At 44.4% G+C, this 59,423-nt stretch overlaps 3 protein-coding genes and 1 long non-coding RNA gene across 14 annotated transcripts; 2 read left to right on the forward strand and 2 right to left on the reverse strand.

Annotated features, from left to right (window-relative positions):
- The first annotated feature begins 825 nt into the window (after window positions 1-825).
- ATMIN (ATM interactor) lies at window positions 826-12,166 on the forward strand. 4 transcript variants are annotated; one of them, XM_015443078.3, is made up of 4 exons: window positions 826-1,182; window positions 6,326-6,451; window positions 7,250-7,449; window positions 8,130-12,166. In XM_015443078.3, exons 1-4 carry the CDS (start codon window positions 850-852, stop codon window positions 9,937-9,939), a joined length of 2,469 nt encoding a protein of 822 aa, XP_015298564.3. In that variant the 5' UTR covers window positions 826-849; the 3' UTR covers window positions 9,940-12,166. The 4 variants fall into 4 exon arrangements, with proteins under 4 accessions (XP_015298564.3, XP_045237864.2, XP_073883759.1 ...); XM_045381929.2 differs by lacking the exon at window positions 6,326-6,451; XM_074027658.1 differs by lacking the exons at window positions 6,326-6,451; window positions 7,250-7,449 and having other exon boundaries at window positions 1,006-1,182.
- Window positions 12,167-17,524: 5,358 nt separating this feature from the next.
- C20H16orf46 (chromosome 20 C16orf46 homolog) lies at window positions 17,525-40,669 on the reverse strand. 6 transcript variants are annotated; one of them, XR_012429172.1, is made up of 5 exons: window positions 40,562-40,669; window positions 31,021-31,110; window positions 28,105-28,352; window positions 24,458-26,196; window positions 17,525-18,436 (listed from the first exon to the last, which is right to left on the reverse strand). XR_012429172.1 is itself a non-coding variant. In XM_015442701.3 (4 exons), exons 3-4 carry the CDS (start codon window positions 28,312-28,314, stop codon window positions 25,234-25,236), a joined length of 1,173 nt encoding a protein of 390 aa, XP_015298187.2. In that variant the 5' UTR covers window positions 28,315-28,352; window positions 31,021-31,110; window positions 40,562-40,669; the 3' UTR covers window positions 17,839-25,233. The 6 variants fall into 6 exon arrangements, 4 of the variants coding, with proteins under 4 accessions (XP_015298187.2, XP_015298188.2, XP_045237866.1 ...); XR_010583684.2 differs by having other exon boundaries at window positions 40,212-40,654; XM_015442701.3 differs by having other exon boundaries at window positions 17,839-26,196.
- On the forward strand, window positions 34,718-39,942 carry LOC135968730 (uncharacterized). The gene is made up of 3 exons (XR_010583687.2): window positions 34,718-34,981; window positions 38,653-38,933; window positions 39,784-39,942. It is a non-coding gene; the product is annotated as an uncharacterized lncRNA (long non-coding RNA).
- Window positions 40,670-45,916: 5,247 nt separating the features above from the next.
- Window positions 45,917-58,932, reverse strand: GCSH (glycine cleavage system protein H). 3 transcript variants are annotated; one of them, XM_065536717.1, is made up of 6 exons: window positions 58,726-58,932; window positions 57,475-57,511; window positions 54,393-54,472; window positions 50,580-50,643; window positions 47,985-48,116; window positions 46,524-47,475 (listed from the first exon to the last, which is right to left on the reverse strand). In XM_065536717.1, the coding sequence occupies exons 2-6, from the start codon at window positions 57,500-57,502 to the stop codon at window positions 47,291-47,293; spliced, it is 489 nt and encodes a 162-aa protein (XP_065392789.1). In that variant the 5' UTR covers window positions 57,503-57,511; window positions 58,726-58,932; the 3' UTR covers window positions 46,524-47,290. The 3 variants fall into 3 exon arrangements, with proteins under 3 accessions (XP_005592688.1, XP_065392789.1, XP_045237869.1); XM_005592631.4 differs by lacking the exons at window positions 46,524-47,475; window positions 57,475-57,511 and adding an exon at window positions 45,917-46,505; XM_045381934.2 differs by lacking the exon at window positions 57,475-57,511.
- Between the last annotated feature and the right edge of the window lie 491 nt (window positions 58,933-59,423).

A 59,423-nucleotide genomic window follows, 5' to 3' on the forward strand; every position in this document is an offset into this window, starting at 1 on the left:
AAGCTGGAAGTTTTCACATAAAACTCTAGCCATGCCAAAGATGAGTAGCAGCTGCCCCCTTTTAATAAAGGATGTGTTTCCAATTTCACTGCAGTCCTCACCCCTCCCTTTTGTCTACCCCAGCCTCCTATGTCCATTTACATGACCTACCCAGTCTAAGTATTTAAGTTTTGGAATCATATACTGAACTACAGTGTCTCCCAAACAGTAATCCTAATTTCAGCAACTAAAATAGAAGCAAGCAAATCCTGCTTCCCTAAAATGATTAACCCCATCAATTATAACAATCCTTTCATCTGTATAGTGTGGTCTAGGTCAAGTTAATTTATATAAGCCTAAATGTCATTCTCTGCACACGGTGGGGCAAGTTACAGTACATACCCGCTACAGTCGTTTTGAAGACAAAATGAGACACAGCATGAGAAGTGTATCCACTAGACCTCCCTGGTACCCGGCAAGGCCTAGGTAAAAACGGCGGAAATTACTGTACTTCTGCCTCACCTGCCACTAGACATTTGGGTTGTTTCTAATCTTTGGGAAGTAAACGCATTGCTCAACGTATTGATTTTTCTTTTATCTGACTACTGCCTGAAGCCACGTTCCTAGGAAGAATGGATCGATTAGAGGGGCGGGGCAATACCTTTTACCTGCTGGCAGGTGAAATTTCGCCCCCTGGCGGCCTCACCTAAAATCCTCTCCATCCAAGGCGCGCCCTCCGCAGCCGGCAGGAGGCGCCGCGGCCTCCTGGGCCCGCCGGATGCTAATGAGCCTGGCGGCCCCGCCCCCTGCCGGAAGTGGCTGCGGCGGGGGCGGGGCCTGCAAGCTGGGCCCCGCGTCCGTGCGGGAACCATGGCGGCCTCGGAGGCGGCGGCGGCGGGGTCAGCGGCTCTGGCGGCGGGTGCCCGGGCCGTCCCGGTGGCCACGAGAGGAGCCGCCGCCGCCGCCTCGGGCCCGTGGGTGCCCCCGGGACCCCGACTGAGGGGCAGCCGGCCGCGGCCCGCGGGGGCGACGCAGCAACCCGCGGCCCCCGCGCCGCCGGCTGGGGAGCTGATCCAGCCGTCGGTGAGTGAGCTGTCCCGGGCCGTGCGGACCAACATCCTGTGCACCGTGCGCGGCTGCGGCAAGATCCTGCCCAACAGCCCCGCGCTCAACATGCACCTGGTCAAGAGCCACCGCCTGCAGGTGAGCCCGACGCGGCCGGCGGCCCGGGCAGCTGGGCCTGGCTCCAACAAAGCGCCCGGCGCCGGCGCGCGAACTCGGCCTCGGGGGGACGAGCGCCCTGCGCGCCGCCGCTGCCCCGCCGGCCTCTACCCGCCCCGGCCGGAGGCGGCTGTCGAACCCTCGCGACTGGCCCCGCAGGTGCGGCCTCTGGCGGGGAGGAGGAGCCGGGAGCCCCGGGTCTGCCACACGCGCCGGTTCCCTGGCCCCGAGGGTTGTGCCGGGCGCCGGCCCAGGCATTTTACACGTTTTTGCCCGTGACTTCTCACGGCAGTTTGGCGACGGACGCGTCGTCTCCATTATATTAATGAGAAACAGATTATGCAACAACCTAGGTGATGCGGGGCTTTAAACCGGGGCCTCTGGTTCTGAAGCCCTGTGCTTGCCACCACACCCACAATTCCGCCCTTAGGGGCTGCCCAGTGGACTGTATGTGCCAAAATAACTAGAAGAGAGGGTTTTAAATGTTCTTACCACCAAGAGACAATATGTTTGAGGTCAAGGACACGTTAAATACTCAGACTTGATCACTGTGCAATGTGTATGTGCATCCATGCTGCACACTGCGCCCCATCAGTAGGAATGATTACTGTGTGTCGATTAAGAATAAAAAAATGTTTTAAAGGGGCGGTAGGTTTGCCTCTAAACACCATCGGTCAGTTTCACGGTGTTGGTAAGATCAGCTCAGGATTGAGACCTAAGAGAAATTGCCCCTGTGGCTCTTCTCTAAGAGGGGGACACAGTAAATACACCATGACAATAGTCTGAACAACCCTCCATGTTATGCAAAACGGGGCTGTAATTTTCAACCCCGGGACACATCTGTGACAAGCTTATTAAAAATCCAGATGTCCAACCCCACCCCAGACCTATTAAGTCATAATCTCTCAGTCATTACAATGGCAAGTTTCCTTCCACCACTCCAGGCCAGCAGTGACGTAATTCAAAAGCGCAAGTCATTGAAAGCAGTTCTGCGAATATGTAGCTTTTGATGATCAGGAGTAAATTTAGAGTACCCAGAGTATTGCATGTTCTGTCTGCGCGTAGTCAGGCTTCTGATAAGAATTTCACAGCAGAAAACTCTGAGGTTGTAGTCTCTAGTAGGACAGATGTGTCGCCAATGAAGGGTGATCTGCACTTACCACCATCTAAACTGAGGTACAACAACGTTCTCAAATGAAGATCAGGGAGCCAGTCAGGAAATGTACTTGAGGTATGCTGAGGAAGACCCTGCAGGTAGAGCTGAATTGTTGGACTGAAAAGCTCTAGGTTTCTTTCAGCACACAAGTGTAACTCTGGGAATGGCTTTCAACCTATTGTTTTGTTTTCATACTAAATTTTAACTGAATCCTTTTTTTCCCTGTTGTTTTTGTGGTTTTTTTGTTTGTTTTTGAGACAGAGTCTCACTCCATCACCCAGGCTGGAGTGCAATGGCGCCATCTCAGCTCACTGTAACCTCCACCTCCCGGGTACAAGCAGTTCTCCTGCCTCAACTTCCCTAGTAGCTGGGATTACAGGCACCTGCCACTGCACCCTGCTAATTTTGTTTTGTATTTTTAGTAGAGACAGGTTTCACCACGATGGCCAGCCTGGTATCGAACTCCTGACCCTCGGGTGATCTACCCATTTCGGCCTCTCAAAGTGCTGGGATTCCAGGTGTGAGCCACCGTGCCCAACCTAAATCCTTTATTTAATCATAACTTAGAATGAACTATTTCTTAATAGTTTCTGTTGTTCCTTTCTGTGGACTTGCTGTTAGGAGCTCTAGCTGTTTAAAAACCCTGGTAAACATCTGTTGAACATAAAGATACCATTTACTTTTCAGGACTGGTTAGTATACAGTAGGTTTGTTTCAGTTATGTTGGGTTTTTTGTTTTGTTTTGTTTGAGACAGTCTCACTCTGTCGCCCAGGCTGGAGTGCAGTGGTGCGATCTTGGATGACTGCAACCTCCGCCTCCCAGGTTCAAGCGAGTCTCCTGCCTCAGCCTGCCTAGTAGCTGAGATTACAGGTGCATACCACGACGCCCAGCTAATTTTTGTATTTTCAGTAGAGATGGGATTTCACCATGTTGGCCAGGCTGGTCTTGAACTCCTGACCGCAAATGATCCACCCGCGTCAGCCTCCCAAAGGGCTGGGATTACAGGTGTGAGCCGCTGCACCCAGCCAGGGAAAACTTTCTTTTTTAGCAGGAATTACATCTCACCAGATCCATCACTTTTTTTCTTGACAAACAGACGTGACTTTCCTGTCTTGTCCTGGCTTTCTAACCACAGTGCCCAGTGGCCCCTGAGCAGCTGCTGTCTTGGTGTCTTCCTTTAATGAAGGTGGTCTGTGTGACACAATAGCCATCTATATGATGGTGCCCAGTATGGTGATCCGTACCCTCAGTCTGGTTACTACATAGAAGGCTCTTGAGGGTCTTGCTCTGTTACCCAGGTTGCTGTCAGACTCTTGAGCTCAAGTGATCCTCCTGCTTTAGCCTCCCCAGTAGCTGAGACTATAGGCTCTGCCACCATACTCTGCCTCAAACATTGTTTTTTGTTGTTGTTGTTTGAGACAGTCTCACTCTGTCACCCAGACTGGAGTGCAGTGGCATGATCTTGGCGCACTGCAACTTCTGCCTCTCAGGTTCAAGCAATTCTCTTGCCTCAGCCTCCTGAGTAGTTGGGACTACAGGCATGCTCCACCACGCCCGACTAATTTTTGTTTTATTAGTAGAGACAGGGTTTCACCATGTTGCTCAGGCTGGTCTTGAACTTCTGACCTCAAGTGACCCGCCTGCTTCAGCCTCCCAAAGTACTGGGATTACAGGAGTGAGCCGCTGCACCAGGCCTCAAACATTATTGTTGATACCTGTTTTCAAAGTACTGGAAGGAGGGAGAGGTAAGGACAAGGAACCGGGAGGATGCCTGGCTGGGAAGCTATCTTAGGTTTTAAGAGCTGTGTTGACCAGAGACTCCACCTACATTCTTCCCTGAGTATCTCATTGGCAGGTTTTCTTATAGGCAGTGGAAATTTTCAGTCTTGGTTACAGCTGCTTGCATAATTTCTTTCATTGTTTATATATTTTCTAGATTATATTTTCTTCCTCTCCCCACTAGTTGCTGTATGGTTCTTATTTTATTCTAATCTTTCTTCCCAAAACACCCCACCCGCAACCAAATCTTCCCTTCTTAACATAAATGATGAGCAAGCCCTACAGAACGAGGATGGGTGAGAATGAGGAATTGGATTGCAAGCTGTAGAGTATGTGCCGCCTTCTGGTTTGATGTGGGTGCCTAAGGTATATGGCCATATTCCATGTCTGTAAGGAAATCCAGAAATCTAGCCCAGCCTTGTGTACGGTGGGATTCATGGAGAAATGAAAGCTATGAAGATTCAGGGGCAGGAAGAATAGAAGTAAATGCACATTTTTTTACTACTAGAAATTCTTTTGTTCCTTGCGTATGAAAGCAGTGAGTGGACAGGCGGGCACTTAACCTCTTATCAAGCAACATTTCTATTTGTAAAACATGGCTTAGAGGATTTTGTGTTATTTTTAGTTCAGAGGTTTGCTTTTAATGATTTGCCAGAAATTTTTTAAGGAAAGGAAAGGTTCCAAGTTGCTCTATAGACTATATTGTGCAAAGATTTCCAATTTTAAATTTAGAATAAGATGACAAAGCAAACCGTTTCCTTCTTGGATGCTTTCTCGGAAGGCAGTCAGGTGGTGCTAAAGTAGCTAGAAAGACAGTTTTTCCTAGTTTTTGCTATAGTTCTTACAATCCTTTCTTTTCACCCTCTACTCTTCAACTGTGTGTTCCTTTTCCTCTTGTGTGTTTTCTTTCTGTCTTGTTACTGGATTGTTTCCTCTCATAGGTTCTTTATTGAGTTATGCGCACAAAAGATACAGTACAAAAAGTCTAGTGCATTTTAGTCTTGAAAGTATATAGAACTTCAGAATAAAAACACCACTTTCTCACTGAACTTCCATTTTATCATGCCATTGCCATTTCTCATCTCAGCCATCCTACCCTTGAGCTTATTCTCTGAGGACAGAAATGGGAAGAAGGCTCCAAAAGCAGCAGGTGGGGCTGGGAGGAGGCTGCTGTGCTGGCGAGTGGTGGGGTGTTGGCTCTCAGAAAGCAGGAGCATGGGCAGTGTCAGCTTGTTGCCATGACAGTGAGGTTATTAACATCCACTTTGACTGTCTTTAGTGGTCTCTTCCCCAGGCATGATAGTTTTGGCTTAGACGGCCACCTGAAGAGATTCAGTATAATGCTACCAGTTTTTATTGAACATTTATTCTGTTCAAAACATTCCCAAAGGCAACAGAAGATACAGATAAATCCCTGCCCATGAAAAGGTGTGGGGCATTAGAACGCATTCTCTTAGGTGTCATGAAGTAATGAGAGAAGACAAAGTAGTTTGAAGCTCCGGAGTAAGGGACTTCGAGTATCCCAGGCTCAAGAAGTTGGGACTTGAACAGTACGGGGGTGCTGCTGAAAACATTTGAGGGAGGTAATGACATGATCGAAGCTATACTTGAGAAAGGTGAATCTGATAAAGTATGAGTGAAAAAGAGACTGAAGGTCTAGAAATTAGATTAAGAGGCTAATGACAAAATCCACATAAATAGGAGGACTTGAATGAAGGGGCACTGACAAAGAACAGGACAGGAGATAGTAAAAGGCATTCAACGATGAGAGCACACACTACGGGGGAGCATGAGGGAGGTTGGAAGGGATAATGAAAGGATTACCGAGCATCACTGACAGTGTCTTCAAAATGAGCAGGAATCTTGTAGTGATCCTAATCTGTGGTTTTATGGAGCATTTCACAGCCTAGGAACATACAAGGGGGATATCTCCCTGGAATGTAAATTGACTAAGAGGAGTTCAATAACGGTCAAATGAATGCAGGATTTTAGAGTCTTGCTTAGTATTCTCACCACATTTCATTTAATCTACTCATAGTCTTTTTCTCTTACCGCTAACACTAGATGGAAAAACTATGTTAATTAAAAGTATTTCACAAAATGTGCTTGTTTTCAGTCATTCTGTTTCCACTCCAGCCTGTTGTATTGGTTTTTTGAAATAATTATTTAAAGTAATTTTCATTTTGCAGGATGGCATAGTCAATCCAACAATAAGAAAAGATTTGAAAACTGTACCGAAATTCTACTGTTGTCCAATCGAAGGCTGCCCCAGAGGCCCTGACAGACCATTTTCTCAGTTTTCTCTCGTAAAACAGGTACTATATACTTCTCTGAGGATGAGATACAGATGCTATAAACCTATTGTGCATTCTGATTACTTAGCAGACATAACTACAGAATCGAGTAGACAGCTGCTTGTGAGAGGAGATGCCTGCGTGTCTCCCAGTTGGTATAAACCTGAGTATGCTGTCACACAAGTGGAAGGAAAAGCGGCTTGGTCTGGAGGGAATATGTCTAGAAGTGAGTTAAAATAGAGAGAGAGAATAAACCAGTTCAGCAAAGAATGAGAACATGTTTGCCCGCAGATTTCCTCTGTGAGTCTGCATACCTCCGAGGGCCGAGAGCAAAGGCACAAAGGAACTCTTCTTCCCAGGGGAATAAGAACCTGCAGAATCCAGGAAAAGAATCGTTTTGGAAGCCGCAATCTTAAGAGGAGGGAGGGCCCCAGTGACTGGGACAAGAGGTGATTCAGAACTGGAAGAGATTGGCATCTGAAATGTTCCCCCGCGGGTCTGCTGGTGGGTGTCCGAGAAGAGCATTGGAAAGACATGTTTTTCCTGCCCACAGCACTGACAGATCAGAGTGTAAATGCTGGGGACCATAGTTGTTTCCAGAACAATCCCGTCACTTTTCACAAAGCAAAGCAACAGAAAGAGGCATATATATAATTTTAACTGCAATGTGCCTGCTTTTACATTCTTTTGACTTGGACTGCTGTATTTTCTATGTTTTTATATTAACAGTGTAAAATCATTATTTGGGTGGATGATGGTTTCTGAACTGTTTTGACCAGTTGCTGTTTTTCATCTTAATCCCTTCTGTGTTCTTCCTAGCACTTTATGAAAATACATGCTGAGAAGAAGCACAAATGTAGTAAGTGCAGCAATTCATATGGTACAGAATGGGACCTGAAAAGACACACAGAGGACTGTGGCAAGACCTTTCGGTGCACATGCGGCTGTCCCTACGCCAGTAGAACAGCATTGCAGTCCCACATCTACCGAACGGGCCACGAGATCCCTGCAGAACACAGGTGAAGGGAAAGAAATGATGGCACAAAAGTTAGTAGCTACGCGAAGCATTTCAGATGAAACATCCTGGAGAGCCAGTGGTGTGGGAAGAAAAAAGGAATCCTAGAAAATGTGTGACGTCAAAGAAGGAAGCTTTTGAAAATGGAAGCAGGTCTTGCAAATGACCCATGTCTGGGCCTGAAATTTTGACTCAGTTTTTTCCCGTTTTTTCTGCTAACCCTCTTTGAGGGTCCGTTGTTATTTCCATTTGAAAATCTCGGCTTCTAGAATTTTCTATTAGAGGGAACCAAACTGCCAACAAATAAATTTTATCATGAAACTACTTCATTTAAAGGTCAAATTTTCATTTAGTGTGATAGCTTCCTGCCTTAGAAATGATAAAACTTGCATTATGTAAGTCTTTTAGCTTCTTTTGGCTTAAAGATCTGAGTTGAGTTCTAGTACTTAGATCTTAACAAAAAAAAGGTATGCTTCCCTCTTTTTCTGTTTGCATGTTTCTGAACGTTCACCTGCCATAATAGGACCAACTCCCAGAGTTGCGAAAGAAGGGATTTATCTTGTCTGGGTTGAATATGACCTCTGCTATAGAGGGAGGAAATGACATTTGTCAGTGAGGATAGAGTGTCATGGTCAAAGAAAGTTGTATTTTAAGGTTTTCTTTTTGCTCTGTCATTGTTTTCAGGGACCCACCTAGTAAGAAAAGGAAAATGGAAAACTGTATGCAAAACCAGAAGTTATCCAACAAGACCATTGAATCATTGAACAACCAACCAATCCCTAGACCAGACACTCAAGAACTAGAAGCTTCAGAAATAAAACTAGAACCATCTTTTGAAGACTCTTGTGGCTCTAACACTGACAAGCAGAGTCTTACAACACCACCGAGATATCCTCAGAAGTTGCTTTTACCAAAGCCCAAAGTGGCTTTGGTTAAACTACCCGTGATGCAGTTTTCTCTCATGCCTGTCTTTGTGCCTACAGCCGACTCCTCAGCCCAGCCTGCGGTGTTAGGTGTTGATCAGGGCTCTGCCACAGGAGCTGTGCACTTACTACCCTTGTCAGTAGGAACCCTGATCCTCGGCCTAGATTCAGAGGCTTGCTCTCTTAAGGAGAGCCTACCTCTTTTCAAAATTGCTAATCCTGTTGCTGTTGAGCCAATAAGTACTGGTGTTCAAGTGAACTTGGGTAAAAGTCCACCTAATCCTTTACAAGAACTGGGGAACACATGTCAAAAGAACAGCATTTCTTCAATCAACGTGCAGACAGATCTCTCTTACACCTCACAAAACTTTATACCTTCTGCACAGTGGGCCACCGCTGATTCCTCTGTGTCATCTTGTTCTCAAACTGATTTGTCGTTTGATTCTCAAGTGTCTCTTCCCATTAGTGTTCACACTCAGACATTTTTGCCCAGCTCTAAGGTAACTTCATCTATAGCTGCTCAGACTGATGCATTTATGGACACCTGTTTCCAGTCAGGTGGGGTCTCCAGAGAAACCCAAACCAGTGGGATTCAAAGTCCAACAGATGACCATGTACAGATGGACCAAGCTAGAATGTGCGGAGACATTTTTGAGAGTGTTCATTCATCATATAATGTTGCTCCAGGTAACATTATAAGTAACAATTTAGTAGCAGAGACAGTAACTCATAGTTTGTTACCTCAGAATGAGCCTAAGACTTTAAATCAAGATATTGAGAAATCTGCACCAATTATAAACTTCAGTGCACAGAATAGTATGCTTCCTTCACAGAACATGACAGATAATCAGACCCAAACCATAGATTTATTAAGTGATTTGGAAAACATCTTGTCAAGTAATCTACCTGCTCAGACATTGGATCATCGTAGTCTTTTGTCTGACACAAATCCTGGACCTGACACTCAGCTCCCATCTGGCCCAGCCCAGAACCCTGGAATCGATTTTGATATTGAAGAGTTCTTTTCGGCCTCAAATATCCAGACTCAAACTGAAGAAAGTGAACTTAGCACCATGAACACGGAGCCAGTTTTGGAGTCACTGGACATAGAGACTCAAACGGACTTCTTACTCGCAGATACCTCTGCTCAGTCCTACGGGTGTAGGGGAAATTCTAACTTCTTAGGCCTTGAGATGTTTGACACACAGACACAGACAGACTTAAACTTTTTCTTAGACAGTAGCCCTCATCTGCCTCTAGGAAGTATTCTGAAACACTCCAGCTTTTCCATGAGTACCGATTCATCTGACACAGAGACCCAAACTGAAGGAATTTCTACTGCTAAAAATATACCTGCTCTAGAAAGCAAAGTTCAGTTGAATAGTACAGAAACACAGACCATGAGTTCTGGGTTTGAAACCCTGGGGAGCTTGTTCTTCACCAGCAATGAAACTCAAACAGCAATGGACGACTTTCTTCTGGCCGATCTGGCCTGGAACACGATGGAGTCTCAGTTCAGCTCTGTAGAAACCCAGACTTCTGCGGAACCACACACAGTCTCCGACTTCTAAAACTAACAGTGGAGTCCGTGTGTGAAACAGCATCTACCATTTCCTCTGGAGTAAAACTATGGACTAGGGACAACAGTATTAATTCGATTGAATGTAGTTGATGATGCAGTTGCTTAGCTTCTTTGCGATTCTTTGCCTTTTGAACTTGTAAACAGAAATTTGTGTATAAATGTGAGTATATTATAAAGTTTGAGATGTTGATCTAAATTGTTTTTGTGTTGCCTACATTTGCCTTTTCACAGCTAGTCTTTTCATGTTAAAAAAAAATGTATTTCATACCTTTAAAACCTATAGCCATTTAGCTGAAGCCCAGCTTACCAGGTTGAAGGGTACAAACTTCTCAAATCTTCAAAACATTTTAGTCAAAGTGCAATATACTTAAATTTCACCTAAAATATCTTTGGCGTGCTTGTTAGAAATTCCTGATTCCTGTTACTAATCACTAAAGAAATGGGATGCTGCCACCGTAGGATTTAAGCAGTGGTGCTTCTGTACTCTTAGACTTCTGCTGCCTGCACCTTCGTCAGCTTTGACGCCTCTTTTCTGATTTAAAGACACCAAGGAAAACTACAACTCTCTTTAGCTTTGAAGCAGTTTTCATGTAATCAATGCCACCTCTTCCCTACATGAACTATTGATACCAGCATACAAGTGTATAGCACTTTACACACAAGAGGTTTATTGATGTAAAATTGTCAGCTAGGGAAACAGCAGCGGACCAGGCATGGTGGCTTACCCCTGTAATCCCAGCACTTTGGGAGGCCAAAGCAGAAGGATCACTTGAGCCCAGGAGTTCAACACCAGCTTGGGCAACATAGGGAGACTGTGTCTCTGGAAATTTTTTTTTTTTTAATTCGCCAGGCATAGTGGCATGTGCCTGTGATCCCAGCTACTTGGGAGGCTGAGGTGAGAGGATCACTTGAGGAGGCTGGGGCTGCCATGAGCCATGATCATGGCACTGTACTCCAACCTGGGTAACAGGGCAAGACCCTGTCTCAAAATTTAACAAACAAAACCCAGCAGCAAGCACCTAGTGTAGTGTTCCTGCTAAATAAGAGTAGGTTATCCAAACCATGAGAACAGGGAGTTACGGAAACAGGCCTATGACCTTATCTTGCCTGTGAAGATCCTTTCTGCTCTCCACAGTAGGCCAGAGTTGGGGGCTCTGGAGCTGTTTCCCAAAGTGCACCCACAGGCTGGATCTGAGTTTTGTCACTCAAAAGCAAGAAGAAAAGTGGGAAAGGGGCATCCCCCATTAGATTTCAATACTTTGCACTTCTACTAAGCTTGATAGGACAGGAGTGCAATCTACAATTATTTTAAAGTGAATTTCCTTCCATCCACCATTCTTTATCTTTTTCTTGAATAAGAAAAGATATCTAGCAAGGATATTACTTGTGCCTTGAGGCTAGCAATTACAGGATAGATTCATATAAAATACGGTATTCTGTATTTTTTTAAGAGAATAATACCAAACAGTCTTCAAAGAAAACAAAGAAGGTGAAGACCTGTTGCTTCAATGATCAAGAATGCTTTCTGTGTTTTGAGGTGGGAGCATGATCAAGTATACTTTGGGGATTTTCTGTATTTAGGAGATCTTGGATTCTTAATTGTTGGCTAAGTTCCAGTCAAATAGGAATCAGTGCAGTCTGTAAGTTCGCCACATTCACACACACACACACACAAATGCTCCTTTCTGTGGTACATGCTTGTGTTACTGAAAGCTAAATCCTCAAAACCTCGTAAGGGGACTAATGATTCATTAAAGTAAATTGATGGTTTTGCTACTAATTCCTATCCCATACATTTGATACAAAAGAAGTGTTGGTAATGGATAAATAACATACCCTGGGCAGATGAACTCAACCTAGTAGGTGAGAGTTTGCTTTGGTCACAGTTGCCTATGAGTGTGGGTTTCAAACAAACATAAAGCCTTAACTTAGAATTTCATTATGTTTTAGAATCATCACTGCCTTAATATTCAAGCTTCTATTTAAGTCCTCCTAATAAAGGAGAAATGCATGTTTATGGCTGTTTTGTAAATATAAATGGAGTGATCTATGGCTTAAAAAATTTTTTGTTTCTGTGATGTTTGTAAATCTAGCCAATAGTTATTTACAGAAAAAATTGAGCATGTAATAATACAAGAACTGTTTCCCCTCAAAACCTGAACTTGAATTATTTGTAAAAACTGAAATTTAGTGATTAAAGAGAAGCCAGAATTGTACCTTTTTTGTGAATTCTTGAACCTACTCATAAATATGACTTATTTTATTGCCTTAAGTTTTCACACTCATTGTCTTCTGAAAGCCATATGATAAAATGATTTTATTTCATCATACCCAGTTATTTTCATTATTGTTTTTCTTTTGTTCATGAAAATATGCTAACAATTTTCCTAGAAAAGACATTCCAGGTAATACCAGCCGGATAGCTGACTATAGGTCCCTAATGCTTGTTGCATCCATAGAAAAGGACCAAAAGAATGAATAAAATACATTTTGACTACAGTATCTAAAAGAAAATGAGGCCTGGCACGATGGCTCATGCCTGTAATCCCTGCACTTTAGGAGGCTGAGGTGGATGGATCACCTGAGAACAGGAGATCGAGACCGGCCTGGCCAACATGATGAAACCCCATCTCTACTAAAAATACAATAATTAGCCAGGCGTGGTGGTATGCACCTGTAATCCCAGCTACTCGGCTGAGGGAGGAGAATCACCTGAACCTGGGAGGCAGAGGCTGCAGTGAGCCAAGACTGCACCACTGTACTCCATCCTGGGTGGCAAAGTGAGACTGTCTCACAAAAAAAAAAAAAATGCTGGAGAAGGCCAGGCACGGTGGCTCACGCCCGTAATCCCAACACTTTGGGAGGCTGAGGTGGGCCGATCACGAGGTCAGGAGATCAAGACCATCCTGGCTAACACAGTGAAACCCCGTCTCTACTAAAAATTAAAAAAAATTAGCTGGGCGTGGTGGCGGGCACCTGTAGTCCCAGCTACTCAGGAAGCTGAGGCAGGAGAATGACGTGAACCTGGGAGGTGGAGCTTGCAGTAAGCCAAGATCATGCCACTGGACTCCAGTCTGGGCAACAGAACGAGACTCCATCAAAAAAAAAAGAAAAGAAAATGCTGGAGTATGTCAGGGGAGTGGTGGAGAACCTGTGGTACACAGAGACTCAGGATGGCCACAGAGAGAAGGACGTGAAACACCCTGCTCTGCCACCCCATCTCCCCAGTCAGGATCAGCTCAGAACCAAGACGGATTTCTGTCTGGGGGAAAGAAAGGCAGAAGGTCGCCAACAGGTCCCATTGCCACCACAGACACCTGTAGTCTTTTCTGCTGGGGAATCCTGCAGTTCTCTCAGGCCCTGAGCCCAGTTTAGAGAGCTGCCTCAAATTTACATGGCCGTGTTACTGCAGAGAAGAAGCCCACATTGTGACCCAAGCTGCTACAGCATGGCATCATTTTCAAACTGGACCCACTGCTCTAGGGGACAGTAACCACTGCATCTCTCCATCCCTGAGGCTCTGCTGTCACTGTACCATCTCACACACAGTAGTGCAGCATCCCCCAGCTGAGGTGCTACAGCTCCCTTGGGAACAAGCTGCCCAAGAGGTGCTCCATCTTACCCATCCTAGAGGCAGCACAGTCCTGAACTCAACTACTCAGAACCTAGGCCTAGCAGAACAGCCATGACCCTAGCACCCAAGCCCATGCAATGCCCTGCCTCCAAAGGAACAGGAAGTCTTGCTCAGCGGGGAAGCCAAGCTCAAGCCAGTGGACCAGCCCAGCATCCCTCAGCATGCAAAAAGCCTGATACTCCATCCACAAAGGAGCCATACTCAACCCAGTATGCCAGCCACACAGTCTCCTGCAGCCTAGGCCATTGAGGCACTTGCAGGCATTGCTGACATTGATTACAGCTGAAGAATGTGCATGAAGACCACACTACTACTCTACCCATGCAGAACCAAAGCCAATGTGCCTTACTCAACTGATACTTAGGCCCCATCTGCATGTTTAAAGCCTTTCCCTATGAAAGCCACGCTATAGAACTGGAAAAGGCAGCTGATCCATCAGCTGCAAAGGAATCAACATAGGAACACAAGAAGCATGAAAAAGCAAACAAATATGACACCAACAAAGAAACACAATAATTCTCCAATAACTAACCCCAAAGTCAGAGAGAAATGTATGAATTTCTTGAAAAGGAATTCAAAATAATGATCTTGAGGAAGCTCAACAAGACATAAAGAGAATACAGATAAGCAAAATAATTCTTCATCTGAGTGAGAAATTCAAGAGAGATAGATATATTTAAAAAAGAACTAAACAGAAATCTTTGAAGAATTTAACGAATGAAATAAAAAATACAATTGAGAGCTTCAAGAGCAGCCTAGATCAAGCAGGAAAAAAAAAGGAATTTCTTTCTTTCTTTTTTTTTTTTTTTTTGAGACGGAGTCTCCCTCTGTCACCAAGGCTGCAGTGCAGTGGTGCCATCTCAGTGCACTGCAACTTCCACCTCCTGGGTTGAAGCGGTTCTCATGCCTCAGCCTCCTTAATATCTTGGATTACAGGTGTTTACCACCACACCTGGCTAACTTTTGTATTTTTAGTAGAGAGGAGGTTTCATCATGTTCGCTAGTCTGTTCCTGAACTCCTGACCTCTGGTGATCTGCCTGCCTCAGCCTCCCAAAGTGCTGGGATTACAGGTGTGAGCCACCGCATCCAGTCAAAAAATAAAAAGAATTTGTTAACTTGAAGACAGCACTTTTGAAATAATGCATTCAAAGGAAATAAAGAGAGAATGAAAAAGAGTGAAGAAAGTTGACAGGACTTATGGGGACATCATTAACAGATACACTATGAGATTTTCAGAGGGAGATAGAGAAAGGCACAGAAAGCTTATTTAATGAAATAATAGCTGAAAACTTCCCAAGTCCTAGAAGAGATATATGGACATCCAGATCCATTGGACTCAAAGAATCCCAAATAGATTCAACCCAAAGAAGTCCTCTCAGAGGCACATTGTAATCAAACTGTAAAAATTCAAAGACACCGAGTTTTAAAAGCAGTAAGAGAAAAGCATCAAATCATATATAAGGGAATCTCCATTACACTATCAACAGATTTCTCAGCAGAAACTTTGAAGCCCAGGAAAGAATGGGATGATATAGTCAATGTTCTGAAAGAAAAAAAAAAAAAACTGTCACCGAAGAATGCTATACCCTGTCATTAAGAAATGAAAGTGAAATAAAGTATATTTCAGACAAGCGAAAGCTGAAGGAATTCATCACCACTAGACTGGCCTTACAAGAAATGGTATGGAAGTACTTCAACCAAAAGCAAAAGGATGATAATTACTTTCATCATTTTGTGTGTCATAAGAAAACATATGACAGTATAAAACTCACTGGAAGAGGTAAATTCATAATCAAATTCAGAATATACCATTACTCTAATGGTGGCATATGTCTTTCAGATCTCTAGTATGAATAACTACAGCTATAATAAACACTGTTAAGGAAAACACAATATAAAAAGATGTAAATTAAGACAAAAATTTTTTGTGTGAGTATCTGTACGGGACCAAAGTTGTTAATCAGCTTTAAAAAGTCTATTATATGTATAAGATTTTTCGTGTGAGTACCTTAGTAACCACAGAAAGAAAAATTACCTCAAATACACAAATGAGAAAGAGAAAGGAATCAAAGTTTAGCACTACAGAAAACCACCAAAACAACAAAAGAGGAAGAAAAGAACAAAGGATATATAAATCAGAAAATAATTTTTAAAATAGCAGGAGTAAGTCTTTGCCTATCAATAATAACCTTGGGCTAGGTGTGGTGGCTCACACCTGTAATCCCAGCACTTTGGGAGGCCAAGGGGGCATGGATCACAAGGTCAAGAGATCGAGACCATCCTGGCCAACATGGTGAAACCCTGTCTCTACTAAACATACAAAAATTAGCTGGGCGTGGTAGCACGTGCCTGTGATCCCAGCTACTCAAGAGGCTGAGGCAGGAGACTCGCTAGAGCCCGGAAGGTGGAGGTTGCAGTGAGCTGGGATTGTGCCACTGCACTCCAGCCTGGCAACAGAGCGAGACTCCTCCTCTAATAATAATAATAACCTTGAATGTAAATAGATTAAATTTTCCAGTTAAAGATATAAAGTGGCTGAATGGATTTAGAAAATAAAACCTGCAACACCATCCAACTACATGGTGCCTGCAGGAGACTCACTTAACATGCAAGGTCACACAAAGACTAATGTGAAGGGATGGAAAAAGTTATCCCATGCAAATGGAAACCAAAGGAGAACACGAGTAGCTATACTTAGATAACACAGACTTTAAGTCAAAACTGCAAAAAGGAAGTCATTATATAACAATTAATATAACAATTTTAAATATATATGCAACTAACACCAGAACACCCAAATACATAAAGCAAATATTATTAGATCTATACGGAGAAATAGACTGCAATACAACAATAATAGGGGATTTCAGCACTCCACTTTTGGCAATGGACCAATCATCCAGAAAATCAGCAACATTAAACTGCAAAATAGACCAAATGGACCTAACAGACATTGACAGAATATTCCCCCAAAACACAGCAGAATACACATTTTTCCTCAATAATGCATGAAACACGCTCCCGATCAGGCTAAAGGCTTGCTATTGTTCCCACACAGCTAAGTGCCCAGGTTCATCCTAATCAAGCTGAGCACTAGTCACTGGGTTCCACAGTGACCCACGGCTTCTAATAGAGCTATAACACTCACCGCATGGCCCAAGGTTCCATTCCTTGGAATCCATGAGGTGGAGAACCCCAGGTCAGAGAACTGGAAGTTTGCCACCATGTTGGAAACGGCCCACCACCATTTTGGAAGCTACCGGCCACCATCTTGGGAGCTCTGGAATCAAGGACCCCCAGTATAACAGTATCACTTTGGGGGGTTTAGGGAGGCAGGCTTTGAAGTACTATGCAGTTTTATTTTCCTTGTCTCTCACAATATATCCATGTGTGTTGTCCTCTGAAGTGTGTTTAAGTGGCATTAATTAGATTCGACAACTAGGAGGGGACAACATATATGCCTTCATACTCTCAACTTCTAAATGGCTCTGATTTGTTAAATGACATGAATTTTATGTATGTATGTATGCATGTATGTATTCATTTATTTTTGAGATGGAGTCTCGCTCTGTTGCCCGGGCTGGAGTGCAGTGGCACAATCTCAGCTCACTGCAACCTCCACCTCCTGGGTTCAAGCAATTCTCCTGCCTCAGCCTCCCGAGTAGCTGGGACTACAGGCATGTGCCACTATGCCAGCTAATTTTTTGTATTTTTAGTAGAGACAGGGTTTTACCATGTTGGCCAGGCTGGTCTTGAACTCCTGGCCTCAGGTGATCCACCCACATTGGCCTCCCAAAGTGCTGGGATTACAGGTGTGAGCCATCGCGCCTAGCCATGAATTTTAATCTAGTTTCTTCAGCAAAGTGTTAGCCAGTAAAATGTTCTTAAGGCCAAGAAGATAACTACATTGTTTTCAATGTTTAAATCCAAAGGATTCTCTCCGTTGTTGGAACAGTATTTATTAGTAGATATATTGATATTTTAGTTTACATATTCAGAGAAGCAGGCTAAAAAAACAAACAGAGATGGCTCTCTGATTGTCCGTGTTCTTGACGTTTACAGGGGCACTGCGCTTAAAAATCAGCTTGCTTGAAAGGAGCAAGGCCCCAACTATGCGAATAAGTAAAAGCCGAACTGTCTGTGCCATACTTGAGCTGGAACACTATCAATATTCAGTTTCTTCAACAAACTCCAGAAAAAATTCTAAATGTTTTATTGCCTTACTAATAAATAACAAAACAAAAACTAATAAATATTAGTAAGATAATGTTATTTATTGCTTTACTAATAAATAACAAAATAAAAACTTTGTTCCAACTCCACGCATTCCAAAATAGTGAAGTTTGATCCATGAGTGACCACAGCCATGGCCCCTCCATTAGCTTTTGATACTTTACTTGGAAGCAAGTTACTATTACAGAACATTAGGCTGCAAAAAAGAAACCACAAAAAATTTAAACAAGTGATACTCTTTTTAGCATCCGTGAAATAGTCCAATATATCTGAAAATGAAAAAGAATTGTTTTGAAATTATCTCCACGGTGACTTTGTTATTCTCAAAAGTACATATATTATATTACCTCTGCATATAACCTTTTTTTGAGGGGCGGGCTGGGGAGACCTAACAGAGCGAGCTGATGACTATGGCAGGTTTAAATAAGACCTTGCTCCAAGCGTGGCGTCGTCTTACTGCTTCTGCTTGCGGCGTTTGACTCTTTGCTTTCTGCTGATCCACCGCTTTTCCATGTCCTGGGTGAAACATTTGCTTTTATGATTACATCTCAACCATGTTGCTGCTTAGGACTGAATGTGAAACTGACCCCTCTCCTACTTTATCTTCTTTTTCCTGTGCTGTAACGAGAAATTTAGTGACTTCAGAAAATGTAGAGCCCATGCTGCAATAAAAATGTGGCAGAGTCAATGAATCTGAATTATGACAAAACAATAATCAACCATTAAGACTCCCCTCAGTAACTTTTTCCTTGGTAGATGAAACTAGTCTCTAAAAACCAACAAGCAAACAAAAAAAATAAAAATAAAAAACTTTTCTTTTTAAAAAGTGAGCCCACCAAAATTAAGATTTTAATTTTGGGAAGTCATCACTTCAGCAAACTATGCTTTAGGAATTTTTTACTCTATATTGTCGTATTTCAGCTCATGGAAATTTTAGTTTTGTTATATTTTAGAGTCAATATTATTAAAGAACTGCAAGCTGGTATCAATTTTTTTGCACCTTCTTTTTGGTAACATGAGATACATATATCTATATACATGTTGGCCAGGCTGGACTCAAACTCCTGACCTCAAGCAATCCACCCACCTTGGTGTCCCAAAGTGCTGGGATTACAGGTGTGAGCCACCACACCTGGCCACATGTGATATATTTTATTTTTTTATTTTTTGAGACAGAGTCTCGCTCTGCCACCTAGGCTGAAGTACAGTGGCGTGATCTCAGCTCACAGCAAATTCCACCTCCTGGGTTCAAGCCATTCTTGTGCCTCAGTCACTCGAGTAGCTGGGATTACAGGTACGCACCACCATGCCCAGCTAATTTTTCTCTTTTTAGTACAGACGGGGTTTTGCCATGTTGGCCAGGCTGGTCTTGAACTCCTGACCTCAAGTGATCCACCCGCCTTGGGCTCCCAATGTGTTGGGATTACAGGCATGAGCCACTGTGCCCGGTCAATGCCATTTATTTTTAAAGAAACTCACAGCCAAGATGTGGTATATTTTAAAAGCATTTAAATCACTATTCTGTTACAAGATATGTGCTTAACTAGTAAGAACTCTTCAGAGTTAAAGTTCCCTAACTACCAAAATACCAAGTATTTCTCGGACATCTTACTTTCCTGAAATTTAGGGAAGTCAGTCATGAGGATTTTGTTGAACAGCCAAAGAAATTAAAATAGAGTCATGAACAGTAGTAAGGCCAGTAGTATTTATCCCAAATTCAATATCGGATTTCTTTTTACCTTCAGAGGACATGCGGATTGGAACAAATGAAATCACTAACAGTTCTTTCACGTTTAGAGGTTTAGCGATCATGGTTATTCTCGGGCAGATAAAAAGGAAAAAAAAAAAAACCAGAGGCTTAGTGAATCGTCAGAACCCTTGTGTGGTGCTGAAAATAAGAAACTATATTATGTTTTCAAGCTAGCTCTCCTCAAGTTTTAGTAAGTGGTGAAACTGGTTGGGCATGGGGGCTCATGCCTGTCATCCCAGCGCTTTGGGAGGCCAAGGCAGGTGGATCACTTGAGTCCAGGAGTTTGAGAGCAACCTGGGCAACATGGCAAAACTCATCTCTTAAAAAAAAAAAAATTAGCTGGGCCTGGTGGTGTGTGCCTGTAGTCCCAGCTAAGAAGGCTATGGGAGGAGGATCGCTTGAACGCTGGAGGCTAAGGCTGCAGTGAGCTGTGATGGTACCACTGCACTCCGGCCTAGGTAACAGAGTGAGACCCTGTCTCATAAAATAAGTACAGAAACTGTTTCTTTTTTTTTTTTTTTAATTGTTTTGAGACGGACTCTTGCTCTGTCGCCCAAGCTGGAGTGCAGTGTTGGGATCTCAGCTCACTGCAACCTCTGCCTCCCCAGGTTCAAGCAACTTTCCTGCCTCATCCCCACAAGTAGCTGGGATTACAGGCATGTGCCACCACACCTGGCTAATTTTTGTATTTTTAGTAGAGACAGGGTTTTGCCATGTTGGCCAGGCTGGTCTTGAACTCCTGACCTCAAGTGATCCACCCACCTCAGCCTCCCAAAGTGCTGGGACTATAGGCATGAGCCATCATGCCCAGCCAACTGTTTCATTTTAAAAGAAACACAGGGGAGGAAGATTTGTAGTTTAAGCTAAACAAGAGAGAAAAGCCACTTTGATATATACATATGAAGCACAGATTGCCAGTGCTTGCTAAGTTGTATCCCACATAGCATTGGCTGCCTCTTCATATTTACACCCGTTCAGCCCAAGCAGTGAGTGTGGAAAAGTGAATTGTTAAACATTAGAGAACTCTGAATATTGGCATTAAATGTAAATACATTAACTTAACATCTTCGACTTATCCTGAAAACCTTGCCAAACCGATAATGCACATTCTCCTGAAGACAGGAAAAGAGAACGCCCACAACTCTTCCTGTCACTCAGGGTCCTGGCTGAATGGACCCTCCTGTTATTCTGACTCTTCTCAGAGAAAAGCAGACTTGGCAGGGTGCGGTGGCTCACACCTGTAATCCCAGCACTTTGGGAGGCCGAGGCAGGTGGATCGCTAAAGGTCAGGAGTTCAAGACCAGCCTAGCCAACCTGGTGAAACCCCGTCTCTACTAAAAATACAAAAATTAGTTGGACATGGTGGCGGGCACCTGTAATCTCAGCTACTCAGGAGGCTGAGGCAGGAGAATCACTTGATATCACTTGAACCCAGGAAGGGGAGGTTGCAGTGAGTTGAGATTGCGCCACAGCACTCCAGCCTGCGTGACAGAGGGAGACTCAGTCTCAAAAAAAAAAAAAAACCAGACTTATGGTTGCTTCTTAGCTTCTTTCTAGAAGGGACCTAGGCACGTGCCACCAGGAGACCCTAGAGGACCAGCACAAAATGGAAAGCACATGTGCCTTCTGGGATGCAGCAAGCTGGGCGTTCTCCCAGCTCCCTTCACACTTGTACCAAGGCACCTGCTTGATCTGTAAGTAAAGCTGTCAGAGAAGCCGCAGCAAAGGCGGTGGGCTCCAGATTCCTAATTCCCTAAAGCAGTGGTTCTCAGCTAGGGTATTTTGCCCTGAGGGGGCATGTAGGAAAGTCTGGATACGTTTTTGGTTGTCGTGACTGGGGGTGGTATTGGCATCTAATATGTCAAGGCCAGGGATGCTGCTACACATCCCGCAGTGCACATACAGGCCCCACCACAATGATTCAGCCCCAAATAGGGCCAACGTTGAAAAGCCCTGTCCTAAAGATAGTCCAGGTGATGGGGTGGCTTTCAGCATTGCTGTAAATACAGCACGCACCTGGGCCATTCAGTCCTCCCATTCAATCCTCTAAGAAGTTATGTATATTGTTTAGAATGTATTGGGGCTGGGAGTGGTGGCTCACTCTTGTAATCCCAGCACTTTGGGAGGCCAAGGCGGGTGGATCATTTGAGGTCAGGAGTTCGAGACCAGCCTGGCCTACATGGTGAAACCCTGTCTCTACTAAAAATATGAAAATTAGCCAGGCATGGTGGTGCACACCTGTAATCCCAGCTACTTGGGAGGCTGAGGCAGGAGAACTGCTTGAACCTGGGAGGCAGAGGTTGCAGTGAGTTGAGATTGTGCCAGCCTGGGCCACAGAGCAAGACCCTGTCTCAAACAAACAAACAAAAAAAGTATGTGTTGATAGAGAAGGTAAGTCCCCATAGTCTTAGGTTAAAAAAAACTAAAATTTCTTTAGGGTTTTTACCATCATCATCTTTTGAAAGGTATAAACTGAAATTCACTTAGTATTTTTTTTTTTAATTTTCACATTAGAAAATCCAGGATCCAGAGCAAGACTGATCAAAACCTAAAACAGAAACAACTGTCCACCATGTTGAGTCTCTATAATAACAACTTTTGCAGGCAAGTTAAATGCATTAAAATGACAGAACTATTAAAAATTTCAGACATCACTCCCTCATTTTATAGGCAAAGGCAGAAATGCTCAGTGGCAAAGTTGGGGTATTAAAAAATATACATCCTAATGGTTCTCAGCTCCTAGGAAAAAGGAAGATGGTTCTTATTTTTACTTATTGCAGTGAATACTGGATTTATCCTGAGAATGTGTCCAAGAAAATATACAGATGCTTTTTGATCTAGGAGACTGAACTTGAAAAGTTTTTTTCCCGGAACACCTCTGTATGCACAAATTTAGTACAAGAGTCAAGCCTTAATCTGCACAGTGATGGTGTTTAGACTGGTACAGTGGAAATACAGGCAAAACCGGATGAGGAAAAAGGCAAGGGAATTATTAAGATGGACTGGACCCAAGCAAGGAGCACCTTAGTTGACAAGTTGCAAAGGTAAGTTCTGAGAACCCATTCAAGAGTAAACACCCATCATCAAATATCCAAATGCCAGCTCGCAGGCCAAAGGACTTCCATACAATTTTGAATAGTCAGTCATTCATTAGAGGGAAATTATCCAGCTTGTTATATTTGATCCGCTCAGTACATTCAGGAAAAACACAGATCTCTGTTGGAGTTCAACATACATTACCTGGTAATCTGCACCACATCCTGTGTCTGAAAATTGTTCCCATCTTACAGGAAGAAATGACATTCTTGAGCCCTCCTTCCTGCAAATATCACATGATATTTGCCACCTAGTATTTCAAACGTCCCCAACCTGTGAAATATAGTTTGAGCCTTCAGAAACCCAGGCTACAAACCTTAATGCTGTCCTGAACAAAACCAACCCTCTGTTGAACAATTTCTCCTTGGGTTAGAGGAGGAAAATGATCCCTGATTCCCATGCATACATGCAGGATTAAAAGAGAATGTCTGGGAAGAGGTCTTGGATTCTTATTTTATTTATTTTTTTTAGACAGAGTCTTGTTCTGTTGCCCAGGCTGGAGTACAATGGCATGATTTCGGCTCACTGCAACCTCCGGAAACCCGGTCTCTACTAATAATACAAAAATGAGCTGGGTGTGGTGGTGGGCATCTGTAATACCAGCTACTTGAGAGGCAGGGGCATGAGAATCACTTGAATCCAGGAGGCAGAGGTTACAGTGAGCCAAGATCATTCCACTGCACCCCAGCCTGGGTGACAGAGCGAGACTCTGTCTCAAAAAAACGAAACAAACAAACAAAAAAAAACCCCTAGGCAAACAGACAAGACATTACAAAGACCACTATGGAAGCAGATATTTACAAATACAGTCATATATTCTGTCTACTCCATCGTTTAAGAGACGGGAAATCCAGAGCTCAAGTCCAACCTACCTTAAGCAAATTCAAACTATGTCATTACAAAGCAGCTTAATGATTACTCATATCACAGAACGGTTCATCAGGACATGTTGTCTACATAGCAACATCAGTTGGCATTTAAAATATAACTCATTTACAAATGTTATTTAATTTAGATACAATTGTGGGAATATGAGTTGGGGTAAAATGAGGGTAGAGGAAGGACAGAGGGAGAAAGTAACAGCCCCTTTCCAAAAGTGTCTGGGGTTGAGGGTTTCCGAATATTAGATGCAAAGGCCAGAGGAAGCATCTGAGGTGATAATCACAGTGATCTTTTTATTTTTTTCCCAAAAAGTAATGTTTTTTTTTTTTTTCTGAGACGGAGTCTCGCTCTGTCGCCCAGGCTGGAGTGCAGTGGTGCGATTTCGGCTCACTGCAAGCTCCACCTCCCGGCTTCACACCATTCTCCTGCCTCAGCCTCCCGAGTAACTGGTACTACAGGCGCCCGCCATCACGCCCGTCTAATTTTTTGTATTTTTAGTAGAGATGGGGTTTCACCATGTTAGCCAGGATGGTCTCAATCTCCTGACCTCATGATCCGCCCACCTCGGCCTCCCAAAGGGCTGGGATTACAGGCATGAGCCACCCCTCCCGGCCCCAAAAAGTAATTATTCTTAACCTGCTTCCCAGGCTGGATTTTGTAGCACTGTGGCTAAAACTTCCAGACACAGAGATTAATATGAGGGTGCAATCTGAGGATACAGCAATCTGAACATGCAGGAAACGACAATGTATATGCATGGAAACAATCTGAGGGCGTGACACCCTGGACACACAGGGTCTCTGATGCCTCGGACATCCTGGACACAAGCTGGAGTTTCCTTTTCCTTTTTTTGAGGCGGAGTTTCGCTCTTATTGCCCAGGCTGGAGTACAATGACACAATCTCGACTCACCGCAACCTCTGCCTCCCGGGTTCAAGCGATTCTCCTGCTTCAGCCTCCTGAGTAGCTGGGATTACAGGCATGCGCCACCACGCCCGGCTAATTGTGTATTATTTTAGTAGAGACGGGGTTTCTCCACGTTGGTTAGACTGGTCTCGAACTCCCAACCTCAGGTGATCCACCCGCCTTGGCCTCTCAAAGTGCTGGGATTACAGGCGTGAGCCACCGCACTCGGCCTGGAGTTTTCTATTAAAGCAATTCTTTAGATCTTTGTTGCAAGAGCAAATGAGGCAGCAGATAGCTACCTGCTTCGTTCAAAAGATCAGGAGGCAGTTTGGTCTAAACCAGTGCAGTATACTTAGTTTGAGGCACGGGGGTGGGGCCGAAAGGGCACCTGCCAGACAGCTCTGGGCTGGCCTGGGGCCAGCATGGAGGGAAGGAGGCCCTTTGGATTCCCCACCTTCTGTGTGGCTTCTGCTGGGTGTGGACATGAGGCAGGCAGAGGCCAGGGCTGGCATGATCAATTGGCATTTTGTGAATGGCTAAGTAGCAGAAGCAGGTAACACATGAATATGGTGTTTTAGAGAATAAATCCCAACCCATTCACAGAGGTTCAGTTTTCTTCGGTTGTACTACAAAAAAAAAAAGGAGGAAAAGAAGAGGAAAAACAGACTGACGGAGAGGAGAGAAAGAAAGAATCGGGGGTGGGTGAGAAGTGAGAGAGAAGAAAGAGAAAGGATGGCTGCATCTCACGCAGCGCTTATTCCCAGGGGTTCTCCCGTGACCGCTCAGAGGATCCTGTGGGTAGAGACCGGAATGACAACTCTGCTCACTGTGAGGGATGGCAAGAGAGGTCTTGTGAACACTTTGGTCTCCAGCATCTGGGGCCTGTTTTCCTGCTTGGCCTTTTGGGTTATCACAGGAGGTCTTGGATCCTTGGCTTGGAATTTGGATTTGTAGTTTTGCACTCCCCGTTTCTGCAGAAGCTGCAAGGCAGCAAGATAGCGAACGTTACTGGAGTCTGAAGGGCACGCCAGGTTTTTCTCAGACAGGAGGGACCAGTGCAGACAGCACTGCTCCGGATCGGCCAGCAAGGATGTCCGGGCCGCTGGGGAAGGGGAGGATGGCGTGTCGTTGACCACAGTGTGTTTGGCCAGCTCACTGGGTCTCTTTTCACCCTTCCCATCTGCTGTTTTCAAGCCATATGCACAAGCCAGACACCCATCCTTTTCCACACTCAGCACCTTCTCTTCTGACTGCAAGAAAGAGTTCTTACTCTTCTTACCCAGAACATCCAAGGCATTTGAAAGTGAAGCCTTCAGGGGTGGCAGAACTAGGAGGGCCCTGGAAGTCAGGGGGCCTGGGATGGACAGCCCTCTGTGGGCCCCTCCACTGGGGTTCCGAAGGGCCTTGCTCCTACTACTGTCCGGGATGGCCCAGTCTTCGGTGCACCAAATAAACTCCTTGATTTGCAGACTTTTTTTCTCTGTTCGAAAGTAGGTGGGAAAGCAGATGTTGCTAATCGCCCTGGAAGCGGTGCTGGGGCCCTGGGGGGCTGCCTGAGTCTGGGAGGGGCTGCTCTGATCCTTCTCTGGGCCCCCCTCCGTAGGAGGCTTGGTCTCGAGGCTCCTGTGGGCCAGGTTAAGACACACCAAGCAGTCACTGCAGGCACCTTCCCCTACCCTCGCCTTTTTTGGTAACTTCCTCGGCCAGATGCAGGCAGCTGGAGAAGTCCTTCCCCACCCTTGGACCTGCAAATAAAGCAGCATGTTACTCCCCCAGCCAAGGGGCCCAAACTGTCCCTGCTCCAATTTTGGCCACATTCCTATTTTGGCAGTCTTACGTGAAACAATATTCTTATTTTTATTTTTTTTTTTTTACTACCCATTCCCCTACCAATAACTTTCTTAAAATTCATTCACTTAAAAAAAAATTCTTCAAAGTTTCAAAGCATGAAAAAAAAGTGTAATATCTTACTTTCACCCCTACAAAGTAATAACAGTATTTGTAATAGGATTTGTTAATCCTAAATACTAGCAATGGCATTTGTTAATACGAAAACACTAAGCAATAGTGTTTGTAAATGGCCACTTTGAGGTGCTGACTATATTTCTTTTCAAATGCACATTTAAATTCGAAGCTATTAAAATAAAACGAAAACCGCTCATACTTGGCCCACCAACAAGGATTTCGAGCACCGCCAGTCTCTGCTTCCCATACCTGGGGAACACTGTTGCTTGGAGAGGCTGGAGGGAGACCCGGGAGCAGAGGCAAGTCCTGGAACGCAGAGGAGCCCTGCATACCCAGGGACACCTACTCCCCATCCACGCCCAGAGTCCTCTGGCTGATCTTGTCACAGAGATCACGGTTAAAATAGGGTTGCGGCTGGGCGCGGTGGCTCAAGCCTATAATCCCAGCACTTTGGGAGGCTGAGACGGGCGGATCACAAGGTCAGGAGATCAAGACCATCCTGGCTAACACGGCGAAACCCTGTCTCTACTAAAAAATACAAAAAACTAGCCAGGCGAGGTGGCGGGCGCCTATAGTCCCAGCTACTCGGGAGGCTGAGGCAGGAGAATGGCGTAAACCCGGGAGGCGGAGCTTGCAGTGAGCTGAGATCGGGCCACTGTACTCCAGCCTGGGCGACAGAGCAAGACTCCGTCTCAAAAAAAATGTAGGGTTGCCAGATAAAAACACAGGATCACATTTTGGACATACTTATACTGATAAATGAGGTGTTATCTAGTAATCCTATGTTTAATCACTGGATTAGACCAAGTTTTCTTATAGTTTTATGCCCTTTTTTTTTTTTTTTTTTATTCTTATAGTTTTAAACATAGGATTCTATTATTGATTCTAAGAATTGTTTAAGAGCAAGCCTGCAGACCAGGTGCAGTGGCTCAGGCCTGTAATCCCTGCACTTTGGGAGGCTCAGGTGGGCAGATCACCTACGGTCAAGAGTTCAACACTAGCCTGGCCGATATGGTGAAATCCCGTCTCTACTAAAAATACAAAAATTAGCTGGGCATGGTGGGCACCTAAAATCCCAGCTACTCAGGGGGCTGAGGCAGGAGAATCACTTGAACTCAGGAGGCGGAGCTTGCAGTGAGCCAAGATCGCGCCACTGCACTCCAGCCTGGACGACAGTGAAACTCTATCTCATCGCGGGGGGAAAAAAAAAAGCCTGCAGAGTTCTGAGTAGGAACCATTAGGATAGAACCTCAGTTCTCTCAGGGAGTTCAGCATAGCCGTTAAGAAGTCAGGGTTCTAGAGTTCAGGAGAACTAGATCCAAGCCCTGCCTTGGCCACTTACTAGCCGGGTGATCTCGAGCATGTTACTTTGTCTTCCAGGTGACTCAGTATACTTATCCACAAAGCAAGGCTGGGAATAATATTTGCCTCATATGGCTATTGAGAGGTTAGATGAATTAATGTATCCAAAGCACTTAGTACTGTCCTGTCCACATACTAAGTGGTCATAAATACACACAGTAGGTGCTGCTATTATCATCAGTAATATTTTACCTCGATTCCAGGGTTTCTACATGTCATTGATTCTACATTTTTTGGTAATATTAACTGTTTTCGGAAAAAAGAGGCTTGCACCAAAACACTGATGTGCAAGAGATAGAAAAGCTGTGACTCAGAAAGATACTCACTGCCTCTTCCCATCCCGTTCCAATAATAAACTCTTCGGCTTTTTCATCTTGTTCAAGCGTAATGTCACTGATATCGAGAAGACAATAAACATGATTCTTTTCACTTCTTCCATCTGGACAAGTACAGGTTGGTTCTGTTTCTTCTGTGCTTTGAATTTCATTATTTTCACCATTTTCTAAGTCAGTCTCATTTTTCTGACAGAGATCCATTACTGCGATGGTTGCTTAAAGTTTTTAACATCTTCTTGCTGTTTGAAAACATGAATGGAACTTCGTTTTTAATATTAATTTTTTTTAAAAAAAAAGCAATTCAATACTCAGGTGAAATATCTTCAAGACACATTCAGGAATATGGCCAGCCGCGGTGGCTCATGCCTGTAATTCCAGGAATTACTTTGGGAAGCCAAAGCAGGCAGATCACTTGAGGTCAGGAGTTTGTGGCCAGTCTGGCCAACATGGTGAAACCCCATTTCTACTAAAAATATGGCGGGCGCCTGTAATCCCAGCTACTAGGGAGGCTGAGGCAGGAGAATCACTTGAACCCAGGAGGCAGAGATTGCAGCGAGCTGAGATCGGGCCACCGCACTCCAGCCTGGGTTAAGAGAGTGAGATTCCGTAAAAAAAAACAAAAAAGGGGCCGGGCGCGGTGGCTCAAGCCTGTAATCCCAGCACTTTGGGAGGCCGAGACGGGCGGATCACGAGGTCAGGAGATCGAGACCATCCTGGCTAACACAGTGAAACCCCGTCTCTACTAAAAAATACAAAAAAAACTAGCCGGGCGAGGTGGCGGGCGCCTGTAGTCCCAGCTACTCGGGAGGCTGAGGCAGGAGAATGGCGTAGACCCGGGAGGCGGAGCTTGCAGTGAGCTGAGATCCGGCCACTGCACTCCAGCCTGGGCGACAGAGCGAGACTCCGTCTCCAAAAGAAAAAAAAAAAAAAAAAAACAAAAAAGGAAGGGAGGGAGGGAGGGAGGGAGGGAGGAAGGAAAGAAGGAAGGAAGGAAGGAAGGAAGGAAGGAAGGAAGGAAGGAAGGAAGGAAGGAAGGAAGGAAGGAAGGAAGGAAGGAAGGAAGGAAGGAAGGAAGGAAAGAAGGAAAGAAGGAAGGTAGGTAGGTTGGTTCAGGAAGAGACTGAGAACAAGTATTACAAAACCATCCACTGCCAACCACTGGCACTATGAAAGATAAGGTAGCCAGGAGCAATGGCTCACACTTGTATTCTCAGCACTTTGGAAGGCTGAGGCTGGTGGATCACCTGAGGTCAGGAGTTTGAGGACAGCCTGGCCAGCATGGCGAAACCCCATCTCTACTAAAAATACAAAATTAGCTGGGTGTGGTGGTGCGAACCTGTAATCCCAGCTACTCAGGGGGCTGAGGCAGGAGAATCACTTGAATCTGGGAGGCGGAGGTTGCAGTGAGCCGAGATCGTGCTATTGCACTCCAGCCTGGGCTGCAGAGCAAGACTCTGTCTCAAAAAGAAGAAGATATGAAGAGACATAGGGAGAAGATGGCCGTCTATAAGCCAAAGACAGCAGCCTGGAACAGAGCCTCCTCTCACAGCCCTCAGAAGGAACAAACCCCGCCAACACTTTGATTTTGGACTTTGCGAATCCAGACCTATGAGGTAATACATTTCTGTGGCTTAAGCCACTCAGTCTGTAGTACATTGTCATGATGCCCCTAGCAAAGTAAAATAGTAGGTGATGGTGATAATGATGGTGATAACCCTATCTACCATTAATGGATGTTCTTCTGGAAAATGCACTTGGCATTTAGAATCTAGACAAAGGGTCTGCAAAGTTGTAAACCTGATCAGAGCCAAAGAGCTGAACAGTTCCAGGCCTATTTATTGGCTGTGTCTCTGGAGCAATGACTTACTTTTCTGGGTCTGTTTGCCCATCTATAAAAAGGGCAAAAGTGGCTGGGCGCAGTGGCTCATGCCTGTAATCCCAGCAGTTTGGGAGGCTGAGCTGGGCAGATCATTTGAGGTTAGGTGTTTGAGACCAGCCTGACCAACATGTGAAACCCTGTCTCTACTAAAAATACAAAAAAGTTAGCCAGGTGTGGTGGTGCACACCTGTAGCCCTGGCTACTCAGGAGGCTGCGGCAGGAGAAATGCTTGAACTTGGGAAGCAGAGGTTGCAGTGAGCCAAGATTGCGCCACTGCACTCCAGCCTGGGCGACAAAGTAAGAATCTATCTCAAAAAGAAAAAAAAAAGGGCAAAAGCATAATACCTTCCTACAGATAGGAGCTCTTCCTGTGGACCCCACAGGCTGCGGAAATTAACTGGAATACGTGAGCAGTGACCACCAACGCTCTGGTGTGAGTGCTGATAAGCACCCATTGTCTTCTCAAGAAGTTCCTTGCTTGTGCTGAGAGAGAAGCTACAGGGGACACCCACTCCTTGCTTTCTCTCAGCCGAACATGACCCATGCCAGAAAACTAGTTTTTTTCTTTTTCTGTTTAGGAAGAGATCAGTACTTCTTATAACAAATCTGTTTAATTACCATTTTGACTTTTTCACATAGGCTTACAGTAGTTTTTTTGGTTTTTTGTTTTGTTTTGTTTTGTTTTGTTTCTTTGAGACAGAGTCTCACTCTGTTTCCCATGCTGGAGTGCAGTGGTGTGATTTTAGCTCACTGACAAAATGTACAGGAGTAAATTTTGTATAATTTTAGGTTGGAAGTTGTACCTCCGCCTCTCAGGTTCAAGCAATTCTCCTGCCTCAGCCTCCCGAGTAGCTGGAATTACAGGTGTGAGTCACCGTGCCTGGCCAACACTACATTTTTATAAGCACTTTACTTATGTTATGACGGTTCATGAGGAACTGTATGGATTCCTTGTGACTCAAAGCTAAGAATCATCCCTGAGTCAATTAACACAGTACTATTAGTCAAAAGGTCAGATTACTGCATACCGGATCACCAGATGCACCTTCAGAACCCTGGTGTACTTCACGCAGAATCAAGACGCTCCGCTACTAAAAGAGAATGCTGGTGGTCTTTTCCTAATTAAAAAGAAATTCAGTTAGTGGATAGAAAAGCTGTATTTTAAGTTTCCCTTCTCAAAACTTACTACCAAGTTGTTGTCTGTCTCCCTCCGGTCGCCCAGGCTGGAGTGCAGTGGTGTGATCTCAACTCACTGCAACCTCCGCCTCCTGGGTTCAAGCAATTCTCCTGCCTCAGCCTCCCAGGTAGCTAAGACTACAGGCGCCTGCCATCACGCCTGGCTAATTTTTTTGTAACTGTCAAGTTTTATTACCCATTCTTGTCTTCCAGCTCATGTTAGCAGATGACACACAGAAACGTACAAGAATCAATAGAAGATCAAAGAAAAGAGTGGATGTGTGATTCCTTGCAATTTGTATGCAGTTTTACTTTTATGTTGGAATGCAGACATCTATATTCATATAATATTTTCTGGTAGTAAAATTATGCCTGACTTACAGATTTGACGTAAATCAAGAGCTCATGCCATCCCATTTCTTGGCTTTCACTGAACTTTACAACCTGATTCCGTTTGAGAATCACCAGGATAAAGCATACATCAAAGTCCATACTAACGTTTTCCACCACATCAAGAAAACACAAAGATCACAATGAACATGTTGCCATGGAGACGCATTTGCTGATACAACTGTAAAATTGGATTTAGAGTACAAAGCAGGAAAGCTCAAAGATGTAGGCCAGAAGGTATTAAACTCTATTACACAGGCTATTAAAGTGATTAGAACCAACATGTACAAAAGAAATAGTTGACTCAGATCCAAGCCCCCGAAGTGCATGTTTGGATAAACAAGAATAAACCCAAAGAAAGATTGATGAAAGAACTTAATATATTTGGAAATGAAATAAATGAGAGCCTAAAAAATATAGCCTATGGAAATTTACCATAATCCAGAAAATATCTTTTCTAGCAGCATTTAAAGACAGACACGAAAAGGAAATGATCAGCCAAAGAACTGTAAAGTAGTTTATTTTCTTTTACCAATAATATGATTTGCTTCAAAATAATGTGAGGTTGAGGTTAGGGAGGGAATAATGAAACCAAAGTGCCCTTAAGTTCTGTTTGTTGTAGATGGGTATGAGGACATGGAGATTAATCGTACTATTATATTTTTATGTAAGCATGAAATGTCTCATAATAAAACTTTTAAAGCCATGATGTTATCGGAGAGCTTCAAGAAATGAAATGTGGAATAATGATAGAAGCCAGGGTACAATGAATTTTGACCTTAAGCAAACTGAAGTAAATGTGGTTTTTTGTTTGTTGGTTTTGTTTTGTTTTGTTTTGTTTTGTGACACTTGCTCTGTTGCCCAGGTTGGAGTGCACTGGTGCAGTCTCAGATTACTGCAACCTCTGTCTCCTGGGTTCAAGCGATTCTCCTGTCTCAGCCTCCCGAGTAGCTGGGATTACAGGCATGTGTCACCATGCAGGGCTAATTACTTTTAGTAGATCTATTTTTAGTAGAAACGGAGTTTCACCATGTTGGCCAGGCTGGTCTTGAACTCCTGACCCCAGGTGATCCACCCACCTCAGCCTCCCAAAGAAATGTATCAATGAATGGATAACATGGTTTGTGTAATTTTAAGTTAAAGACCTCGAACAAGGACTTATTGAAAAAAAAAAACACAGATGTACAAAAAAGATACATCAGATAATAGGATTTATAAAAGTGATTCAGAGGAACTCCAGAAATATTTGTCCAATTATTCTTAAGTCACAGTACACAAGGCCTTCTCACTGAATTTATTGAACGGCCAAAGGAACAGGTGTAAATGCAGAAAAGAACAGACGTTACTATTTGGATCTGTGACACTATGTTGAGATCATGTAATTTGTTAATGAACTGAGAAGTACACAGACTATCAAATGCTCCTTTGTTATACATCTGACAAAGTTAACGTAGCTTTAGCACCTTAACCAATCTATAATTCAGAGTACTTACTCCTGAAATGGATAAAGACAACCATTAAGCTAGCACAGTCAACAGCAGAGGCATACCAGTTGAATACAGCAAAAGGACATGTTTTCTGTCATGTGTTGTATAAAAGTTAAAGTTGGAAAAGACGGGGAGAAATCAATGTAAACTGAGAACAATGAACATATCTCCTATTTACAAATAAGTAACACTGCCCAAAGAAAAATCTGTGTGGAAAGAGACCACCCGACCAAGAACATAAAGGAATTTCCAAAGGCCTGCTAGCTGAAAAGAAGTGAAGGGATAGCAGAAGAAATGACCATGCCATGCAGTACAGAAAGGGCCTTTGAATTTCTTTATATATATATTTTTTGAGATGGGGTCTCACTATATTGACCAGGCTGGTCTCAAACTCCTGGCCTCAAGCGATCCTCTCATTTTGGCTTCCCAAAGTGCTGGGATTACAGATGTGAGCCTAGCCTTTCTTTGCATATATATATATAAATATACACACACACACACACACACATATATATACACACACACACACACATATATATACACTTTTTTTTTTTTTAGACCAAGTCTCGCTCTGTCACCCAGGCTGGAGTGCAATGGCATGATTCTGCCTCACTGCAACCTCTGCCTCCTGGGTTCAAGTGATTCTCATGCCTCAGCCTCCCAAGCAGCTGGGATTTCAGGCACATGCCACCATGCCCGGCTAATTTTTTTTTCTTTTTTTTTTTTTGAGACAGAGTCTCGCTCTGTCGCTCAGGCTGGAGTGCAGTGGTGCAATCTTGGCTCACTGCAAGCTCCACCTCCCGGGTTCACGCCATTCTCCTGCCTCAGCCTCCTGAGTAGCTGGGACTACAGGTGCCCGCCACCACGCCTGGCTAATTTTTTGTATTTTTAGTAGAGATGGAGTTTCACCACGTTGGCCAGGCTGGTCATGAACTCCTGACCGCAGGTGATCACCCTCCTCGGCCTCCCAAAGTGCTGGGATTATAAACATAAGCCACCATGCCTGGCCCTTCATATTGTTTTGATAAAGAAGGTAATAATGTGGCTACTTTATTATTTTAATGAAAATAAGATTAGAAATGAATTTATTAAAAAAAAAACAGAACTCTGATTTTGTGTTTGCTTGTTTTTGATTTATGTCTTTTTTGCCCCAGATAGGACTCAAGCTGCCAGGCTCTTTTTGAAGAAGGCTGCAGTGGGTACACTTTGAGTTAGGAGGAGTACTATCCATCAGTCTTGACTTCCTAGCATTAGTCAAGACAGGCAAGGATGGACTGCAACAACATGCAGCCCTATTTCTTTTCCAGTGGTTAAAAAAACATAGGCTTCTTTCTAACTCATGCTGTAGATTCATTGTATGATGTCTGGGACTCTGTTCCACATTGTCCTCACTCCTGAATGTGAACTGACGGAGGCTGTGCCATCGGAAACCACAGCCCACTGTGATGCCGAGTGTGATGGCAAACATGGCTCTTAGATGTTTCTTCCTGGAAGTCACTCATTTGACTTCAGTTCATATGTCATTAGCCTGGAGTAAATCACGGACATTGCCTAACTTTAAGGAGAAGCAGGGCTAATACTTCCTTCTACATCTCCAGGAGGAGTAAGAAGCCAGATTTTGGTGACTTCACAGAGCCTTGTGACTAGCCTGGTCAACAGACTGTGAGTGGAACTGATGTGTGTCACTTCCTGGATGAGGCAGTGAATAGGTAACATCCTCCTTCAGTTCTCTCTTATCTTCCCACGATGACCTTGGGGGTCACATGTTGAGTTAGCAGCACCACAGAATGGAAGAAGCCTAGATTTTGAGTCACAGCTTTGAGAAATGCCCCCATAAACCCTCATCAGACTGTGCATGGATGAGAAAAAGCTTAATGACTCCAGCCATGAGATTTGAGGAACTGCTTGTTGCTATACCACAGTCTGTCCTATACAGGTGAGTAAAGTTACTGAGATTGTGTCAGAGCTGAGATTACAAGGCCAGGTGGGACTCTGACTGTGAGGGGTTGTTCATGTCATGATTATATCTGATGCAAAAAAAAGAAAAAAGAAAAGCAACTAGCTATAACATACCTTTTATTTACTATTTTTTTTATTTTTATTGAGATGGAGTTTTACTCTTGTTGCCCAGGCTGGAGTGCAAGTGTGCAATCTTGGCTCACTGCAACCTCTGCCTCTGGGTTCAAGTGATTCTCCTGCCTCACCCTCCTAAGCAGCTGGGATTACACACATGTGCCATCATGGCAGGCTAATTTTGTATTTTTAGTAGAGATGGGGTTTCTTCATGTTGGTCAGGCTGGTTTCGAACTCCTGACCTCAGGTGATCTACCCGTCTCAGCCTCTGAAAGTGCTGGGATTACAGGAATGAGCCACCGCGCCCATCCTACTTCTTATTTTTTTATTTCTATGTTTTTGAGACAGAGTCTCACTCTCTTGCCCAGGCTGGAGTGCAATGGCATGATCTCGGCTCACTGCAACCTCTGACTCCCAGGTTCAAGCAATTCTCATGCCTCAGTCTCCTGAGTAGCTGTGATTACAGGCATGTGCCACCATGCCTGGCTAATTTTTGTATATTTTTGTAGAAACGGGGTTTTGGCATGTTGGCCAGGTCGATCTCAAACTCCTGACGTCAAGTGATCCGTCTGCCTCAGCCTCCCAAAGTGCCCAGCCAATTATAACATACTTTAAAAAATAACTGAAGAGTTACATACTAAAGGGAACTAGCTAAATAGATTATTTAGTCCTCTAAATTATAGCTACCATATAGGAAGTCACATGATGCTAGCAGAAAAGGACTAGTTTCAGGTGAAAAAGGAAAATATAGTTGCTGTTTCACAATAGGAAAATATAAAACATAAACTATTTTACCACTATAGAAGGGAACAGATATCTGTAGTTATTACGCTGTGTAAAGCCAGATTGGTATGTACCATAAATTCAGGCTAAAAGGTGACTATTAGAGATTGAAAGTCTCAGGAATACAAGTTCCATGTCTTTGGAGGACTAAAAATATGCTTAATTCAAAGATACAACTCTGATTAGAGGCAGAATAGTATATAAAGTTAATTTATGATCATGGAGAGAAAAATGGGTAAAAATACCTGTTGCAATAAGCTCTTCTAGAATGTTCCTGAAAGATAATGTGGTAGGCAGAATTCTACAAATTCTCTCCCCTCAAGATTTCCCACCCTAATCCCTGGGTGAACAGGATGAAATATAACATCCACAAATATTTTATATTACATGGTAAAAGGGACTTTGCAGATGTAATTATGGTTATTAACCAGTTGACGTGAAGATAGGAGATTATTTTGGATAATCCGGGTAAGCCTAATCAAATAACATAGTCTTCTAAAACAAACTTGTCTTAGCTAGCAGCAGCAGAAGTCAGAGATACAAAGCACAAGAGGAATTCAATGCATTGTTTCTGGCTTTGATGAAGTTGGGGGGTCACATCCCAAGGAATGTGGATGGCATTTAGGAGCTGAGAGAAGACCCTGGTTTACAATGAGGAATTAAACGTGGATCTCAGTTGCACAACTTTAAGAAACTGAATTCAACCAACAGTCTGAATGATCTTGGAAGTGGGTTCATCCAATAAGAGTCCAGACTGGATGACTTAGGAGATCGTAAACAGATAACACAACAACAATAGAAAACTAATACAATAATAATTCAGCTTAAATACTTCTGCTTAAGTACTTTCAATGACGGAGTGCTCATAACTTGACAAGAATTTTTTTCTTTCCATTGGAAGCTCTAAAGATTTGAATGATCTCAAATTAAGTCATCTGCAAATCTGCACATTTTGTTCCTCAGTTCTGGGTATTCTTCTCAAACACAAATCTGAAAACATCTGAAAACAGCTATTATTTTGTCAGATACAAATCTTAAGTTCCTCATTATCTTAAGAATGCAAAATTACCTGTCTCTTAAAATGTGGTGCCTGGAACTGAAAGCAATACCTCAAAAGTGGTCTGACTAGAAATGTCTGCTTTGAAATCTGACTCCTTTTGATCTGAAATCTACATCTATTAATTAAACAAAGTTATTATATTTTTTAAAAAGTATAACCCAATCTTTTTTATTTCCTTTTTTTTTTTTTTTTTTTTTTTTTTTTTTTGACAGAGTCTCACTCTGTCACCAGGCTGGAATGCAGTGGTATGATCTCGGCTCCCTGCAACCTCCGCCTCTTGGGTTCATGCAGTTCTCCTGCCTCAGCCTCCTGAGTAGCTGGGACTACAGATGCGCGCCATCACACCCAGCTAATTTTTGTATTTTTAGTAGAGACAGGGCTTCATCATGTTGGCCAGGATGGTCTCGATCTCTTGACCTTGTGATCTGCCCGCCTCAGCCTCCCAAAGCGTTGGGATTATGGGCATAAGCCATTGCGCCTGGCCTTTTTTTTTTTTTTCAGACAGTCTTGGCTCTGTCACCCAGGCTGGAGTGGGGTGACATGATCTCTGCTCACTGCAACCTACTGGGTTCAAGCAATTCTCCTGCCTCAGCCTCCCAAGTAGCTGCGATTACAGGTGCCCGCTACCATGCCCAGCTAATTTTTGTATTCTTAGTAGAGACAGGGTTTTGCCATGCTGACCAGGCTGGTCTCAAACTCCTGACCTCAGGTGATCTGCCCGCCTCAGCCTCCCAAAGTGCTGGGATTACAGGCATGAGCCACCACACCCAACCCTATAACCCAATCTTTTTTTTTTTTTTTTTTTTTTTTTTTTGAGACGGAGTCTGGCTCTGTCGCCCAGGCTGGAGTGCAGTGGCGCAATCTCGGCTCACTGCAAGCTCCGCCTCCCGGGTTCACGCCATTCTCCTGCCTCAGCCTCCCGAGTAGCTGGGACTACAGGCGCCCACAACCGCGCCCGGCTAATTTTTTGTATTTTTAGTAGAGACGGGGTTTCACTGTGGTCTCGATCTCCTGACCTTGTGATCCGCCCGCCTCGGCCTCCCAAAGTGCTGGGATTACAGGCGTGAGCGCCCGGCCTATAACCCAATCTTAATTAACACTGAGCTCAAGGTGAACTACAACTTCTAGATTTTTTTTTTTTTTCACATGAATGGCTAAAAAGTCCTGTCTTCTTTACTCCGTAACCATGCTGTTGATTTTCTTTTCTCTTTTTCTTTTTCTTTATTCTTTTTGTGTTAGATGTAGACTCCAAATGCATCAGATCCTTGTAAAATTTCCCCTTTTGTTTTTGGACCATCATTAAACCTGCTCAGATAGTTCACAACCTAACTCTGACTTCCCACAGTTTGACCATTCCTTCTTGCTTGATGACGTCATTAATTTGACGAGGATACCTTCTGTATCTCCATCTACATCACGAATAAAGATGTTGAGAAGGACGGGTAAAGGATACTCCCCTCTGGATATCCCTTTCACTTGGACATTTGCTAATTATTCAAGTGCTGCAAATTCACCTTCACCTTACTCCCTATGCAATGATCTGGCCTATGTTTCTAAATCTTTTCTACAGGATTCTAGATCCATCCATTTAGATAGTTTTTTTTTTTTTTTTTTTTTTTAGAGGAACTTACCAAGAGTTATAGAAGTTGATCTCTCTCTCTCTCTCTCTTTTTAAAACACCTATTGTCTAGATCAGGGATAAAGAATACATTCTGGCGGAGTGCGGTGGCTCACACCAGTACTTTGGGAGGCCGAGGCCAGTGGATCACTTGATGTCAGGAGTTCAAGACCAGCCTGGCTAATATGATGAAACCCCATCTCTACTGAAAATACAAAAATTAGCCAGGAATGGTGGCTCATCCCTGTAGTCCCAGCTACTCTGGAGGCAGAGGCAGAAGAATCGCTTGAACGTGAGAGGCGGAGGTTGCAGTGAGCCGAGATCGCACCACCACACTCCAGCTTGGCTAACAGGGTGAGACTGTCTCAAAAAAAAAAAAAAAAATTCTGAAATGTCACCTCCAAACGAGTAGTGGCTACCTAGAGCGTTGTATTGAGAAGGATCTTACGATTTGACTACAGCAGGAAAAATTTCTGGGGTTGATTAATTATGTCTACCAGAAAATAAAGAGTGCCACATGTTTGCCAGTCTGTCTATACAATCAGATTACAAATATCTTACTGTAGATTCCTATACCTGGTTGACAGATTCCTAATTCACTAAGGGCGGGGAAATGTTGATGGACCAGAAGAAACCAAGGCCCAGGGTATTAAGTCAAACAAAACTGTTTATATCAAAAGCAGATAGATGGAAATCTTTCAAAACTCCTTATCAGCTTGCCCCAGCTTCTTATTGGCTCTGCACTGTGCCACACACCCTCATCTTCCTAGAAGCTATAGATTTAAAGGAATCTTAAATTCCAACCAGAGAAAGATGAGTTTCTGGCAGCCTCATTTGGAGTTTGAATGAACATTCCTGTGGGTCAGGTCTTTAACGACCTATGTTGAATGAAGGAATAATCATTAGAAATACTGTTAGCCATGGTGGAAGTTAAGTTTCTTAATACAAGACCAATCTTCACTTGTATGAACCAGTTAAATAGGTCCTGAAGACTGACCTGGGCATCCTGATCATGAACAACATAGTTTCTACAGGAAAATGAGGTGGGAGTCGCATTTAGAAACACACTGGAAGAAACCGAAACTTTGTCTCAAAGTTAAGCACCTGCGCCACCCAATTTGCACAATTTGTTTATATTTTCAAGAGCATAAATTTTATCCTCCTTGTTAATTATATATGCCTTCTGCTTATTATATGCCTACAGGTCACAGGAACCTCAAGTATTTCACAGAATGATGCCAAGGAGCGCAGTTTCTACACCATCCCTCCGGATCAGACCACATCTATTCCAATCCCAGTCTCAAACACTTCCCCTTTTTCAACTCCCATTAATGAATTCACTAAGTACCTAGCACTGAGAATAAAAAATTAAAGCAGCACCCGTCTTCTCTGCTCTTACACAGCTTACAGCCCACAGCAAAGCACAAGTCTGCAAACTCACGCGCTCCACCTGCCACCCCTAAAACCCAGGCTCATCACGCTCGGCTCCACCTCTTCACCTAGCTCCGCCCCTTCCTGCAGGCCCCACCCCTTTCCCATCAGGCTCCTCCCCTCATTCCATGAGCCTTTTTTCCTCATTCCATGAGCCTTTTTTCCTCATCCAGCTCTTCCCCTTCCTCCGCCAGTTCCTACCGTGCCACAAAGACGCCAGCCCTTCTTTCAAGCTATCCCATTCAGAAAAGCATTCTCGATTGTCCTTTCGAACTCATCCCTGTCCTCCGTCTACCCGCCCTTAAAGGGATCCGCCCTTAAGGGTCCGCCCCCAACGGCTCCTCCTCAGTCCCCGCCCACCGCCCCAGATCCCGCCCCCTCCCCAGGCCCCGTCCGCTTTGGGGCAGCCCCAGCCCTTAGTGCCTCTGCCTTTCGATTCCCCGCGTCAGAGGGTCGCTTCCTTTCGAACAAGGCAGGGCCTCTCGCTCTGTCGCCTTTGGAGTGGTCCGGGGCCTTGCCCCAGGGATGGAGAAATGGCCGCTCACACCCACCTGTGGGGCCGAGCGGATGGAAGGCCTCGCGACAGCTAGTCCCGGCCCGTGGGCGAGGGCGACTCAGGTCGCTGCCTGCCCGGCCGTTGCCCTGAGTTACGGCCACGCTGGGGGCGGGACCGCGGCGGAAGTGACGTAGCCCAACAAAGCTAAGCACAGGCGGGGCGGCTCGTGGCACCTCCTACCCGCTCTGGAAGCTGCCGCCGGAAGGGCCAACGTATGAGGGTCTGAGAAGGTGGAGGTGGAGGCCTACCCGGGCCCTCGGGCCGGCGAGTTCCGTGGGAGCGCCCTTTTGCCTGCTAGGATGTTTAGTAGATGCCAGGGTCTCCCTCGGCTCCCTGAGGAATCGCCGTGCGCGTTTCCCATGGACACAAACTTCACAGGCCCAGAACGTCACGGGAGGACGCGTTGTGAACCTCAAAGAGCCCACTTACGTGACAGCGCCGGGCCGACGGACACTCGCTGAACTTCTGGCCCGGAGCAGCACAGCTCTGAAGTGGGCACTGGCATCTTTTATACAAATAAAGGAAAGTGGCCCCACGTCCCTAAAACAACAGCTTGCTGAAGAGAGATCGCAAGGCATCCTTCACTCCAGCTCGGGTCTGACTCCAAAGCCCTCTGCTTTAGGAAGTGTGACTACTTCTGCTGTAGAAAACCGGTATCTAGGCCGGGCGCGGTGGCTCATGCCTGAAATTCCAGCACTTTGGGAGGCCGAGGCGGGTGTATCACCTGAGGACAGGAGTTCGAGACCAGCCTGGACAACATAGCGAAACCCTGTCTACTAAAAATACAAAAATTAGCCGGGTGTGGTGGCGAGCACCTGTAATCCCAGCTACTTGGGAGACTGAGGCAGGAGAATGGCTTGAACCCGGGCGGCGGAGGTTGCAGTGAATTGAGAGCATACCACTGCACTCCAGCCTGGAGAGCAAAACTCAGTCTCAAAAAAAAAAAAAATCGGTATCTGAGTTCTCTAGCACCGTGATTGCTCCAGTGAGACGGATTCATATATAATTCTATTCCAATTTTTTTCATACGTGTAAGCTTAGGTACCTTGTCCACATAAATAGGAAGTTGCAACTAAAAGGGGTTTTATTATAGTAGTATCTCAAGCTAGTAAGTATTAACCAAAAACATTTAAATGTTTTATCAGTTGACAATTTGTTTTGGTCTTCCTTCAGATCTATTGAAAACAGCTGGGCACCGTGGCGCACACCTGGAATCCCAGCTGAGGCAGGAGGCTCCCTCGAGCCCAGGAATTGAAGGTTGCAGTAGGCTATGATTGTGTCACTGCACTCCAGCCTGGGAAACAGTACAAGACCTTGCAAATTAGAAAAAAGTTTCTGGAAAGTATACCAAAAGTCTTAAGATTTGCTAAATGAATATTAATTCAACAACCTAACAGCAAGTACATGGGGGAAGTTGGAGGATCTAAAAACTGACTTCCTTCACACCAACGACTCCTGCATTTAGCAGGTAAAAGCCCAATAGCATGATTGAGTGGAAACATGAAGGGACAAGGGTTAGGCTAGTTATGTTTATAAAAAGTCAACAGAGATTGAGTCAAGATACCAGAAACTCTACTGTAGTAAGATCCCAATTTGCAAAAACAGAGAAAGGAAGCATACAGAACTGTACCTTCTCAATTTTGCTGTGAATGTAAACTTCCTCTAACACATAAAATTTATTTTAAAGAAAAAAAGCCAGGAGTGGTGGCTTGCGCCTGTAGTGCCAGTTACTCACAGGGGAGGCTAAGGCAGGAGAATCACTTGAGACCAGCCTGGGAACTGTCACAAGACCCCATATCTATTTTTTTAAATTAAAGGGGGATGGGTGGGTGCGGTGGCTCACACCTGTAATCCTAGCACTTTGGGTGGATGAGGTGGGTGGATCACTTGAGGTCAGAAGTTCAAGACCAGCCTGGCCAACATGGCAAAGCCCCATTACTACTAAAAATAGAAAAATTAGCTGGGCATGGTAATGGACGCCTGTAATCCCAGCTACTCAGGAGGCTGAGATGGGAGAATCACCTGAACCTGGGAGGTGCAGGTTGCAGTGAGCCGAGATCGTGCCATTGCACTCCAGCCTGGGTGGCAGGAAAGGCCTACTGCAGGGAAGAAAGACGAATTTAATCCTGGTGTAAAGAAAGGCACGTCTCTAAGGATGGGAAGGAAGGTGTGATTTGGTCTGAAAGAATACTGTAAAAAAGACACACTTGTAGTTAGCATAATTCTTTAAATTGTTCTCTTTTTAGTAGCCCCAGAAAATCTACAGAAATTGGAAAAATTCAGAAATTCTGATTTGCTGAGGAACTGATCTGAACGACCAGCCTCATTTTCATAGTAGTATGGCCATGCAGAGCTCCCTAGTGGTTTATTAAAACCTAAAGCTGGCCGGGCGCAGTGACTCACACCTGTACTCCCAGCATTTTGGGAGGCCAAGGCGAGTGGATCATCTGAGGTCACCAGTTCGAGACCAGCCTGGCCAACGTGGAGAAACCCCATCTCTACTAAAAATGCAAAAATTAGCCGGGCATGGTTGTGGTCTGGGTGCCTGTATTCCCAGCTATCCTGGAGGCTGAGGCAGGAGAATTGCCTGAACCTGAGAGGTGGAGGTTGCAACGAGCCAATATGGTGTCACTGCACTCTGGCCTGGGCAAAAGAGTGAGACTCTGTCTCAAAAAAAAAAAAAAACAAAACAAAAAAAACAAACCCTAAAGTTAACAACTAAACCACCTGGGAGGTGATACCAGAAAAAAAATTTAACACTTCCTGGGTAACCTATTGAGTTTCTCATTTTAGTTACTAGAAAGCTTTCTTCAAAACTTTTATTAATCTGCTCTATTAATGCCAAAACCATTCAAAAGGAATATGAGGTCATGAAAATTAAATTTCCTGGATTCAGTCAATTTGGAGGGCCATTCAAAGCCTGTATTTTTGGCAGCGCTGTGACATAAATGACAGTAGATTTGGCTCTGTGTTCTAAATAGTGGAACAGCAAGTTGCCATATGTTCTACTCTTTGAAAAAAGAGGAGTTGTTACAGAGCAAGTATGTGTGTCTTTAGGAGGAAAAAGGAAAATAAACTGCCTACCTTCTTCAGAGACTATAACCACTCATGGACTTTAATACTCTAGAACGGCCACTTTTGCTTCCCACCTTTATTTAGAACATTCATCTTCCCCCTCTACCCAGAGATTCCCATTTAAAAAAAAGAAATTTTTTTTTTTTGAGACAGAGTCTCGCTCTGCTCCCCAGGCTGGAGTGCAGTGGCACGATCTCAGCTCACTGCAAGCTCCGCCTCCTGGGCTCATGCCATTCTTCTGCCTCAGCCTCCCGAGTAGCTGGGACTATAGGCGATTACCACCATGCCTGGCTATTTTGAAACCGTGTGAAACCGTGTTAGCCAGGATGGTCTTGATCTCCTGACCTCATGATCCGCCCGCCTCGGCCTCCCAAAGTGCTGGGATTACAGGCATGAGCCACTGCGCCCGGCCCCATTTAAATATTTTTATAGTAAAATTTGCTAAGGGACTAAGAGTAGACCAGGAAATGTGAAAATCATTACTACGACTACCCAACTATTTAACAAATTTCTTATCCTATCACCTTTCATACCTGTGAAACGATGGTAATAATGGATGTGTCTAGAGAACTTTCAAAACAAAAGGGTAAATCTATGTAATTACTCATCCCCACGTATTTTCTTTTTTTTTTTTAAGACGAAGTCTCACTCTGTCGCCCAGGCTGGAGTGCAGTGGCGTGATCTCAGCTCACTGCAACCTCCGCCTCCTGGGTTCAAGTGATTCTCCTGCCTCAGCCTCCCAAATAGCTGGCACTACAGGTGCATACCACCATGCCTGGCTAATTTTTTGTATTTTTAGTAGACATAGGGTTTCATTGTGTTAGCCAGGATGGTCTCGATCTCCTGACCTTGTGATCTGCCCGCCTCGGCCCCAAAGTGCTGGGATTACAGGCGTGAGCCACCGCGCCCGGCCTATTTTCTTTTTTGTTCTTTTTTTTTGAGACGGAGTTTCGCTCTTGTTGCCTCAGCCTCCTGAGCAGCTGGGATTACAGGTCACCACACCCAGCTAATTTTGTATTTTTAGTAGAGACAGGGTTTCTCCATGTTGATCACGGTCGTCTCGAACTCCCAACCTCAAGTGATGCACCCGCCTCGGCTTCCCGAAGTGTTGGGACTGCCCCCAGCCATCTCCATCTATTTTCTAAGCAGACAGATCAATTAACCTGATTGATAATTATACAATATAGATAATCATCCAGGATACCTTGGATACTTTGAGACATGTTCTCACTGTCACCCAGGCTGGAGTACAGTGGTGTGATCACTGCAGCCTTTACCTCCCAGACTGATCCTACCTGCCTCCCAAATAGCTGGGACCACAGGTACATGCCACCATTCCAGGCTAATTTTTGTATTTTTGTAGAGATGGGGTTTCACCATGTTGCCCAGGCTGGTCTCAAACTCCTGGGCTCAAGAGATCCACCCAACTTGGCCTCCCAACGTGGTAGGATTACAGGCGTGAGCCACCACGCGTGGCCAGTACTTTCTGGATAAGGGTACAAAGATATAGTTCAGCAGTGATATGGCTACTGGCAGAGTCTTGGAACGAACAGTTTCTTCATCTGAGGAGGAGGAAAGATTTGTATGTTATTTACCTACCTACTTTCGCTAGGTCCTTCTATTTGCTGTTTGTTCATCACCAGAAGGTGGTACTATATGAATACTTCTCTTTTCCTCTAGTAACCGAGAAAATGATACAGGAGTTTTTATCTCCTCTCGCTCTGTGTGTATGTGTATATATATATGTGCATGTTCATATAGACCCCCCCACCCCAATACTGTCAGCATATTACAGTTGGTTAGAGTATGCTACATATTAGCTACTTGGAAATACCTTTTGGCACTCTAAATATGCTTAAGTTGCAAAGAATACTCACTATCAAAGTCCATTATCTGAGCTCATAAAGCTTCAATCTGTGTCCACTTTTATTCCCATGACTTAAGTGGAAACCTGAATGTGGTTTAACTTCTTAAAAATACTATGTGCTATACTGATCAAAACTTCCACCTTCCTTTGTCTTTCCTCTTCTTTCTTGGGACCTCACATGATAGAAAATCAAAGTTGGTGATTTATTTTTTATTATGTTAAAGGTGATCTTGGCTTAAGAAAAACCAGATTCGTGACTAAAGGAAACATTTTCTTGGAGCTTTTCATTGTCTGGCTTAAATTTCCTTTAAAAAAAAAAGTAACTTTCCCTAAGTTAAAGTTAGCACTTTCACAAACGCTAGCAGAGTCACTAAATGAAATATTAACATCAAAACAAAAAAAACATGATTAACGAAGAAGTATTTTATTATTTTGCTGCAAAGCTGTTGCTTCACCGTATAAAAATAGCACCAGCAAATGCAGTGTATTGCAAAATCAAGATAGTGGTGTGTCATCTAACACTGTACAAGCAACAAAAACCTCTTCACTCCCAGTTATTTCCAATGGAAAGGTCATTAAGTATTTCATCCCAAATCCAGGCAAGTTACAATATTATATAAGGCTTAAGAATAACAACATTATCTTTGAATTATGTAATTTTTAAAACTAGTTTTTACCATGGATAATTTAATGAATTCTGAACACTAGAGCCTAGTCTAAAATCTATAATCATTACAAAGTTAAAGGACATTTTCCTTCATTAGCAGCGTTAACAGTAGTTTTTTTCTTCCCCATTGGTAATGCTATAAGTTGCTATTCTAAGTCTTCTATCCACCACTAATTTAAGACAATCTGCTGGGTTGTGGTATTTCATACTAGTTTATTTAGGGGTTCCATTTTCACTCCTCAATAGATTTGATGTATTTCTCATATGCTTCTTCACTCATAAGTTCATCTAGTTCTGAAGGGTTACTCAGTGTCATCTTGATCAGCCAACCTGCAACCAAACAACAACCTTATATTCCACATTAACTTTTTAAAAAGTCAGATTCATCCAAAATGTAAAATAAATTTGAGTGCCTCAATCTCGTATTCTTTACAAAAACTATACATATTTGTTCATGGAACTTTAAATTTTAGCCTTAAGAATTAAAATACTTGTATATAACAAATGAAAATAATTATAGCTAGAATAGATTCCACCATAATAAATTAAGAACTCTTAGGTTGTAATAAGTATCAGACAATGACATTTAAATCTTTAGGGGCTGGGCACGGTGGCTCACGCCTGTAATCCCAGTACTTTGGGAAGCCAAGGCAGGCAAATCACTTGAGGCTAGGAGCTCTGGACCAGCCTGGCCAACACATTGAAACCCCATCTGTACCAAAAACAGAAAAATTAGCCGGGCATGGTGGCGGTTCCCTGCAATCCCAGCTACTGGGAAGCTGAGGCAGGAGAAGTGCTTGAACCTGGGAAGGGGAGGTTTCAGTGCGCCGAGATCATGCCACTGCACTCCAGCCTAGGCGACAGAGGGAGACTGTCTCAAAAAAATAAGTCCTTAAATATATGATCCAAATATAAAAGGCCAGGCATATCTTTAACAAATCGAACACTAACTACTGAGGTTAATGGGATTAGAAAGCAGTAGTAATTAGAAGGACTAGGTGACAGGCAAAAAAGAACTACAATCTAATCCTAACTTTGCCATTTATCAGCCATGTGACCCTGACAGATAAATCCTTTGGAGCCTCTATTCATCTACAAAATAGAGAAAATTGCTGTTAGCTTACCTCATTAGATTGTAAGGATGAAAATGTGAGAAAACCAAAAATTAATGTAGAATATATCATTATTTTGTTATCTCCCGTGTCCGTGTCACACAATATGAGTGGCTGCTTTATGTCTGAAAAAATACTTTGCAGGTGTTTACACCAAACCAAAGAATCTACAACTGATATCAAGAACCCTGCAAAATAAGGTAATGCTTTTATCACCAGAGATTTTTTTTTTTTTTTTTTTTGAGACGGTCTCGCTCTGTCATTCAGGCTGGAGTGGAGTGGTGCGATCTTGGCTCACTACAGACTGCAGCCTTGACCTCCCAGGCTCAAGCAATTCTCCCACTTCAGCCTCCCTAGCAACTGAGACTACAGGCACATTCCACCACAACCAGCTAATTTTTGTCTTTCTATAGAGACAGAGTCTCACCATGGTGCCCAGCTGGTCTCCAACTCCTGGACTAAAGCAATCCACCCACCTTGGCCTCCCAAAGTGCTGGGAGCACGGGTGTGAGCCACTGCGCCTAGCCAGAAATCTTAAACATAACTTTATGTATTCAACTAACCTCTGTTTTCCTTTTAAAGCAGAACATCTCTATTTAGTACCAAGCAGTAGAAAAAGATGAAGTCACAATCAGCTAAGCTTGCTTTAAATTCTAGATAAAATATTAACTGTGAGAAATTTCTAGCAAAAGCTTACCATCTTCATAACAAGATTTGTTTACAAGTCCTGGATTTTCTGCAAGAGCTTCATTAATTTCAGTTACTTCTCCTGATAAAGGAGAATAGAGTTCACTAGCAGCTTTCACACTTTCCAAAGCACCAAACTCATCTAAATGGAAAAAAAAAATAAAGAAAACATGAAATGTTAAAAGTCAGTGACCAGAAAACATAAAATATGGAAAAGTAGATTCCTGTCATATAGCTATGATTTTAAAATTCCAAATTTCTTTTTTTTTTTCTTTTTTGAGACGGAGTCTCGCTCTGTCGCCAGGCTACAGTGCAATGGCGCAATCTCGGCTCACTGCCACCTCCGCCTCCCAGGTTCAAGCGATTCTCCTGCCTCAGCCTCTGGAGTAGCTGGGATTACAGGCCCACACCACCACGCCCAGCTAATTTTTATATTTTTAGTAGACAGGGTTTCACTGTGTTGGCCAGGCTGGTCTTGAACTCCTGACCTTGTGATCTACCCGCCTCAGCCTCCCAAAGTGCTGGGATTACAACCGTGAGCCAATACGCCTGGCCTAAATTTCTTTAATTAAAAATAAAACCATACGTTTTGTCAGGCTGTAATAACCCACGAGAAGGGTATGTATTGTCTCAACGAAGTGGACCTATCTGTGTGTCCTGGACACAGTGAATAACAAATGGTGATGTGCCTGAATGCCAGATGTGTGTAGGTTCAGTAAAACTCAATGTTCTTGCAACTTAGCTGTGGCTCAGAAAAAAACAAAATGAAAACTTTAGAATGTTCCAGTGACAGTGAAGTACCTTGTATCAGACCACCTTCCTGCAGATAACAATTATAAGCTCTGGACCGGGCGTGGTGCAGATAACAGTTATAAGCTCTGGGCCAGGCATGGTGGCTCATGCCTGAAATTCCAGCACTTTGGGAGCCCTAGGCAGGCAGATCACCTTAGGTCAGTAGTTTGAAACCAGCCTAGCCAACATGGTCTCTACTAAAATACAAAAAAATCAGCTGGACATAGTGGTGGACGCCTGTAATCCCAGCTACTTGGGAGACTGAGGCAGGAGAGTCGCCTGAACCCAGAAGGCGGAGGTTGCAGTGAGCAGAGACCACGCCATTGCACTCCAGCCCAAGTGACAGCATGAGACTCCATCTCAAAAACAAAAAAACACTATTATAAATGTTAAAAGTCAGTGACTTGAAAACATAAAATATAAACATATATGAAAACATAAAATATGATTACAGTTAGTAATCCCAGCACTTTGGGAAGCCAAGGCAGGTAGATCACTTGAGGTCAGGAGTTCAAGACCAGCCTGGCCAACACGGTGAAACCCCGTCTCTATCAAAAACTCAAAAAAAAAAAAAAAAAAAAAAAAAAAAAAGTAGCCTGGTGTGGTGGTGTGTGCCTGTAGTCCGGCTACTAGGGAGGCTGAAAAAGGAGAATTGCTTGAACCTGGGAGGCGGAGGTTGCAGTGAGCCTGTATTGCACCACTGCATTCCAGCCTGGGCAACAGAGCAAGTCTCCATCTCAAAAAAAGAAGAAGGAAAAAAAGAACAGTTTAAAAAAAGGCTGAAAAGTTAACAGTCTTAGGGACCTATAGGACAGTATCAAGTGATCTGACGAACGAACACGTCTCAAATCAGAGAAGACAAAAGGAATGAAGTGAGAAGAGAAAGAAATCTTGACTAAAAAAAGAAGTCTCCAAATTTAATGGAAAAAAAAATTCAATCTACGGATTCAAGAAGCTCGGTAAACCCCAAAAGCGGCCAAAGGTAACACACACTGTGTGATTCCTTTCAAATAAAGTTAAAAAATAGGGAAAATTAACCTATGGTGCAGAAACGAGAGAAGATGTCATCTATTTGTTGGGAAGGTTTATTCAAGTGTATACATTTGTTAAAACTCACTGAATTGTACATTTCTGGTCCATGCATTTCACTGTATGTAGATTTTACATCAAGTTAAAAAACTACCTTTAGCAGAATGTCTTAAAAGGGTACTCATTAGTTTAAGGACATTATCTAACATATTGATATTAATAGACTTTTTTTCTTTTTCTTTTTTTTGAAGCAGTCTTGCTCTGTCGCCCAGGCTGGAGTGCAGTGATGGGATCTCGGCTCACTGCAACCTCCGCCTCCCAGGTTCCAGCAATTCTCCTGTCTCAGCCTCCTAAGTAGCAATTACTTTTGCACCAGCCTACTACTTGGGTCAAAAGCACTCTAATTGGCTGGGCACGGTGGCTCACACTTGTAATCTCAGCACTTTGGGAGGCCGAGGCAGGTGATCACTCGAGGTCAGGAGTTCGAGACCAGCCTGGCCAACGTGGGGAACCCCTGTCTCTAATAAAAATACAAAAATTAGCTGGGAGTGGTGGCACATGCCTGAGACACAAGAATCGCTTGTACCCGGGAGGCGGAGGTTGCAGTGGGCCGAGATGGTGCCACTGCACTCCAGCCTGGGTAACAAAGCGAGACTGTCTCAAACAAACAAACAAACAAAAACACTCTAATTAATCCAGGGTACAAACAATTTACTATTCAATGTAAAGATGAGGTAAAGAAAATTCATGGCATGGATCATTCCAAGATCCTAACAACACTCACCTTGTTTGTTCAATTTTGTCCCAACTTCAGGTAGACTACAGTAAACGACATCTCCCAATGCTTCCTAAATAAAACAAGACAAAACCAAAAATCTCTAAGAAATTAAAACTAAACCCTCCAGTAAACAGAACAAGCAAAACACTGAATCCCCTATAATTAAGATTTAGTACATATTTTATACTTGAGGGGCTACATTCTTGGGTTTTCCTTAAAATCCTTTAAACATGTAAAAACTACTTGGTCAGGCATGGTAGTTCATGCCTGTAATCCCAGTACTTTGAGAGGCCCAAGGTGGGCATATCACTTGAGGTCAGAAGTATGAGACCAGCCCGGTTAACATGGTGAAACCCAGTCTCTAATAAAACTACAAAAATTAGCCGGGCGTGGTGGTGGGCACATGTAATCCCAGCTACTCAGGAGGCTGAGGTAGGAGAATCACTTAAACCTGGGAGACAGAGGTTGCAGTGAGTTGAGATTGCGCCTCTGTACTCCAGCCTTGGCGACAGAACAAGACTCCATGTCAAGAATAAAAATAAATGGCTGGGTGCGGTGGCTCGTGCCTGTAATCCCAGCTCTCAGGGAGGCAAAGGTGGGAGGATAGCTTGAGCCCAGGAGTTCGAGACCTGCCTGGGCAATATAGCAAGACTGTTCTCCAAAAATAAGTAAAATAAAATGATTTTAAAAACTATTCTCAACTCAGGAGCTGCAAGAGACCAGCCACCAGCCTGATTTGGCTCACAGGCTTTAGCAACATGACAAAAGCCACATGCTCCAGACAACACTGCTAGCTCTTTGTTTTGTTTGGTTTTGAGACAGAGTTTCTCTCTTTTTGCCCAGGCTGGAGTGCAGTGGCCTGATCTCAGCTCACTGCAACCTCTATCTCCCAGGTTCAAGTGATTCTCCTGCCTCAGTCTCCCAAGTAGCTGGGATTACAGGTGCCCCCCACCATGCCCAACTAATTTTTTAAAATTTTTTGCTAGAGACGCAGTTTCACCATGTTGGCCAGGCAGGTCTTGAACTTCTGACTCAGATGATCCACTTGCCTCGGCCTTCCAAATGCTAGGATTACAGGTGTGAGCCACTGCACCCGGCAAACACTACTAGCTCTTCTGAGCATGAACATATTTGGTGTTCTTCCACCTCTGCAGTTTTATGTACACCATTGCCCCCGATGCACTTGCTGAAATCCTGCTCACTGATTCTACAAATCACAGTCCTCACGTCTTGTACTCCCTGAAGTCCTTGACTCCAGAAAGAAGCGGTCTCTCCATCAGGTAGGTGAATTACAAGCCCACCGTTCCGATGTCACCATGTAATGTGTGCGAGTCATTCCCGTGGAGGTAGGTAAATTACAAGCCCACCGTTCCGATGTCATCATGTAATGTGTGCGAGTCATTCCCGTGGAGGTAGGTAAATTACAAGCCCACCGTTCCGATGTCACCATGTAATGTGCGCGAGTCATTCCCGTGGAGGTAGGTAAATTACAAGCCCACCGTTCCGATGTCATCATGTAATGTGTGCGAGTCATTCCCGTGGAGGTAGGTAAATTACAAGCCCCCCGCTCCGATGCCATTGTGTAATGTGTGCGAGTCATTCCCGTGGAGGTAGGTAAATTACAAGCCCACCGCTCCGACGCCATCATGTAATGTGTGCGAGTCATTCCCGTGGAGGTAGGTGAATTACAAGCCCCCCGCTCCGATGCCATCATGTAATGTGTGCGAGTCATTCCCGTGGAGGTAGGTAAATTACAAGCCCACCGTTCCAATGTCATCATGTAATGTGTGCGAGTCATTCCCGTGGAGGTAGGTAAATTACAAGCCCACCGTTCCGATGTCACCATGTAATGTGTGCGAGTCATTCCCGTGGAGGTAATGCCCCTCACAAATACACTCTAGGAGGTAAGGACGACATCTTACACAACAGCTCAAAAAATACCCAATACGGAGCCTCACAGTAGGTATACAGAGATGCCAAGGAAGATAGAATCGTCAGTGATTCTCAACACAGAAGAATCTTACATGTCTGAGGAATTTTGTACAGTCACATGCCGCCTAATGGCGTTTTGGTCAACAACAGACCACATACACGACAGTGGTCCCATGAAATTATAATATAGTTAGTATCACTTATCCAAAATGCTTGGGACCAGAAGTGTTTTGGATTTCAGATTTTGGAATCCTTGCATTATACTTAACAGATGAGCACTCCTCATCCAAGATTCTGGATTCCAAAATGCTCCAATGAGCATTTTCTTTGAGAGTCATGTTGGTGCTCAAAAAGTTTCAGATTTGGCCGGGCGCGGTGGCTCAAGCCTGTAATCCCAGCACTTTGGGAGGCCGAGGCGGGCGGATCACAAGGTCAGGAGATCGAGACCACAGTGAAACCCCGTCTCTACTAAAAATACAAAAAATTAGCCGGGCGCGGTGGCGGGCGCCTGTAGTCCCAGCTACTCAGGAGGCTGAGGCAGGAGAATGGCGTGAACCCAGGAGGCGGAGCTTGCAGTGAGCCAAGATCGCGCCACTGCACTCCAGCCTGGGCAACAGCGTGAGACTCCGTCTCAAAAAAAAAAAAAAGTTTCAGATTTTTGGATTATTTCAGGGATTAAAGATGCTCAACCTGTACCATATTTTTACTGCATCTTTTCTATGTTTTGATAGACAATTGTGTTACGATTGACTACAGTATTCAGTACGGTAACATGCTATACAGGTTTGTAGCCCAGGAGCAAAGGCTGTACCATACAGCCAAGGTGTGTAATAGGCTGTACCATCTAGGTGTGTGTAAGGGCACCCAGGAGGCTCACAAGGACGAAATCCCCTAGGAGGCATTTCTCAGAACACAGCTCCATCATTAAGTGACACATGACTATATTCCCATCAGTTAACATCCCCCTTCCCCGCCTCACCCAATACATACATCCAGTTGAAAATCACTGACCACGCTAGTATTTGGCTTCTCATTTTCTCTTAAACATTATCGCCATATGGAATTGAGGGGAATTTACAGAGAAAAGATGGGCTAAATAAAAGCCTTCCCTTTGTGTAATCTGTGCCTATTGAGGTTTTCTTTCTTCCCATCCCGCTGGTCATGTGTGTATCACTGGACCCACAAAATGCTGGTAACACCCTGCTCTTCTTTTTCTTCTTTCCTTAAATGCCCAGTACAAAACACACACATTTCCTTCTTGAATAAGATGTTTCCTACTTTTAGTGTTAAGCTTGCAACATCTCTTAAAATACCACATAATGCCCTAACTACGTTTTACTTAATTCAACTCTGGTTGGTTTTCTTTTTTTTCTTTTTTTTTTTTTTTTTTTTTTTCTGAGATGGAGTCTCACTCTGTCACCCGGGCTAGAGTGCAGTAGTGTGATCTCGGCACACTGCAACTTCTGCCTCCCAGGTTCAAGTGATTCTCCTGTCTCAGCCTCCTGAGTGGCTGGGATTACAGGTGTGCACCACCAGGACCAGCTAATTTTTGTAATTTGCAGTGACATGACCATGGTTCAATGCAGCCTCAACCTCCTGGGCTCCAGCAATCCTCTTGCCTTAGCCTCCTGAGTAGCTGGGACCACAGGCATGAGCCACCATGCCAGGCTAATTTTTTTTTAACTTTTGGTAGAGATGGGGTCTTACTATGTTGACTAGGCTGGTCTTGTACTCCTGGCCTCAAGCAATCCTCCTGCCTAAGCCTCCCAAAGTGTTAGGATTACAGGCCTGAGCCATCTCACGCGGCCTAAACACTTTTTTAAACACAGAGATAAAGCAAATTATGCAAGAGCATACTGTCACAAATATTTCAATATAATCCAATACCTGTGCAAAATTGCTGATTCCCACTGTTCCAATACCATTTTCTGTTGTTATCCATTCATGTTTCTCTGTGAATTTACGCACTAAAACAGAAGACCAATATTTCAGAAAACCAGCAGCATTACTTCTTAAGAAGCACTTTTCATTATCATTCCTTTCAAAAGACTTTCCCAGAATTTGTGTCTGACCTGTTGACACTACCTTTAAATAGTACATGGCCCCGGAAAGAACGAAGATCGTGTATAGATCTGACGCATTGAAACAGCAGTACCATTTAAGCAAAGATGGCTTGATCTGAACGCCGTGTGCATCTTTTGGAGACTGGATTATTTGCTTTAACATTACTTAGCCTAAATCACAAAAGAAAATTTTGGAGCATATTTCAAATGTATACTTAACTATTACTGGTCTGTCTTTCAGAAAAAAAAAAAAATTCTGTCCCTCTGAAGACAGATTTGGGGTGATGAGGTTTAGGGAGACAGCATAAAGATGGCTCATATAAGAATCTATTTAACCGAAGAAATAATAACAATAATAAGGTGCCTCTTTAGGCAGAGTTGACCTAAGAGGCCTTCACTGCAGCTTGGGTTATAAAGTAAAATTTTATAGGAATGAAACTGACCTCCTGAAACAACTATAATATGACTAAGTTCTTAAAATTCTACTTTAATCAAATTCAAGCCTGACCTTGAAGACAGTACTACCATCACTTAAAGAAGAAAACTAACATCAGAACTCAACAGTCTCCTCAGAGCTAAGCCATGAGTTGGTGGAAAGTGAAGCTCTGCTCATCATTCACTGGACAGGTTCAGCCCTTCACTTACTGAGCACTTCTCTAAAGATATGGTCAAACGATTCAGGGAATCCTGAAAGAAAGGCCGCCCAGGCCGGGCGTGGTGGCTCACACCTGTAATCCCAGCACTTTGGGAGGCTGAGGCAGGCAAATCACAAGGTCAGCAGTTCGAGACCAGCCTGGCCAACATGGTGAAACCCCGTCTCTACTAAAAATACAAAAAAATTAGCTGGGTGTGGTGGTGGGCACCTGTAATCCCAGCTACTGAGGCAGACTGAGTAGCTGTAATCCCAGCACTTGGGAGACTGAGGCAGGAGAATCGCTTGAACCTGGGAGGCGGAGGTTGCAGTGAGCCAAGATTGCGCCACTGCACTCCACCCCGGGTGACAGTGCGAGACTCCGTCTCAAAATAAAATTTAAAAAAAAAAAAAAAAAAAAGAAAGGCTGCCTAATGTTCAAGAGATGTAAAAAGAGTTATTTAGGATATAAAGTTCAAAGTACTTGCCTTAGAGGATATTTTTTAAAAAGCATATGCTATATTAAATATATTTCATATTCTGACACCAAGTATTTTTCCAAAAACAACGTGACATAAGTTCATAGGAAAATGGTTAACTCAAATACTGTTTTAAAAAGGCCTCACTGGCTCATTTTACCCCTTACCCAAAAGATAGTTGTACTCAAAACAGCATTCAGTTGCTTTGGTTACAGCTTTGATATGCAGCACAACATAAGTAGAGTGTATAATTATTATTTTTATTTTTTATTTTTGTAGAGATGGGGGGTGGTCTATGTTGTCCAGACCGGTCTCAAATACTGGGCTGAGTAATCCTCCCACCTCAACCTCTCAAAGTGTGTGAGCCACCGTACCTGGCCAAGTATGTAATTTAATATTGCTTTCTTTCCCCCCTAATTATGAAACTTTATTTAAAGTTCATACCCTTCAGTGGAAGAAGTCAAAAAAGGTGTCACTAAGAAATTTACTTTGTTTCATTCCACTTCAAAGAACTGAATGTTTCAGGTCAATCTGATGTTCAGGTAAGAAAGTTTAAGACGTGTACACTGTGTTCTGACTGAAAGACTCTCCCTACCACCTTTACTAACTACTTCAGGTCTAGATTTGGAAGCCCGTTCCTGCCCAAAGGCTTGTCTAACCAAGCCTGGGTTCCTGGGCCAGTCAGCATGCTCTCACGGTACCTTACACCACTATTCCCCACCACACTCACAGTGCTGAACATGCTAGAGAGTTCATCTGTCAGTCTCCCCAGGCAGTAGACTGTGTACCGAGCAAGAAACAGCAGGGTTTATCCTATTTTCATTTGTTTTCCCAATTCTAAATACAGTGCTTGCCACATAGCAAGCACTCCAAAGCTGAGGGAATGAAATAATTTGTTTTCCCTTAAATTATCATGTTGCAGGCCAGGCACAGTGACTCATGCGTGTAATCCCAGCACTTTGGGAGGCCGAGGCGGGCAGATCACCTGAGGTCGGGAGTTTGAGCCCAGCCTGGCCAGCATGATGAAACCCTATCTCTACTAAAAAAATACAAAAATTAGCCAGCTGTGGTGGCACATGCCTGTAATCCCAGCTACTTGGGAGGCTGAGGCACGAGAATTGCTTGAACCCAGGAGGCAGAGGTTGCAGCCAAGATCACGCCACTGCACTCCAGCCTGAGCAACAGAGCAAGACTCGGTCTCAAAAAAAAAAAAAAAAAATCGCTGGGCATGGTGGCTCACGCCTGTAATGCCAACACTTTGGGAGAAAAATAATTTTTTTCCCCTTAAATTATCATGTTGCAGGTCAGGCACAGTGGCTCATGCCTGTAATCCCAGCACTTTGGGAGGCCGAGGCGGGCAGATCACCTGAGGTCAGGAGTTCGAGACCAGCCTGGCCAGCATGGTGAAACCACGTCTCTACTAAAAATACAAAAATCAGCTGGGTGTAGTGGTTCATGCCTATAATCCCAGCTACTTGGGAGGCTGAGGCAGGAGAATCACTTGAACCTGGGAGGCGGAGGTTGCAGTGAGCTGAGATTGCACCACTGCACTCCAGCCCGGACGATGAGCAAAACTTTGTCTCAAAAAAAAAAAAAAAAAAAAATCATGCTGCAGAATAAAATGATCTTTTAAAGTTTATTAAGAGGATTCTGAGCAAAATAGATGGTATACAGTTGTCTATAACACTTAATTCTCTCTGTTACAAGTCTAGAACTCGCCAGTTATATGCCAATTATGAGCAGTCTGAAGCTAATACACCTTTTCAAAGTAAGTGCCAGACCACTATAAATATTACCTGAGACTACCATCTTTGACCTTGCCATCTTGCCCACCTGTGAAGATAATTTTAGGATTAAGGCTGCTGTGACACTCATTTTAGCAACCGAGCAACCCCAAGTTTAGAGGGAGACAGCAACATTACTAAGCTCAATACCCCTCAGTCCTGGCCAGGCGCAGTGGCTCTCGCCTGTAATTCCAGCACTTTGGGAGGCCGAGGCGGGCAGATCACCTGAGATCAGGTGTTCAAGAGCAACCTGGCCAACATGGTGAAACCCCGTTTCTACTAAAAATACAAAAATTGGCCAAGTATGGTGGCGGGCACCTGTAATCCCAGCTACTCGGGAGGCTGAGGCAGGAGAATCACTTGAACCTGGGAGGCAGAAGTTGCAGTGATTCAAAGTCCTAAGTCTTTATTTTAATAAGCATGCTGTTTAGGCTAAAGATAATGATTAGTACAATTCTCCTTTAACCCTTGGCCCGACAGAAAGAAGTGGATAGATTAGGTAAATAATTACTTTCTTTTTTTGAGACAGAGTCTCACTCTGTCGCCCAGGCTGGAGTGCAGTGGCGCGATCTCGGCTCACTGCAACCTCCGCCTCCCGGGTTCAAGTGATTCGGCCTCAAGTAGCTGGGATTACAAGCACATGCCACCACGCCCGGCTAATTTTTTGTATTTTTAGTAGAGATGGGGTTTCACCCTGTTAGCCAGGATGGTCTCGATCTCCTGACCTCGTGATCCGCCCGCCGCGGTCTCCCAAAGTGCTGGGATTACAGGCGTGAGGCATCGCGCCCGGCCTGGTGCTTTAATTTTAATAAGCGCTTCTGCTTTAATTTTACTTCGGAGTTCTCAGTAACGGTCCATTTAGTAAACTAAAGGCCTCCCCATTTGGGGTCTCAACGATGCACGCAGATGGGAGATAAACTAAGGCCACTGAGACGCTTAAGCGACACGTGCCTGGCTTCTGCAGCAAGCGGCCGACCTGCCCGCGGGACCGGCCGGGCCACCCCAGCTTCGGCGTCCCGCAGGCCTCCCCTCCCGGGGGCAGGCAACCCCTAGGGCAAAGGCTGCTCGCGGGACCTCCCGCTACTTAAGAGGGAGAAGCGGCCGCAGAGCCGGGGATCCCAACAGAAGAAAAGGGCAGGGTCCATTCTCGCTCCGCACCGGTGGCTCAGGAGCGGGGCCCAGGCGTCCTCCGAGTCCAGCTGGGCCCGGGACAAGCAGCCCAGGCGGGGAGGGAGCAGCCGCCCACTTGTCCGCCGCGCTTACCCGAGAGCAGAGCGGGTCGCGTGCGCAGTGTCCGGACGGCGCCCGCCCCCAACTGCCAGGGCCTCAGCGGGCAGGGCGCGGCGGGTGACCGGACCGCGCGCAGGGTGCAGAGCAGGTCCCGCACGCTCCGCACCACTCGCAGCGCCATGTTCGCAGGGACGGGGGTCGCAGCGCTACGCCTCGGCCACCCGCGCCGGGAGGCGGGGCGGGGAGGGGCAGTTCGCAGCCGGAGCAAGCCGGCTGGACAGAGGCGCGGAGGCGGTGCCGTGGGGGCGGGACAGAGCCTGATTGGGCAGAGCGCGGAGGGCGGAGACTCCTAGGCGAGGGGGCGAGGCAAAGTCTGATTGGCCAGCACGCGGAGGCCGGAGACTCCAGGGCCTGGCGCGACCTCGGATACGGCGACGCGCAAGAGGGGCGTAAGAGGGGCGTGGATATGGGGGAATAACCTGAGGCCCGGAAGAGGCAGCACTGAGGGGCGGGGACTAGCGCGGCGGGCCCGGGTATGATTGGGCTCCCCGGAGGAGGGGGCGGGGCCTAGCCCCAGGCGTGGTTTCCTTTCCACATGTGGATCTGTTTCACTGTCTCAGGCATAATTTTGCAAAGGTAGTTTCACCACCACACGAAGGAATTCAAGAACAAGTCGGAAAATCGTGAAAGTACAGAGATTTACTGGAAAGTACACACTCAAGAACGGGCGG

The sequence above is a fragment of the Macaca fascicularis genome, chromosome 20, assembly GCF_037993035.2.
Source record: "Macaca fascicularis isolate 582-1 chromosome 20, T2T-MFA8v1.1".
Classification (NCBI taxonomy): Eukaryota; Metazoa; Chordata; class Mammalia; order Primates; family Cercopithecidae; genus Macaca; species Macaca fascicularis.

What these genes read in the sequence shown, in the direction of transcription:
- ATMIN (XM_015443078.3), top strand. Translation starts at nt 850, where the DNA reads ATGGCGGCCTCGGAGGCGGCGGCGGCGGGGTCAGCGGCTCTGGCGGCG. An exon ending in TCAAGAGCCACCGCCTGCAG is followed by an intron (nt 1,183 to 6,325) that starts GTGAGCCCGACG and finishes TTCATTTTGCAG; the next exon opens with GATGGCATAGTCAATCCAAC. An exon ending in GAGATCCCTGCAGAACACAG is followed by an intron (nt 7,450 to 8,129) that starts GTGAAGGGAAAG and finishes CATTGTTTTCAG; the next exon opens with GGACCCACCTAGTAAGAAAA.
- C20H16orf46 (XM_045381931.2), bottom strand. Translation starts at nt 28,314, where the DNA reads ATGGATCTCTGTCAGAAAAATGAGACTGACTTAGAAAATGGTGAAAAT. An exon ending in GAACGGGATGGGAAGAGGCA is followed by an intron (nt 26,197 to 28,104) that starts GTGAGTATCTTT and finishes CTTTATTTGCAG; the next exon opens with GTCCAAGGGTGGGGAAGGAC.
- GCSH (XM_045381934.2), bottom strand. Translation starts at nt 58,873, where the DNA reads ATGGCGCTGCGAGTGGTGCGGAGCGTGCGGGACCTGCTCTGCACCCTG. An exon ending in GCGACCCGCTCTGCTCTCGG is followed by an intron (nt 54,473 to 58,725) that starts GTAAGCGCGGCG and finishes CTTCTGTTTTAG; the next exon opens with TGCGTAAATTCACAGAGAAA. An exon ending in GAATCAGCAATTTTGCACAG is followed by an intron (nt 50,644 to 54,392) that starts GTATTGGATTAT and finishes TGTTTTATTTAG; the next exon opens with GAAGCATTGGGAGATGTCGT.